Source organism: Saimiri boliviensis, chromosome 12, assembly GCF_048565385.1.
Source record: "Saimiri boliviensis isolate mSaiBol1 chromosome 12, mSaiBol1.pri, whole genome shotgun sequence".
NCBI lineage: Eukaryota > Metazoa > Chordata > Mammalia > Primates > Cebidae > Saimiri > Saimiri boliviensis.
The window spans coordinates 23,505,527-23,577,029 of NC_133460.1; the positions used below are offsets into that span (position 1 = coordinate 23,505,527).

At 42.3% G+C, this 71,503-nt stretch overlaps 2 protein-coding genes and 1 pseudogene across 7 annotated transcripts; 1 reads left to right on the forward strand and 2 right to left on the reverse strand.

The window, feature by feature from the left end:
- Positions 1-14,745: 14,745 nt before the first annotated feature.
- LOC101033392 (adenylyl cyclase-associated protein 1-like) lies at positions 14,746-16,384 on the reverse strand (annotated as a pseudogene).
- A 100-nt stretch (positions 16,385-16,484) lies between these two features.
- Positions 16,485-28,206, forward strand: ZNF485 (zinc finger protein 485). Of its 4 annotated transcripts, none has more exons than XM_003930010.3 (5): positions 16,485-16,593; positions 17,033-17,110; positions 18,635-18,761; positions 19,267-19,362; positions 26,593-28,206. In XM_003930010.3, the coding sequence occupies exons 2-5, from the start codon at positions 17,087-17,089 to the stop codon at positions 27,669-27,671; spliced, it is 1,326 nt and encodes a 441-aa protein (XP_003930059.2). In that variant the 5' UTR covers positions 16,485-16,593; positions 17,033-17,086; the 3' UTR covers positions 27,672-28,206. The 4 variants fall into 4 exon arrangements, with proteins under 4 accessions (XP_003930059.2, XP_074238196.1, XP_074238197.1 ...); XM_074382095.1 differs by having other exon boundaries at positions 16,488-16,597; XM_074382096.1 differs by lacking the exon at positions 16,485-16,593 and adding an exon at positions 16,716-16,845.
- A 19,501-nt stretch (positions 28,207-47,707) lies between these two features.
- ZNF32 (zinc finger protein 32) lies at positions 47,708-52,713 on the reverse strand. 3 transcript variants are annotated; one of them, XM_039478416.2, is made up of 3 exons: positions 52,630-52,713; positions 49,907-50,045; positions 47,708-48,647 (listed from the first exon to the last, which is right to left on the reverse strand). In XM_039478416.2, exons 2-3 carry the CDS (start codon positions 49,974-49,976, stop codon positions 47,896-47,898), a joined length of 822 nt encoding a protein of 273 aa, XP_039334350.1. In that variant the 5' UTR covers positions 49,977-50,045; positions 52,630-52,713; the 3' UTR covers positions 47,708-47,895. The 3 variants fall into 3 exon arrangements, with proteins under 3 accessions (XP_039334350.1, XP_039334351.1, XP_074238198.1); XM_039478417.2 differs by having other exon boundaries at positions 49,903-50,045; XM_074382097.1 differs by lacking the exons at positions 49,907-50,045; positions 52,630-52,713 and adding an exon at positions 49,635-49,773.
- Positions 52,714-71,503: the final 18,790 nt, after the last annotated feature.

A 71,503-nucleotide genomic window follows, 5' to 3' on the forward strand; every position in this document is an offset into this window, starting at 1 on the left:
GGCACAAGCGACCCTTCCATCTCAGCCTCCTGAGTACCTGGGACTATAGGCTTGTGCTACTACGCCCAGCTAATTTGTGATTTTTTTTAAGAGATGAAGTTTCATCATGTTGTCCAGGCTGGTCTCCACCTCCTGGGATCAAGCGATTCTCCTGCCTCAGCCTCCCAAAATGCTGGGATTACAGGCTGAGTCACCACGCCTGGCCTTCTACTCTCTTTTCAAGCCACCAGCAACTCCTCCATTGCACTTAGCGCAGATGACTTTGCTTTCTGGTACTGAGAAAAGAGAACTTCTGTACCCTCACAAGCACATCTGCCCTCCTCTCTGCATTAGAACCTGTACGCTCTACTTTTCATTCTGAGTGACTGGCCCTAGTGCCTAGTTCCTAAAAAAATTCTCTTGCACCGTGGATGTTAACACCTTTCTCATGAATGAGGGAATTTTCTCTCTTCTGTATTTCAAGAGTTTCATTTTGCACTGAATTATCGGCATACTGATAAATACGCTGTAATATTGTCCATAAAATAAATAAAACCTCTTACCCTGCACCCTATTTCTCTCCAGCCACTACCTCATTTCTCTGCTTTGCTTTACAGCAAAACTCCTAAAAAAATTGTCCCTAAGTGATGTTTCCAATTTATTTTCTCCCATATTCTTTTTTCACATGCAAAAAGTAAAATGTTTAACTTAATTAAAAAATTGATATGTAATAGATGTGTATATTTTGGGGGTACATATGATAATTTGATTATTTGATTAATATGTATAAAGATCAAAGCAGGACATTGGAATGTCTATCACTAAATATTTGCCTTTCTTTATGCTGGGAATATTAAAATTATTCCCTTCCGGCTATTTTGAAATTTACAGTAGGTTAATGTTAACTATAGCTAACCTGCTGGTCTATTGAACACCAGGTCTCATTTTTTCTATCTAACTGTGTATTATACCTTGATATGGTTTGGCTCTGTGTCCCCACCTAAATCTAATCTTGAATTGTAATCCCCACATGTTGAGGGAGGGACCTGTAATTCCTATGAGTGGAAGGAGGGAGGTGTTTGGATCACGGGGCAGCTTCCCCAATGCTGTTCTTGTGATACTGCACAAGATCTGATGATTTTGTAAGTATTTAGAAGTTCCTCCTTTGTTTTTCTCTCTCCTGTCACCTTGTGAAGAAGGTGCCTGCTTCTTCTTTCAACGTGATTCTAAGTTTCTGAGGCCTCCCCAGCCATGTGGTACTGTGAGTTAATTAAAACTCTTTTATTTATAAATTACTCAGTCTCAAACATTTTTTATAGCAGTGTGAAAAGAGACTAACACATACCCCTTAACCAACCTCTATTCAGATCGTCACTTCTACTCTTCCTGAGCTCTGGTTACCACCAGTCTACTCACTATCTTCATGAAATCCACTTTTTTTTTTTTTTAAGTTCTCACGTATGACTGAAAATATGCAATATTTGTCTTTTTGTGCTTGGCTTATTAACATCATGACCCCTAGTTCCATCCATATTTTTGCAAATGACAGGATTTCATTCTTTTAAATGACAGAATAATATTCCATTATGTATATATACTACATTTCTTTTCTTTTCTTTTTTTTTTTTTTGAGATGGAGTTTCGCTCTTGTTGCCCAGGCTGGAGTGCAATGGCGCGATCTCGGCTCACCGCAACCTCCGCCTCCTGGGTTCAGGCAATTCTCCTGCCTCAGCCTCCTGAGTCGCTGGGATTACAGGCACGTGCCACCATGCCCAGCTAATTTTTTTTGTATTTTTAGTAGAGACGGGGTTTCACCATGTTGACCAGGATGGTCTTGATCTCTTGACTTCGTGATCCACCCGCCTCGGCCTCCCAAAGTGCTGGGATTACAGGCTTGAGCCACCGCGCCCAGCCTATACTACATTTCTTTATCCATTCATCCACTGATGGCCACTTAAGTTGATTCCATATTTTGGCTATTGTTGAATATTGTGAATATGTTTACATGGGAGTACAGATATCTCTTCAATATATTGATTCCCTTTCTTTTGGATATATACCCTGTAGTGGAATTGCTGGATAATATGGTAGTTCTATTTTTAGTGTTCTGAGGGGCCTCCATACTGTTCTCCATAGTGGTTGTACTAATTTACATTCCCATCAACAGTGTACAAGGATTCCCCTTTCTCCACATCCTCGCCAGCATCTATTATTCCCTGTCTTTTAAATAAAATCGTTTTAACTGTGGTGAGATGATAGCTCATTGTGCTTTTGATTTGCATTTTCTTATGATTAGTGGTGTTTAACATTCTTTTTATACTTGCTAGCAATTTTACATCTTCTTTTGAGAAATATCTATTCAGATCTCTTTCGCCCACTTTTAAACTGGATGATTTGTGTTTTTACTGTTGAGTTGTTGGAGCTCCTTGTATATTCTCTTATTAATTCCTTGTCAGATGGATAGGTTGCAGTATTCTCTCCTATTCTGTGGCTTGTCTGTTCACTTTGTTGGTTGTGTCCTTTACTGTGCAGAAGCTTTTTAGTTTGATGTAATTCCATTTGTCTATTTTTGCCTTTGTTGCCTATGCTTTTGAGGTCTTACATGCCAAAAATCTTTGCCCAGACCGGTATCGTGGAGTGTTTCCTCAATGTTTTCTTCTAGTAGATTCATAGTCTCAGGATTTAAATTTAAGTGTTTAATCCATTTTTATTTGATTTTTTTTTTTTTTTTTCCGAGACGGAGTTTCGCTCTTGTTACCCAGGCTGGAGTGCAATGGCGCGATCTTGGCTCACCGCAACCTCCGCCTCCTGGGTTCAGGCAATTCTCCTGCCTCAGCCTCCTGAGTAGCTGGGATTACAGGCACGCGCCACCATGCCCAGCTAATTTTTTGTATTTTTTAGTAGAGACGGGGTTTCACCATGTTGACCAGGATGATCTCGATCTCTTGACCTCGTGATCCACCCGCCTCGGCCTCCCAAAGTGCTGGGATTACAGGCGTTGAGCCACCGCGCCCGGCTTGATTTTTTTATATGATGAGAGATAGGGGTCTAGTTTCATTCTTCTGCATATTGTTACCCAGTTCCCCAGCATCATTTATTGAAAAGACTGTCACTTTCTCCAACGTATGTTCTTGGCTCCTTTGTCAAGAATGAGTTGGCTGTAAATACACGGATTTGTATCTGTGTTCTTTATTCTGTTCCATTTGACTGTTTGTTTTTATGCCAGTACCATGCTGAGTTGGTTACTATAGCTTTGTACTATATGTTGAAATCAGGTAGTATGCAGTCTTCTGCTTTGTTCTTTTTGCTCAGGATTGCATTGGCTATTTAGGGTCTTTTGTGGTTCCATATGAATTTTAGGATTTTTTTCTATTTCTGTGAAGAATGTTATTGGTATTTTGATAGGGATTGCATTGAATGTATAAATTGCCTTGAGTAGTATTGTCTTTTTAACAATACTAGTTCTTCCAATCCATGAGCATGCAATATCTTTTCATATTTTGGTGTCCTTTTCAATTTTTTCATCCGTGTTTTATAATTTTCCTTATATAGGTTTTGTACTTCTTTGGTTAAATTGGTTCCTATGTATTTTATATTCTTTGTAGCTGTTGTAAATGGGGACTGCTTTTTTATTTCTTTTTCAGATTGTTTACTATTGATGTATATAAATGCTACTGATTTTTGTATGTTGATTTTATATCCTGGAACTTTACTGAATTTGTCAGTTCAAAGAGTTTTTTGGCAGAGTTTTTAGGATTTTCTAAATATAAGATTACATTCTTGCCAACAAGTCTAGTTTGACTTCTTCCTTACTAGTTCGGATGTCCTTTATTTTTTTCTCTTGCCTAATTGCTCTGGCCTGGACTTCCAGAATTATATTGAATAAAAGTGGTGAAAGTGGGCATCCTTGTCTAGTTCCAGATCTTAGAGAAAGGACTTTCCATTTTTCCTCATTAACTATGATGTTGGCTTTGGGTTTCTCTAATATATGGCTTGTATTACTTTGAGGTATGAAATACACCCAATTTGTTCAGCATTTTTTAATCATAAAGTGATGTTGAATTTTATTGAATGCTTTCTCAGCATCTATTGAAATTATCATATAGTTTTTGTTCTTGATTCTATAAATGCAGTGTATCACATTAATGTATCATGTTAATCAATAAATGTTTATTAAATAATACATCATACAAATCAATAAATGTTTAATGTTTATTGATTTAAGTATGTTGAACCATCCTTCTGTCCCTGAGATGAAGCCCACTTGACCATGGTGAATGATCTTTTTAATCTGTTGTTGAATTCAGTTTGCTAGGATTTTGTTGGGGGTTTTTGCATCTGCATTCATCAGTGATATTAGCTTCTCGTTTTCTTTTTTTGTTGTGTCTGTTTTGGTATCAGGGTAATGCTGACCTCATAGAATAAGTTTGGAAGTATTTCCTCTTTTCACTTTTTTGAAGAGTTTGAGTAGAATTGATATTAGTTCTTTAAATGTTTGGTAGAATTCAGCAGTGAAGCCACCTGGACTTTTCTATGATGGGAGACTTTTTATTCTGATCTCATTACTTCTTATTGGCTTGTTGATGTTTTCTTCATGGTTCCATCTTGGTAGATTCTATGTGTACAATTTATCCATTTATTCTAGGTTTTTCAATTTTTCATTGTATAGTTGTTCATAGTCTCTAACGTTTCTTTGTATTTCTTGGTCTCAGTTATTATGTCTCCTTTTGTTGTTTCTGATTGTATGTATTTGGGTCTTTTCTCTTTTTTCCTTAGTCTAGCTAAAGGTTTGTCGATTTTATCTTTTCCAAAAACAAATTGTTTTGTTGATGTTCTATACATTTTTGGTCTCGATTTCATTTATTTCTGCTCTGATCTCTATTCTTTCTTCCCTTCTAATTTTGGATTCAGTGCGTTCTTGCTTTTCTAGTTCCTTGGAGTGCATTGTTAGATTTTTAAATTTGAAGTCTGTCCACCTTTTTCTTTCTTGCTTGCTTTTCTTTCTTTCTCTTTCTTTCTTCCTTTTTTGTCTCTTTCTTTCTTTCTCTCTTTCTCTTTCTTTCTTCTCTCTTTCTCCCTTCCTTCCTTCCTTTTTCTTCTTTCTCCTTCCTTCCTTCCTCCCTCCCTCCCTCTCTCTCTTTCTCTTTCTTTTCCCTTCCTTCCCTTCCTTTCTTCCTTACCTCCTTCTCTCCCTCCCTCCCTCCATTCCTTCCTTCCTTCCTTCCTTCCTCCCTCCATTCCTTCCTTCCTTCCTTCCTTCCTTCCTTCTTTTCTTTCTTCTTGAGTCTTGCTCTGTTACCCAGGCTGGAGTGTGCAATTATGGTTTGCAGCAGCCTCGACTTCCCAGGCTCAAGTGATCCTCCCACCCCAGTCTCCCGAGTAGCGGGGACTACAGGTATGTGCCACTACAACAGCAAATTTTAAATATTTTTGGAGAGATGAGGTCTCACTCTGTTTCCCAGGCTGGTATTGAGCTCTTGGCCTCAAGCAGACTTCCCACTTTGGCCTCCCAAAGTGCTGGGATTATAGGCATGAATCACTGTGCCTGTCCTGTCTTTCTGCTTTTTTTAAATGAAGGTGTTTATTGCTAAAAACTTCCCTCTTAGTACTGCTTTTTCTGTATTCAATCGATTTTGATATGTTGTATTTCCCTGTTCATTTGTTCAAGAAATTTTAAAATTTTTTTCCTAATTTCTTCATTGACCCATTGGTCACTCAGGAGCATGTTGCATAATTTCCATGTGTTTGTGAAGTTTCTGATGTTTCTCTTCTTCTTGATTTATAGTTTTATTCCACTGTAGTTAGAAAAGATACTTGATATGATTTCTACTATGGTTTTTTTTTTTTTTTTTTTTTGAGACAGAGTCTTGCTTTGTTGCCCAGTCTGGAGTTCAGTGGCACAATGATGGCTTGCTGTAGCCTTGACCTCCTGGTTTAAGGAGACCACAGGTCCAGCCCAAAATTCTATACCATCTCGGTGAAATTCTACATACTCTCTTCCATTGCAATTCTGAAGCAGAAAAGATGTGAATGACAGAGAAGTTTAACTGATGGTTTTATACTTTATACCTTTACTGTCAGTTATATTTTTATGCTAAATTAACATGGTCATGTGAGCCATTTTCATTTCTTCAGTTTAGACTTCTTGATTAGGCGATTCCATTTGCACACCTGTACTGTTTCAGCACCTCATTGAAACCTCACAGAGCTTTATGTCACCCTAGTTCAGGGCACGCTCCAAAAACTCCTTGATCCCAGAAGCAAGGCTGCTGCTGCTGTGCTGGCTGGGTTCCCTGAGGTTTGTAGTAAGTGATGCCAGGCCTTGGAGGCTCAGCATTATTTCTTCCACTAAAGCCCCCAGTGTGTGCCCAACAGTAGAGCCCACAGCCACGCCAGCTGCAGAGGTGGCCATCAGAGCTAGCTACTGAGGTGCAGCAGCAGGAAAGCCAACTGCAAAGGGTGGGGTTGCTGCTGGGGGCTGAGCTGTGGTGCTGGATTGGGTGCAGTTCTCATCTTAGGTGCCTGGCTGGCTGGAGGGGCCATGCAAGGGATGCTGCTGCTTCCACACAGCATCATACTACACAGAGGCTTGGCCTGTGAAAGCCTGCAAAGAGCCCAACACCATAAATGTATTACTAATATATGTTTCAAAGTATAAGATTTCTAAAAAATGTTGATATCTTGGTACATGTAGTAAATTGCTTTAATCTGATGGTTTTCTTCATAGCGCTTTTAGCTCTATGCAAATCCTAAAGTGTTATGTCTTCAAGGATATTCATGGAAAGGACCAGGACTCATACTCTTGAATGCAGTCTTTTGATAGCATTGGAGATCATACTATTAAACTACATAAAAACTTACAGGGGGCCGGGTGCAGTGGCTCACGCCTGTAATCCCAGCACTTTGGGAGGCCAAGGTGGGTGGATCACGAGGTCAAGAGATCAAGACCATCCTGGTCAACATGGTGAAACCCCGTCTCTACTAAAAAAAATACAAAAAATTAGCTGGGCATGGTGGCACGTGCCTGTAATCCCAGCTACTCAGGAGGCTGAGGTAGGAGAATTGCCTGAACCCAGGAGGCGGAGGTTGCGGTGAGCCGAGATCGCACCATTGCACTCCAGCCTGGGTAACAAGAGCAAAAAAACACTCCGTCTCAAAAAAACACAAAAAAACTTACAGGGGCTGGGTACAACGGCTTATGCCTGTATTCCCAGCACTTAGGGAGGCCAAGGTAGGCAGATCATGAGGTCAGGAGATCAAGACCATCCTGGCCAACATGGTGAAACCCCATCTTTAGTAAAATACAAAAAATTAGCCGAGCACAGTGACACATACCTGTAGTTCCAGCTACTTGGGAGGCAGAGGCAGGGGAATTGCTTGAACCCAGAAGCAGAGATTGCAGTGAGCCGAGATCACATCATTGCATTGCAGCCTGGCAATAGAGTGAGACTCCGTCTCAAAAGAAACAGAAATAAAAACAAAACAACAACAACAACAAAATGTACAGAACACTAATAAAAAAACTGGTGCGCTCATGAAGATCACTAATTGTGTTAGTCCATTCTTGCACTGCTATAAATAATACCTGAAAGAAAGTGTAATTTATAAAGAAAAGAGGTTTATTTGGCTCACGGTTCTGCAGGCTGTATAGGAAGCATGGCTGGGGAGGCCTCAGGAAAACCAGTCGTGGCAGAGGGGAAGCAGGTCCATCTTATATGGCCAGAGCAGGAGTAAGAAAGAGAGAGGAGCTGTGACACACTTCAAACAACCAGATCTTGTGAGAGCTCATTCTCATGAGAACAGCACCAAAAGGGAAATCTGTCCCCACAACCCAATCACCTCCCACCAGGCCCAACCTCTAACACTGGGATTACAACTTGATGTGTGATTTGGGTGGGGACATAGATTCAAACCATATCACTAGCTCAACATCTAGAAGAACAAGAATTAATTACATGGGACTGAACTGATGGAGGAGTGAAATGATTTTTATGTCTTTTTGTTTGAAACATTGCTGATTCTTTTTATGTTTTGTTTTATGGAGTCAAGAAAACTTTTCAGCTATTTATAACTCACAGAAATTGGGTAAAATATACTTTTTTTTTTTTTTTTTTTTTTAAGAAATGGATTTTCACTCTTGTTGACCAGGATGGAGTACAATGGTATAATCTTGGCTCACTGCAACCTCTGCCTTCTGGGTTCAGGTGATTTTCCTGCCTCAGCCTCCTGAGTAGCTGGCATTACAGGTGCCTGCCACCACACCCAGGTAATTTTTATATTTTTAGCAGAGGAGTTTCACTGTGTTGGCCAGACTGTTCTCGAATTCCCGACCTCAAGTGATCCGCCCTCCTTGGCCTCCCAAACTGCTGGGATTATAGGCATGAGCCGCGTGAGCAAGTTGAGACATTTACTTTTCTCTTTACCTCATCTCTCCAGAATTCAGAAACTATTTGTGTGTATTCTTACATTATGGCAATATAGTTATTTGCATAAGCTCAGTAAGAATCTATTTTTCTTTTCTTTTCTTTTCTTTTTTTTTTAGGCGGAGTTTTCGCTCTTGTTACCCAGGCTGGAGTGCAATGGCGCGATCTCGGCTCACCGCAACCTCCGCCTCCTGGGTTCAGGCAATTCTCCTGCCTCAGCCTCCTGAGTAGCTGGGATTACAGGCACGTGCCACCATGCCCAGCTAATTTTTTTGTATTTTTAGTAGAGACGGGGTTTCACCATGTTGACCAGGATGGTCTCGATCTCTCGACCTCGTGATCCACCCGCCTCGGCCTCCCAAAGTGCTGGGATTACAGGCTTGAGCCACCGCGCCTGGCTATTTTTCTTTTTAACAGGACACAGTTGTAGACACTTTTTAAAAAAACTACCATTTTGAGGCCGGGCGCGGTGGCTCAAGCCTGTAATCCCAGCACTTTGGGAGGCCGAGGCGGGTGGATCACGAGGTCAAGAGATTGAGACCATCCTGGTCAACACGGTGAAACCCCGTCTCTACTAAAAATACAAAAAATCAGCTGGGCATGGTGGCGCGTGCCTGTAATCCCAGCTACTCAGGAGGCTGAGGCAGGAGAATTGCTTGAACCCAGGAGGCGGAGGTTGCGGTGAGCCGAGATCGCGCCATTGCACTCCAGCCTGGGTAACAAGAGCGAAACTCCGTCTCAAAAAAAAAAAAAAAAAGAAAAAAAAAACTACCATTTTGACTGGAATGACATATTTTCTGATGTGACCAGACTGCTTTGAAGAACTGAAGTTGCCTTATAAAGCCAGTAGACTTGGGGTATGACTGGCCTAGTGCCTTGTCTACACAGTTCCCTTACAAGCTTCCTGACCTTGTGCTAAGAAAAGAATATCAGTTTCTGACAGGCACAGAAACCTCAAGATATTTTGAGACCTCAAGAAGAGAGGAATTTATCCAGTTTGTACAAGTATTACAGGAACAGCCTGATGGTGAATCCTTGGCTTGGTCACTGCACTCCAGCCTGGGTGATGGGGTGAGACTCTGCCTCAAAAAATAAAAAAATTATCTGGGCATGATGGTGCACACCTGTAGTTCTTGTCAATCATTGTTCTCATACGTGTACCTTTGGACACTTGGCTGATTATCTCCTTAGGATGAAGCTGTGGAAGGGCATTCACTGGGTCACTGGATGTGCTCACAATGTGCTCCTTACCTTTCTGGCTGTGAGTCCCTTCCCTTAAAGTTCTCACTACCCTGGGTCCCCCAGGGTGATCTTTTGAGAAAAAGGCCTGCTCCTATCTCATCCTGTGTAAAACTTTCCAAAGCTTCCCACTACCTGCTGGGAAAGGTCCAAATTTCATCCTGGCCCAGCCTGTTGCCAGCCTTGGTGCCGCCCACTGACTGGAGCATATCTCCACTTGGCCTTGAGTTCATCTGAAAAATGGGGACGGATAACACCATTCCCTTCACATTGCCAAGTGGCTAAAGAAGTAAGGAATTTAAGCATTTAGCACAGAGCCTGTCTCTCTGTAAGTTTTAGTTGGTAGTGATTGAAACAGTGAACTCCCTATTTTGAGTCCTTAATCTCTCTTATGAGTAAATAGTGTTCTTTTCAAATGATTGGTGTGACTCCTGCAGGCTCTGCCTACATCTGTCTGCTGGCAACTGATACTCTGTCCAGGCCCCACTCAGGAGCACTTACAGTGGAGTGTACTAAGAGAGGGTATCTCTGAGTCTTGAGCCAAAGAAGTGAAATTGATATTTTAGTTCAGATAGGAAGAATGGAGAGGAGTTGGTCAGAACAAGAGTGGGGGCCCAAGTTAAGCAAGCAGAAGGAAGAGCCCAGGGCAGCTCCCAGATGGGTCCAGCTCCCTAGGTGGGGTGCCACATGAGCAGGGTGGGTATAGGGAGAGGTGAGGATGGCAAAGCAGGCAGGAAAGGCTGGAGGGCCCCATGGGTTAGGCAAGGAGTTCAGACAGTTGAGGAATGATGGAAAGCCAATGGGGGCAGTTTTGCTTTGGAATATAACAATGACTCTTTGTACCCAGCTCTGCTATTTACTAGGTGAGGGACCAAAGACAAGATACATTCTCTGAGCCAACTTCCTCATCTGCAAAATGAGAATGATAATTGTACCTTCTTTGGTGGTGAAGGCTCAGTGCAGTTATGTACGTAAAGGGCTCTGCATGTCCTCTGGACCCAGCAAATTTTAGCTGTATATAAATAAATGCAGGCTCTGGATCTGGCCCCCAAAGTAAGGAAAGACTGGTCCTCAGGTGCCCTTGCTGGAAAAAGTTGGGCGATCCCTTTGGAACCTGGTAAAATACTAGTAAGAGTAATCATTAATGTCATAACCACATTCACAGACCCAGCTTAGAGTCAGGTCTCCTGTTTCCTAATGGGTTTATCTACCATGTTTTGGGTCACATGGCCTGTCGTTTCAGACTTGAGGCCACTGACTGACTTCACCAGTGTGTTCTGCTCTCCCATTACCTTCTCTCCCAAGCCCTTCCCCCTAGAGGCTACGAAGGGATCTTGTAGGTGATGTAAGAACAGTGGAAGGGAGACAGAGTGCTCAGTCAGCATCAACTGTGTCTCTTCAGCAGGTCAGAGAGTGGTTTTTAATGATAAGAATCTCTTTTGACTTGATAAGACAGTGTAGTGTGGCATAGGATAAAGATGGCATTTTATTGGAGTGAAGAGTGGACTTTTCAATGAATGGTGCTAGGATGATTTATCCAGTCATATGAGATAAACTTACATCTTATCACTTACACTATTTGAACTGTATAAAAATAAATTACAGAGTATTAAGGGGAAACAAAGAGCAAAACACATATAACACTAAGTGTTAGGGGTTGAATTGCATCCCTCCCCCCAATAAATGTATATGTTGATGTCCTAGCCCCCAGTACCCAGAATGTGACCTTATTTGGAAATAGGGTCTTTGCAGATGTAATCAAGTTAAGACAAGATCATTACAGTAGGCTCTACTCCAGTATAACTGGTATTCTTCTAAGAAGAGGAAATGTCATACGAAGACTGAGATGCACAGAAAAATGCCATGTGATGACCGGCAGAGATTGCAGTGATACAGCTGCAAGCTAGGAATGCTAAGGATGCTAGTGAACACGAGGAGCTGAGAAGATTCAAGGAGGAATTCTACCCAGAGTCTCAGAAGGGACCAGCCTGTCTGACACATTGTTTGTGGACTTCTTACCTCCAGAACTGTAAGAAAAGTAATTTCTGTTGTTGAAGTTTGTTGTACTTTGTTGCAGTAGCCCTAGGAAATGAATACAACCACGATTCAATTTGGGAACATTTCGTCACCCCTAAAAGAAACTATAAGCACATCAGCAGTCACTCTCTCATTTCTCCCATGCCCCACCACCTCCACGTCTTCTCTCCCTCTGGCCACTGGCATCCATTCATATATTTACTGTGTCTATGGATTGCATTTTCTGGATACTTTATATAAAGACGTGTCATACAATGTGTGACATTTTGTGACTGTCTTCTTTCACTTAACATGTTTTCCAAGTTCATCCATGTTGTGGCACGTATCAGTATTTCATTCCTTTTATTGACAAATGTTATTCCATTGTTTGGGTATGCCACATTTTGTTTATTCATTTGCCAGTTATGGACATTTGTGTTGTATCAGCGTTTTTGCTTTTATGAATAATGCTGATATGAACAAGTTTTTATGTACAAGTTTTTGTGTGGACATATATTTCATTTCTCTTTGGTACATATCTAGGACTGGAATCACTGTGTGATATGGTAACTCTATGGTTAACATTTTGAAGAATTGTCAAATGGTTTTCCAAAGTAGCTGCACTATTTTGCTATCCCACTAACGATGAATAAGGGTTCCAATTTCTCCACATTCTGAAGGCCGCTCATCTAATTCAAAATAAGAACCAATCCGTTCAGTGGACTAAATGGACCAACATGATCTGGCCTTTTCCTGTTATTAGGGTCTTAACACATGGACTTTTTTGCTGATTCTCAAATAAACCAAACGCATTCCAGGTGGGAGCTTTGCATTTGTTGTTTTATCTGACTAAAACAGACTTCTCCCACAAATACTCCTGTGCCTCACTTCCTTCAGTTCTTTGCTCAGGTAATTTCTTATCAAAGAGGCCATTCCTTACAGCTGTGTATTAGCAATCTTCTCCCGCTTCTTTATCTTTTTGCTTTTGTTTAATCTCTGTCTTCCTGTACACCACTGGAATGTAATGTCTTTGAGGAGATGGACATTATTTATTTTGTTCATTGTATTAAAGAAAAGTTAATCCGACACTTGTTGAAAATGGCAAGGAAGACTTTATTCAAGGCTACTGCCATAGGAGAAAGAGATTGAACTGTATTCTGAGTACAACAGGGACAAATGGGGATTTATACCAACAGACAGGGTGAGGGAGTAGATGAAAAATTACCAAGAAGCACTTGGCTAGGTATCTGGGATGGAGGAAGAGGAGCTTAACTGGATATTAAAGGTGGGGCAATTCTTGATAAAGTGGCTTTGTAGGATTCTTGGCTGAAACTCAGCTCATCAGGCAGAGTTGAAAGAACAATGCGAAGGAGCCTGACTCTACTTTAGGAGGGATGCTTGTCAGCTGTTCTATCCTCAGCATCCAGAAGTGAATGGCACACAGTGGGGCTTTGGTCAGTCATTGGTAAATTGGTAAATGAATGCATCATCCTGAGAACTGAATGAGAGAGATACATTTTCTTCCCTTAGTCTTCTAATTCCTAGAATTAATAAATAGAAATGTTTATTTTTCCTAGAAAATAATACATTTGTTAAAACAGATTCAACCTACTTTTATTTTCTATGTCAGCAAATGGTGAGGAAAAAATGTTTTTAGTGTTCTAGGTGACATACTTTTCTAACATGCTTTTTGTTTGTATGAAATAAAAACAGGATTATTTGGAAATCAACAGCTATCCAAAGTATGTCTCTCATATTTTCCTTATCATTTTCTGGTGTCAGGTGTCAATCTAAGCAGCATATTAGATCACTTGGGGGCTTTTAAAAATCCTGATGCCAGGACCAGACTCAGGGCAATTAATTCAGAATCTCTGAAGCTGGGACCCTGGCACCTTCACTTTTTTTTTTCTTTTTGGTATTTATTTTCTATATAACTTTAAGTATATAAAGGTTTATTTCCACAGACCTTAGGGAAAGGGTAGAAATCACAGGACAATCTCTCTTCTCTCCAAAACGTTTCATATTTTGGTGTTTGTCCTAGAGGGAAAAAACTGAAATTTACATTAGCAGTGCTGTGCAAATTTATGTAAGATTTAGGCATTACATAAATCAAGACCTAAAATCAGCCTGCAGTGGAAGTTTTAGTCCCCTGTTCAGGTGCTTGGACAGAAGCCATATCTGATGAGTGTGACAGGGTAAAGAAGGCAGTGAAGAAGGTGACAGGCATCGAGCAGGGAAGGAGGATTCAGAAATGCTAGACTCCTTGGAATGGCGTGTTGTTTTTCCTTTTTTTTTTCTTTTAAAGTCATCTCTGTAGGAAGGTACTGGGCAGGGATCCCAGAGAAAGAAAGGGTCCAAGACTCCTTCAACTGCTCTGGATGAAGGGCACTGCCACAGCAGCTAGTACCAGAGAATTCCCTATCTCATGGTTGGGGCAGACCCAGGATAGAATAGAGAATTTAAAAAAATGGTTATAGAAAACAATTTTGCGTGGAATGCTAGATGGCCAAGCCTCAGTCTTTGGTTCCGTTTAACCCTTGCCTCATTTGTCAACAGTGAAAAATTAGTTTGGTCAGAAGAACCATCTGGAAACACACCAGCTTCTGCTACCTTCATGCTAATTGTTAGAAAAAGATTAACCAGTGTGAACATTGTCATCTGTTAATTCCTGGGACTGTTTTCTTCCCAATGGACTGTTTGTTGGTAGACTAAACCCCCACAGCTCAAAGCTGAAATGCATCATCAGTCCTGGTCGGCCGTCCTGGTCATGGTTGAGCTGATCTGGAAAAGCTGCACCTTCTTGCAGAAGATCAGCTGATCTGCTATCCCACCCTAAATCTTAGCCTGAGGTATATTTGGCTGCTCAGAGCAAAGAAGCAGTTTTTTTTTTTTTTTTTTGAGACGGAGTTTCGCTCTTGTTACCCAGGCTGGAGTGCAATGGTGCCATCTTGGCTCACCGCAACCTCCGCCTCCTGGGTTCAGGCAATTCTCCTGCCTCAGCCTCCTGAGTAGCTGGGATTACAGGCACGCATCACCACGCCCAGCTAGTTTTTTGTATTTTTAGTAGAGACAGGGTTTCACCATGTTGACCAGGATGGTCTCGATCTCTCGACCTCGTGATCCACCCGCCTCGGCCTCCCAAAGTGCTGGGATTACAGGCTTGAGCCACCGCGCCCGGCCAAGAAGCAGTTTTAAGAGCAGAAATGTAGAGGAAATCTAGAAAACCATCTTGATACAGATTTGTCCCATGATGTGAAGGGAGAGCAGACAACCCACTTCACTTATTCAGCAATCTCTGTCACTGTGGTGACCAACTTCTACCTGTTCCATAGTCTTGAACTGCTCAGGAACTGGGAATTCATTAAAGTCACCACCTTCTGTAGGAATGAGAATGTTCCTCTCAGAAGATTTGGCACTGACTATGTCACAATCCAGGGAATTCTTGCTCAGGTAAGCATGGCAGCCATCTGTTTTGTTGATGGAAATGTTTGGCACTTTACCCATTACTTGAACTTTGACATCCCTACTGTTGATTATCTCCACAATGCCCACCATGTCATTGAATACCGGACCCAATTTCTTACAGTTATCTTCTGTAATGGAGTTAATTTTGCCCTTGATTTGCAATGTCGTGCTGACACACTTGTGTATGTAAGCCATCTGCTTCAGCTCTGTGTCATCAATCGCCAGGTTGGAAACATTTTCCTGATTTTCCACTCTCCACTTCTTGCCCTCCAGTTCAAGTACAGCTGGCTCCTTTATGGCTGATTTGGGGTTTAGGTACAGAGAATGGTTTGGGGCCACTGTGTACCGGACCACTCTAAGCCTTCAGAGCAGGGTTCTTGTGAGTCTTCATGTCATCAGATACATGTTTCAGGGCACGTGTGATACTCTCCCCCGAATTAATCTGCACAAACAGTGCTGAGAGGGAAACAGACTCATCTGAGCCTGACCTGGTAGAGACTGGGGGAGGCCGGGGGCCTGATCCAGCCGAGGGTCCAGATGGTAGTCCCTCAGTTCTTTTACTACAGGCTCCATTTTGCTTCAGGCCAGTCTGGCGGCATGGAACTCCTTAATGTAAGCCTGTATACGTAAATAAGTTTTGACCCAGTCTACGTAATTCTTATCCACATCTTTGTACTCTGATGACTCGGTTTGTATAAAACACGGCAGCATCATTTCTCTCACATAAAGACCAGACTTAGGAGCCATAGCCACCCAGCCCAGGGCCTGGATACTTTTGCTAATAGCTGACAGGTGATTTAACAACTTGCTCCTCAGTTCTTCTCCTGAAAGGTTATCACTTCTTTGATCTGCTCTGAGATGGGTACCAACAAATAGAAAAGCTTATTACCTGCCAGCTGTTGACACTGAGAAGCTGTAGCCAAGAGAGCTCGCTCCAATTTCAAACCCCTGTGGAACATCTCCGCATGTTTCTGCACTTCTCCCCCAATCTCCTTACTGATCTTCAAGTACTCTTGCCATAGGACTGGCAAGCAGCGAATCAAATGCCTGCACAGATGGAGCTGCTCCTGCTTCTGAAGGACTGTCTCCATACCCACGGTGCATATCAGAGGTATGGGATACTGCTTCCAGGTGGCCCACTGCCCTCTCCAATCTTTTTACCAGATTTTGCATGTCAGCCACCACCTCCGGACTGCGATCAGTCGCTCTCCACTTCTCGCACGTTCACTTTTGAAAGATTCGCAGGTGATGCCAACCTGCTCTGAGCATGGAGCCTCTAAGACCCCTGAGCGGCCCAGACTACGTTTCCCAGAGGCCTCCGCGGCCGCAACCACTTCCGCTTCCGGTCCTGCCCGCCTCCGCGTGGGGCGAGGGCTGCATCAGCCCCTGGCAGGTTGCTACCGTTGGGACCGCGTGGCGTGGTCGCTGTCTCTCTGGGCGTGCAGCTCCGCAGCCTTGCCGGCTCGACTTGGTTTGTGAGCGGCCACCCCAAGCTGGGTCTCTGAAGCCTCGGGTCCCTGGCGGGTGCTCCCCGCCTTTCCGGGGGGCGGGTCGAGGGGCGAGCCGGGGTGGGAGGGGACGGCAGCGGTGGGCAGGGCCCACCTGCAGTGGCTGCGCTAAGTAGAGCGACCGCCCGAAGCCGGTGCATTACAGAGCGCGCGAGGCTTGCGCCCGGGACGACAGATTGGGCCACTGGCAAGGCCGTCCCCGCGTGCTGCCAAAGGTGCTTGGCGTGGAGTTGGCTGCAGTCCATGCAGCCGTTCTCTTTCCTTTCTTTCCCAGCGTACCCACCCGGACCTGTCTGTCCACCTGTGGAGGGAGCGGGCAGGTGGGGGCCTGGTCCAGAGGGCAGGTTCTAGCTAGGATAGGGCACGGAGAGACTTCCTTATATTTCCTCTCTTCTTTCCCAGATTGACTTACGCAGGATTCTCTTCCCTTGCCTGGGAGGACAGTTCAGGAGACAGATGGCCCCAAGAGCCCAGATCCAGGCAAGTTTGGTTTTTCCATTTCTTGAGAAACCACCTGTTTCAGCAAGGTGGGGTTTATGACTCTTTTCCGGATGATGCCCTGCCCTGTGTGTGGATCAAGCTATCCGAAGTGATCCTGGATGGGTCCCACTATCCTTCATTTCTGTCCTCTCTACCCATTACGTAGTCATTCACCAAGAAGATTATTGCTGCCCATGTTTTTAAAGTGCTAGAAACAGGATAGCACTTTGCAAACTGGCAGACGATGAAAAACATACACATTAGCGTATAAAGACATAGGGCATAAAGATAAGGGTGATGGCAGCACTCTCTTGACGTTTAGTGTGGGGTGGGGTGGGAGGAGTGGAATAGTGGGTACCTTCATTCTTCCTGAAGAATAAATGAGATTTGCATAATCGCTGAGGATACTAGGGGAAAGTGCTGCCTGAATGAGGTCATTATGGCGGAAACATGAACAAACTGGCCTGAGAATGTTGGAAACATTCATTGTCTAGAATCCCAGACTGGAGTTTGCCTTTATCCTGGAGAAAACAAGGTTTTGAAAGATTTCAAGAAGCTGATTAAATAGCTGGTGTTTTGAAAGGAAGTGATAAACATTTGAATATTATACAAGTAAAGAAACTTTTAAAAATTAAAGATCACCCACATTTCTACTGCTCTAACAAGTCAAGTAATTTCATTTGAAATACCTTTTGCATTTTTTGTAAGGCTTACCCATTTTTTCCTTTTAATATTTCATGGCCATTCCAATTTGTTCTAGTTTCATTACCACTTTTTATAGCTTCCTTTTATACTGTACCTTCAACCAGCCCTGGGAGCTTGAGCAAATTCTTCCAACTCTCTGAACCTTTGTGTCTTTAGCTGCAAAATAGATTTTACTTCATATAGTTATGGCAGAAATTTAGAGAGACGATATGTATCTCAGGGTTTAGCACTGTGCCTCATGCATAGTAAGTTGTTACTGTTATGAAAAGCAATTTTTTTTCTTTTCAAAAAAGATTCTGCCCCAGAGTCAGATCATACTCCCTGTAAATTCTCAGATAAAGCTGATCACTTTCCATGTCTTTTCAGAGTTTCTATTTATTTGTTGATTGAACAAAACCTGAACACTTTTGCATGTCAGACACTGTTTTTGACTGGGAGGAAGCAGTGACCCACACTGTCCCCCTTGGAGCTCACATTAGAGAGGGTGCTGACAGTCAGTACAAACCTCTCCTGTCAGGTGGTAAGAAATCCTGTGAAGAAAAATGAAGTGGGTTTCGAGACAGTGGCAGAGGATGGGGTGGAGAAAGAGAAGACCTTTTTGATGAGGTGACATGAAGGGTGGGGTGAGCAGAGGCCAGGCCCTGAGGAAGGAGCAGGACAGGCATGGTCGCACCTTCCCTTAGCGCTCAGCTTTTACTTGTTGGTTCCCATGAGGACAGTTAGAACTGTCAGAAGCTGGCCTTGACCACCTTGCTTCCTTTTCCTGGCATGCCTTCCTCAAGGGTTCCTGGATGAGCAGAATTGGGTTTGGTTTTGCAGAGACTGCTGACATTTGGGGATGTGGCCGTGGCCTTTACCCGAATTGAGTGGAGACACCTGGATGCTGCTCAGCGGGCCCTGTACAGGGATGTGATGCTGGAGAACTATGGGAATCTGGTGTCTGTGGGTGAGGATGGCTTTCTCCTTGACTCAGGATTGACCTGCTGGGCATCTTTGTGTTTTCACAGGGTAAATGGTTTGGGGTATTGAAAAGTCTTAAATCCGGTGTTTGTTTTGTTTTTCTTAAGAGTGGGCTTAGAGGCTGGAGTTTCTGCTCCTTCCACCCCTCAAGAAAGATCAGAGCCATACAGAGTTAAGACGGGCAGCTCTGCCATGCCAGCTAGCACAGTTCTGGAATGCTTCTGTGTCATGATTCATCTGCCTCCTAAAATAGGAGTTTCTTGTCCTCCAGGAGGACTTGGTTTTCTAATTGACTTTGCCCCCTCTGTTTGCTTTACCCCATGAGTTGGGCATCCTGGGTGCCACCCTCTAGGCCTCCCTGACCTGTCCATGCTTCTTGCAGATGCTCATTGACACTGAGGTCTGGGGTGACTGCTTGTGCTTGTAACCACCGTCACATTCCTTTTCATTATTTTTTTTCTTCCTCTAAGATCCCTTTTCTTTATAAACAGGGCTTCTCTCTTCCAAACCAAAACTAATCGCCCAGTTGGAGCAAGGGGCAGAGCCGTGGATGGAGGCGCGAGAGACTCCATCAGGCACGCGTGCAGGTGAGTGGGTGGGAACCATCCCAGCAACAGCTGAGCAAATGGAGCAGTGCAGGGGCTCCTGCTTAGAATGCCCATCTTTGAGAGTCCTGTTGGTGCAGAAGAGCTGGGGCCCTGACCCTGTTTTCTCTTTTGAGGTCATTCTCCTGTCAAGTGGCTGGCCACTTTTCTCCTCAGTCTTTCCGCATTTGGGAGCACTGCTCCCTTCCTGAGGGCATCAGGCCCTTCCATGCCATATCCCAGACCCCAGAAATCCTCAGGCTCTTTATGTGATTTTTCTCTCTGTCTTTCCCTGCATTGTTCAGGCTGTCTTTTGTTTCTTTCTACTTCTGGTCCATTTTCTTTCTTTTATATTTTTTGAGACAAAGTCTTGCCTTGTCACTGAGGCTGGAGTGCAGTCATATCTAATTGCAACCTCAAACTCTGGACTCAAGCCATCCTCCCACTTCAGGCTCTTGAGTAGGAGTAGCTGGACTACAGGCAGGCACCACCATGCTTGGCTAATTTTTGAATTTTTTTGTAGAGATGGAGCTTGCTATATTAGTCATGGCTCGTCTTGAACTCTTGGCCTTAAGCGATCCTTCCACCTTGGCCTCTCAAAGTGCTGGGATTACAGATGTGAGCCATCATGCCTGGCCCCTGTTCATTTTCCATTTCTTACCCACTCTCTCATGTAAGGTAGCTAACTGACTGTATACCACTTCCTAGTGGCAGTGGCAGATTCCAAACATCAGCATGGTTTTCTAGCTCTCAGGTAATTATTTTTGGCAAACACATTGATGGGGAAGCATTTTCTTCCCTTTTCTTATGGATCTTCTTTTATTTCTCTTTTCTACTATCCTTTGCTCTTGGCTGTCATTTTTTTTCTGTGTATACCTTGTATATGTTTCTGTATGTCACTTTCTCTGTGCCATAGTTTATTTCTAAGCCTGAATGTTTCTCTCACCTGAAATATTTATCCTGCCAGTATTTGTTCTTCTAAAACTCTAATTGTCAATTTGCCTCTCATCTTCAGGAGAATGTTTATAATTGTATTTCATGTAAAATGCCAGTAATACATAGTCTTGATTAACCTAGGTTTTTGCCAGTTGTGGGTAGGATGCTTTTGAAGTAATTCCTCTTATTCTTACTATGTTTAACATTTTCCCCCTAAATTCTTGTGTAGATTCTTTATATAGTAACAAAAATCACTCAGTCTTCTATTCTTTGTTCTGTTTTAATTTTGGTTGTGACTTGAAATAGAATGTTTAAAACTTAGATGTAATGAAAACAAGCAATGTTTCCCCTAGTATTTCTTTCATCTACTTAGAGGACTAGTAAATCTTTCTACAAAGACTTTACAGCCATTCAGTATTTTATGTTTTTTGTTTTCTTTTTGTCTGTGTATGTATTTCCCTTTCTGTTAGTTGTTAGACATGCTTATGGTACCATATTCCAATGGTTCAAATGGTATGCAGTCTCCTTCACATACCTTTCTCATCACTCAGTTTTCCTCCCTGGAGGCATCCCTGTGTCAGTTTCTTGTGGAGATTTGCAGATGTGATATATGTTTTGTGAGAGTATCCATGCGTTCTTTAAGCACGTGGTAGCGTAGCATACTCTTTTGCCTCTTACTTTGGTATTTATATCTTAGAAATTATTTCACATGACTATATTGTTTAGAGTTTCTCTCTTTCTTTCTTTTGGAGACAGAATCTTACTCTGTTTTCTTGGCTGAAGCACAGTGGTGTGATCATGGCTCACTACAGCCTTGACCTCCTGGACTCATGTGATCCTCCTGCCTCAGCCTCCTGAGTAGCTGGGACCAGAGAACATGCCACCAAACCAGGCCAATTTTTTTAATTTTTAATTTTGTTTATTCTTAAAATTTTTTTTTGTAGAGATGAGATCTCGCTATTTTGCCCAGGCTGGTCTGAAACGTGTGGCCTCAAGTGATCCTCCTGCCTCAGCTTTCCAAAGTACTGGGATTACAGGCGTGAGCCACCACACCAACCTGTCTTTCTTTTTAATGCCTGCATAGTGTTCCACTTTATGGGTGTTCTATAGTTTATGTAATCAGTTGTCTTTAGTGGACATAATAACTCTGAACAGTGTTGCAGTGATTATCTTAATACACATCAATTCTCTAGTGTACAAGTAAATCTATAGAATAAATTCCTATAAGAATTGTTAAAGGTTAAGTATATTTTCAAATTTGGTGGATATTTCCACTATTCATAGAGATAATACATGTTTACACAGCTAATGACAATGTATGAGTGCCACTCTTATCGTAGCTAGTTAACAGATTATGTTTTGATCCTTGCCAATCTGAGAGGTGAAAGTATTTTACTGTAATTTTAATTTGGCTTTCTCTTATCAGGAGTGTAATTTAGCATGTTTCACCATTTTCAGCAACCCTTGTATTTCTTTTTCTGAGAACTGCCTGTTCCTGTCCTTTGCCCATTTTACTATTAGATTGTTGATCTTTTTATTGTCAATGTGAAGCGTTCTTTATACATTCAAGAAATTAGTTGTATGTCATATCACAGATTTTTTTAAAAAGTTTGTTTTATATCAACTTCTTATTAACAAAGCTAATAATGGACATGTTTGTCTTTGCATCTTTGCATTGTGTCGGGCTTCTCAGTTGAGCTGGCTGTCCAGGTGGAATACACATACCTTGTTATGTAAAGGAAGTATTTCATTCACATCTTTTGTTAAGAAATTTTAGTTTTTAAATCAAGCATGGTTGCTGAATTTTATTAATTGCCTTTTCAAGATATATGGAGATATTTGTCTTTTCCATTTTGATCTGTTTCTATGGTAGATTTTATTCACAATTATCTTGGCCATGACACATTACATCATTCTCTGAATATGACAGAGGATGATTCTGTTTGCTAATCTTTTATTTAAATTTTTGCACTGACGCTTAACTGTATTTACATTTTCTTTTTCATCTGCCATTTTCATTGGACTTTGATTTAATTCTGTAATACTTTCATAAAACACTTTTGGCCTTTCGTATTTTTATCCTTTCGTCTAGTTGAACTCACACGATAGCTGTTCCCTAAAGGTTTGCGTCCTTTGCCCTTTGTTTACCTATTTATTGTGATGGAGAACACAGGGGAGGAATTGGGGTACTTTTCTGACAGTGTTGCCAGTAGTGACTTGTCCAGGTAGATTTTCTCTCTCTATGAAACAGTTTTAGTAATTTACAATTTCCTAAAAGTATCTAGTAATTTAAGGTTACAAGTTATTTGTGTTGAGCAAAGTAGCTTTTTATGATTCTTTTTATAATATCCTCCACATCTTTCATTACTTTTCCTGGTTTCTTACTTTGTCTTTTTCCTATTTCCTGTATTTTCATATTTCCCCTTTATTAGCTCTGTTTTATTTTTTTGAAGAAGAGCATTTGGATATGCTTATTAGTGCTATTGTTTTCTGTCTTTTGAATCTTAAGTTCCTTTTCTCCTTTGCTTTCCTTGGGTTTATTTACTTTTGCCTAAACATTTTAGTTATTCATTCACTGATGTCTCTTCTTTCTTACTTATGTAATATAAATATTTAAAGCCTTAAACTTTGTGTAGTGTATTAGTTGTATTCAGTACGTTATAATATGTAGAGTTTTCATTATCATTTTTTTGGATATTTTGCAATTTGTATTTTGATTTCTCTGATTGAAGTAGTGAGAGATTTATAAGCTAGATTTCCCTTTTCTTTCTTAAAGCCTTTAAAAAATTTAATGCATATGTAGAAAAGCTGATAAAATATGCATACAGCCTAAATTAGTATTTTTAATAAAGTTAATGCCCATGTAAACAAAAGTTAGGTTAAGAAATAGAACTTTGACAATTCCTGAGTAAATCACACCGTGATTCCTCCCAACTATTACCCATTCTTCTCCCCTTGAACTAACACTGTAGTTTATTTTTTCCTGTTTTTAACTTAATATGAATAGAATCATATAGTGCATATAATTTTTTTTGTCTGGCATATGCATAACATTTTCTCAAAATCATTCTTTTTTATTTATTTCTTTGCTGTGGATCAATGCTTCTGAAAACTCTAGCATGCTTCAGAATGCATGCTGCAGTACAGTTGCGAGGCCCCCTGCAGAGTTCTTTATTCAGCAGGTTCTCAGACATGCTGATGCTGGTGCTGGGGGCTGGAGCTCATGCTTGGAAAATCACTGCTCTAGAGTATTTCATTGTGTGATTCTACGGCAGTTTCTCTCTTACATTCAGATGCTTATATGGCATTTTCCAGCTTTTGGCTATTACAAGTGCTGTGAACATTCTTATACATTATTTTTTGGTTCGTATGTGGCTACATTTCTGCTGGGCATGTATTCAGCTTTAGTATATAATGCCAAATAATCTTCCAGAGTTTTGTACTCAGTTATAGTTTTGTCATCAGTATGTGAGAACACTCCTTGTTCCATGGAGTGTTCCTGGCTAGCACTTCCTGTGGTCAGTCTTGTGAAGTTGGTTATTCTGTTGGATGTGCAGTGTGTCTCATTGTGGTTTTCATATCCATGTCCCTGATATCTAATGAGGTTAAAGACATTTTAGGGCTGAACACATGAGCCTGTAATCCCAGCACTTTGGGAGGCTGAGGCGGGCAGATCACCTGAGATCAGGTGTTCGAGACCAGCCTGACCAACGTGGTGAAACTTTGTCTCTACTAAAAATACAAAAAATTAGCTGGGTGTGGTGATGTGTGCCTGTAATCCCAGCTACTTGTGGGGCTGAGGCAGGAGAATCGCTTGAACCTGGGAGGCAAAGGTTGCAGTGAGCCGAGATCGCACCACTGCACTCCAGCCTGGGTGACAGAGTGAGACTCCATTTAAAAAAAAAAATACAAAAAAAAGACCTTTCAGAATGTTTATTGGTCCTTTAGAGCATCTCTGATTGGGCAACTATTTGAAGAGCCTGTTACTGATTACATGTATTATACCATCCCTCTCTTTATGGTTTGTGTTGTCACTGACTGTTAATGTCCTGATGAATAGCTGTTCTTCCTTTTTATGGGCTCAAACAATCCTGTCTCAGCTTCCTGAGTAGCTGAGACTATGGATACATGCTACCATGCTCAGCTAATTAAAAAAATTTTTTTTCTATAGAGATGGAGACTTGCTATGTTGCCCAGGCTGGTCTGGAGCTCGTGGCCTTGAGCCATCCTCCTGCCTCAGCCTCCCAAAGTGCTGGGATTACAGGTGTGAGCCACCATGCCCAGCCCAGTTCTTCCAATTGATCAATATCTTTATTGCCAGTGCTTTTTGTGTCCTGCTTTATTAAAAATGTTTATTTTAAATTATATATTATTAACAATTATTTATTAACATTTATTATTTTTGTGATCCTAATATTTTTTCTTTTCCCAAGATCATGAAGATATTCTTCCGTGTTAAATTCTAGAAGCTTTATTATTTTTTGTTTATGTTTATATTTACCATCCTCTTAGAATGGATTTTTGTGCATTGTATGAGGTAGGGTTTATATTTATTTTTTCCTCCTAAAATATGCTAATGCAGAGCCTCCCCTTCCTCACTGCTTCGCAAGGCCACCCTCGTCATAGAACAGGTGTCCATATGTGTCTTCACGTTTCCAGCTTTACAATCAGTACCTTGAAATTTTCTCTAGTTGATCATTATACATTAAACACATATCCCATCAAAGGCCATTGGAATAATCCGGCTGTTTCTGACTGTGTTCCCCTTCAACTTGCATTTCCTGGCCAGACATGGTGGCTCACACTTGTAATCCCAGCACTTGGGAGGCTGAGGTGGGTGAATCACCTGAGGTTAAAAATTCGAGACCAGCCTGACCAACGTGGAGAAACCCCGTCTCTACTAAAAATGTAAAATTAGCTGGGCATAGTAGCACATGCCTGTAATCCCAGCTACTCAGGAGGCTGAGGCAGGAGAATCACTTGAACCCCAGAGGCAGAGGTTGTGGTGAGCTGAGATCGCACCATTGCACTCCAGCCTGGGCAACAAGAGTGAAACTCCATCTCAGAAAACAACAACAACAACTTGCATTTCCTTGAAAAAAAAAATAAGTCTTATTTCTAATATTTGTGGTGTGGAATTTCTCCCCAGACTACTAAGTATAAATACATATGTATGTGTATATGTCTTTAGGTATAGATAAATACAACTTATGTTTAACAGAAAAGTGCATTTAGATAAACGAATTGGTTGGTGATTGTTAATTTTACTACAAGTTTGGCTGTATTCGTTTTTAGAATGTTTTTGTCTGAATCATTTTGTTTTGTCTCTCTTGGGTCTGGTGTCTGTACTTTTGTAAAAGGCCAGAGAAGATTCACATAGTTAACCCATTGATTGATATGTTCTTCTTCTTCTTTTTTTTTTTTTTTTTTTTTTTTTTTTGAGATGGAGTCTTACTCCGTTGCCCAGGCTAGAGTGCAGTGGCACAATCTTGGCTCACTGCAACTTCTGCCTCCTGGGTTCAAGAGATTCTTCTGCCTCAGCCTCCCAAATAGCTGGGATTACAGGCACATGCCACCACGCCCGGCTAATTTTTGAATTAATAGTAGAGACGGGGTTTCACCATGTTGGCCAGGCTGGTCTTGAACTCCTGACCTCAAGTGATCCACCTGCCTTGGCCTCCCAAAGTGCTGGGATTACAGGCGTGAGCCACCATGCCTGGCCTAGGTATGTTGTTTTATAGATATGTTGAAAGTGTAGGTTATAGTAAAATCTTTTTGGACTGAGACTATTTTGGTTCCTTGAATATTTTTTCAATTTTTTTTCCTCTGAGCAATTAAATTTTGGTTCATTGTTAAATCGTCACAGAGAAATGTTTTTCTCAAGTTCTTGGGGACATCATAATATTCTCAAATATACCACCTGCAGAAATCTACCCTAGTAGTAATTATAGATTGCTTTGTGACTCTGGTCTTTCTCCTCAGTTTTGTGTTTATTCTCACTTTGTCTTTTTTCTTTTTTGGCTGTTTTCTGTGTTGTCTTCCTAACTTGGGAACTTCTTAGGTGCTCACTGCATTCTTTAAATGCAGTGTTTATAGTATAGATTATTTTCTTTAAAATCATATTTACTTATCCTGCCCTTAGTCTGGCCATCTTTTCACAGTTAGCCAAGAATCACCAGTGGTACACATTAATAACCTTTAGTTATGTAGAATAGGACATTATTCAAGTCCTTGCACAACTCTTACTTTCAGCATTTCAACATAAAGAACATTTGAACTTTTAAAATTTTCTTTCAGTCCCGGATTACTGGTTTGAAACAAAGATGTCAGCCCTAAAGCAAAGCACTTCTGAAGGATCTGTTCTGGGAGAGCGAATGAAAAGTGTCATGAGGGAAAAAGGCCTGGACTGGGAGGGCAGAAGCTCCACAGAGAAGAACTATAAATGTGAGGAATGTGGGAAAGTCTTTAAATACAACTCATCCTTCATTAGCCACCAGAGAAATCACACCAGCGAGAAACCACATAAGTGTAAAGAATGTGGGATCGCCTTTATGAACAGTTCATCCCTTTTAAATCACAGTAAGGTTCATGCAGGCAAGCAGCCTTATAGATGTGTTGAATGTGGGAAGTTCCTGAAGAAGCACTCAACCTTTATCCACCATCAGAGGATTCATTCTAGGGAGAAACCCCACAAGTGCATAGAATGTGGAAAAGCTTTCAGAAAGAACTCAATCCTTTTAAGTCATCAGAGAATTCACACTGGCCAGAAACCCTACAAATGTAATGACTGTGGGAAAGCCTTTGCTCAGAATGCAGCCCTTACTCGTCACGAAAGAATACATAGTGGAGAGAAGCCTTTTAAATGTAATGAATGTGGGAGAGCTTTCAGGGATAACTCAACTGTGTTGGAACATCAGAAAATCCATACTGGTGAGAAGCCATATCAGTGTAATGAATGTGGGAAAGCCTTTAGGAAGAGCTCAACTCTTATCAGTCACCAAAGAATGCATACTGGAGAGAAACCCTATCACTGCAGTAAATGTGGAAAATCTTTCAGATACAGCTCATCCTTTGCTGGTCATCAGAAAACTCATAGCGGAAATAAACCCTATCAGTGTCATGACTGTGGGAAGGCGTTTACAAAGAGCTCAACCCTTACTGGACATCAGAGAATTCATACTGGAGAAAAACCCTATCACTGTAAGAAATGTGGGAAAGCCTTTCGGCATAGCTCAGGCCTTGTTGAACATCAGAGACTCCATACTGGGGAAAAACCTTATAAATGTAATGAATGTGGGAAAGCTTTTCCCCAAAGTTCAGCCCTTAAACAGCATAAGAAAATTCATAACCAAGAAAGAGCCATTGAATGTAGTTAGTGTGGTAAATTGTCCAGAGTAGTTTATTCCTTCTGACCATCATGGAGGAGATATTAAATAAATTATGTGTTTAACAGAAATATTCTGTGTACTTCTGAGAGAACATCTCACTTGTGAGGATATTCATTGTGAGGTTCATACCAGTGAAATTTGAAGAACCTAAATGTATGTCAGTATGGAAATAGTTATAGCATACTGTGTGGTGACTGAAAAGAATGAGGTGGAGTTGTAAATACTATACAAAGCCAGGCATGGTGGCACATGCTTGTAGTCCCAGATACTTGGGAGGCTGAGGCAGGAGGACTGCTTGAGCCCAGGTGTTTGAGTCTGTAATGCACCATGATTGTGCCTGTGAATAGCCACTGCACTCCAACCTGGGCAACACAGCAAGACTCCATCTCTAAAAATAAGTAAAAAAATCCAACAGTAGAAATATCCCCATGATACCTTGTTAAATTAAAGAAGCAAGTTGCAGGAAATCTATATTATATACAATAAAAAAGACCTGGAAAAATAAAGACCAAACTTAACAGCAAGTATCTTTTTTTTTTTTTTTTTTTTTTTTTTTTTTTTAAGAGACTAGCTCTCACTCTGTCACGAGGCTGGAGTGCCATATGATCGTTGCTCACTGTAGCCTTGAACAACTCTCCCACTCCAGTCTCTGGACTAGCTGGGGCTATAGGCATGTGCCACCATATTGAGCTAACAGCAGTTATCTTTGAGGAGGATGTGGTATAGGTTGAGCATCCATAATCAGAAAGTCTGAAATCTGAAGTGCTCCAAAATCCAAAACTGTCCTAAGCACCAACAGGGGCAGAATTCCACACCAGACCTTATGTGATGGATTGCAGTTAAAATGCATTCCCATGATTCCTTATTATGTGTGTACAAATACTGCAAAGTCCAAAAAAGTCTGAAATCCTAAATACTTCTGGTCCCATGCATCTCAGACGAGGAATACTCAATCTTTATTGGTATGATGAAGTGAAATTTTGACTTTGGTTGTGTTCTTTGAAATGCAATATTTAATCAAGCATCATTCATGTATCTTCCATAACTCAGTATAGTTATCTTCCTACTCAGAAGTCATAAAAATAAGACAGATGCCACGTAGAAACTAAAAGCTTTCAGTTTCTACAACTAGAGGCTTCACAGTATTAAAATACAAAGGGCTAGAGCTGGACAAAATATTACCATCATCATATTTAGCAGATAACACTTAGAATATCTAGAGAGTCCTTGAAAATACATAAATATAAAAATTCCAGTGGAGAAATGGTCTGGGATATGAATGTACGGTTGTCAGAAAACGAAATATAAATGATTATTTATGCCTACCAACTTCAACCCTTTGATCTAACATTTCTACTTAAAATCTAATTAAAAAGTAAAGGTGGTCTTTACAGAATTGTAGTAATGAAGAGGTGATCATTGCAATGTCAATCATAAGGGCAATGTGTAAATTAAGATACATGCATCTTTGGACTACCATGCAGTCACTCAACATTTTATTAAAAGGCAGTCCTTTAATTAATTAATATTTGGTGAGTTAGACTTTTATGAGCTGACAGGGAAAGCTGTTTATGACATCAAGTTGGAAAAGATCCAAAGTAAGGCTGGGCACGGTGGCTCACGCCTATAATCCCAGCACTTTGGGAGGCTGAGGCGGGTGGATCGTGAGGTCAAGAGATCGAGACCATCCTGGTCAGCATGGTGAAACCCCATCTCTACTAAAAATACAAAAACTAGCTGGGCATGGTGGCACACGCCTGTAGTCCCAGCTACTCGAGAGGCTGAGGCAGGAGAATTGCCTGAACCCAGGAGGCGGAGGTTGCAGTGAGCTGAGATCGCGCCATTGCACTCCAGCCTGGGCAACAAGAGCAAAACTCCATCTCAAAAAAAAAAAAAAAAAAAAGAAAAAGAAAAAGATCCAAAGTAAAGAATAATGGTATAGTACTTCTTTTATATAGTCAATTCATTACCTGAATGTTTTGTGATAAAAATATATCATGGATATAGTTCAAAATGTAAAAGAAATAAAGCAAACTTAGAGAAGAGTGTTATAAAATAGAAAAGAAAGGATCTAAATATTCAACTTACGGTTGAAAAGGGCCAGATTTAATCAAGAGAAGCACAGTCGCACACACATACATGATTGTTAGTGAGAACTGGTTAAGCTGCTTTGGATAATAGTTTGGCAACATGAATGTAAATTTCCTGAATGTATGTTCTCGTTGACCCAGAAATGCCACCCTCAAACATTTAAGGAAATAATTTGACTAACTTACAGAGTTTGTATTGCTCATCATCACTGATTTTATAATATCCTGGAAAGGGGTGGGAGAAACATCTACGTAGAGAAATGTTTAAAGAAGTTATAAAACTCTGATTGGCTAGTATCCCAGTTACTATGGATGCATAATACACCATCACACACTTAATTGCCAATTTTTTATGCTCACAGACTGTGAGTGAAGGATTTAGAAAGGGCACAGCTTTGTAACTCCATGATGTCTGGGGTTTCACTTGGGAAAACTCAAGGCTAGAATTGACAGTTGGTCAGTGGAGTCATCTGAAGTGGCCACACAATGGTAGACACAAGTGACTACTGAGCAGTTGAAGTGAGGCCAGTCTGAATGGCGACTAGTGTGTTGATTGAAAATAGTACTGCAAGTATAAAATGTGCATCAGATTTTGAAGACTTTGTACAAAAAAACCCTAAACTATCTTAATGGTTTTTATACTGATTATATTTTGGATATGTTAGGTTAAACTAAATGTATTTCTAAAATTGATTTTTAAAGTGACTACTAGAAAATTTAAATTTACATATGCAGCCTACATGTATGGTTCACATGTTTCCATCAGACAACACAACTGAAGGCTCCATCACAAATTGGGTGGTCGATGCTCTTGACTGGGACCTCAGCTAGGGCGATTGCATATGAACATCTACATGTGACCTTTTTATGTGGTTGCATGGGCCTCCTCAGCATAGTTGCCTGGGTTCTGGAGAACCAGGCAGAGAAAACGTTATTGCCTCTTGTGACCTAGCATCAGAAATAACAGCATCTCGGCCAGGCATGGTGGGTCATGCCTGTAATCCCAGCACTTTGGAGGCTGAGGTGGGTGGATTGCTTGAGCCCAGGAGTTCAAGACCAGCCTGGGCAACTTGGTGAAACCCTGTCTGTACAAAAAAAATTTTTTTAATTAGCCAGGTCTGGTGGCGCATACCTGTGGGGCTGGGGAGGCTGAAGTGGGAGGATTGCTTGAACCTGGGAGACGGAGGTTACAGTGAGCCAAGATTGCACCATTGCACTCCTGCCTGGGTGACTGAAGTGAGGCTCTGTCTCAAAAAAAAAAAAAAAAAGCATCTCTTTCTCCATAGTCAAGTCTATCCAAACTCAAAGGGGAAGGAATGTAGACCATGCTTCTTGGGAGGAGTATCAGAGTCACACTGCCAGAAGAGCGTATTTTACGGAATATATTATTGCAATAATTTTGGAAAATATGATTTACCATGGAATGTGATACAAACATTAAAAAGATAAAATGGAGACATTAGATGAAGAAATAGGTTATAGAACAGTATCTGAAAGCTTGTGGTAGCAATTTAGAAGTATAAGCTTTGGAGTCAGGATGCAAGATGTAGCTTACCTCTTTACATACTTTGTGAAACCACTGGCTAGTTACGTAGCCTGTTGAATCATCTACGATGTACAGATAAAAAACCTAGTTTTGTTTAAAAGAGGTAATTTTTAAATTGCTTAGCTAAATACCAGATGCAAAGTGCAAGGTAAATGTTAGCTTGTGCTGTTAGTGATACTCATTTCTGTTTAAAAATATATATGCATATGTACCTCCTATATATTTTTTAAAAATATAAAATTGAAATTTCTGCATAAAAATATAAAATTAAAAAAATTTCTCATATATATATATATATATATATATATATATATATATGAGAGGTCTCTGACAGAATTGATTAAAGATCTCAAAAGAACATTCTCCACCATTATCTATATCGCGTACACAAGGCTCAAGAGGGGCCAATGGTTTTACTTGCAGTCAAACACCATGAACAAGGCCTGGGTACTGGCTTGTCTTATTGAGGAAACCTACATTAACATATAAAAACTAATAAAATATTTCAAAATAGTAATGATAATTATAGGATTTTTGGTCACATATTTCATTTAAGAAGTTTTCATTATAAAAGGAAAGGATGTTTATTCAAAATGGGGCAAGACAGAACAATAAAAGCTGACTGATATTCCTCATGAGCATAGAAGCAAAAATCCTGAATAGAATATGAGCAGATAAAAATCCAGCAATATATAGAAAGAATCATGATCATGTGGGGTTACAGCTGGTTCAGTGTTTGGAAATCAATCAATGTAGTCTCCATTAAGAAAGATTAAAGGCCAAAGAGGAAAAACCATCTGACCATACCAATTGATGCAGGGAAGCATTTGACAACATATAACATCCATTCGTGATACAAGCTCTCAGGAAGCTAGGAGGAGTAGGGAGGAAGTTCCTCAACCTCATAAAGGGCAACTTTGAAAAAACTAGTTCCTCATACTTAATGGTGAAAGACCAAATATTTTCCCTGTAAGATCAAAACAAGGTTAGGATGTCTGCTGTCACTACTCTTATTTAACATAGGACTGGCAATCCTGTCCAGTGCAATAAATCAAGAAAAGGAAATAGAAAGCATACATATTATAAAGGAAAGAGTGTAACTGTCTCTGTGTGTGAAGGATATGATCGAATATGCAGAACATAACAAAGGAAGCTGTAAAAGGCAAAAACCCGGCTGGCTCATGCCTGTAATCCCAGCACTTTGGGAGGCCAAGGCAGGTGGATTGCATGAGACCAGGAGTTCGAGACCAGCCTGGGCAGCATTGTGAAACCCCATCTGGATAAAATTACAAAAATTAACCAGGCATGATAAGACTCTTAAAAAAAAAAAAAAAAAAAAAAAGCAAAATCCAAGAACTTATAAGTGAGTTTAGCTAGCAAGATTATAGGATCCAAGATCAAACACAAAAGTTATTTCTATACACTAGCAATGTGCAACTGAAAACTGAGCTTAAAAACAATGTCATTTGCAATAGTTTATAAAATTATGAAATCCTTAGGTATAAATCAAAACATGCATAGGGCCTGTACTCTGAGAACTATAAGATACTGATGAAAGAAATAAAAGACCTAAATAAACAAGAGACATGTCATATTCATGGATGGGAAGATTCACCATAGTCAAGTTGTCAATTCTTCATAAGTTGATCTTTAGATTTAACCAAGTATCAGTCAAAATCCTGGAAGGGTTGTTTTGTAGATGTAGGCAAGTGGATTCTAAAGCCTTGTCCAAGGCAAAGGAACTGAACTAGCTAAACCAAATTTTCACCAAACTGGAAAATCTTGGACTCACATGACACAATTTAAGACTCTAAAGATACTGTAATCAAGACTGTGGTATTGGTGGAGGTTTAGAAATATACATCAGTGGAACAGAATAGAGAGTCTAGAATGGACCCACAGAAATATGACTAGTTAAAAAATTTTAAAGACGGGTGCAAAAACAGTAGAGAAAGCATAGCCTTTTCAACAAATGATATTGGAGCATTTAGACATGCATTAAAAATAGTCTTTGACCTAAACCTCACGCCGAACACATAGATTAACTCAGAAAGGATTACAGAGCAGAAAGTAGAGCACAAAACTAAAAATTTTAGAAGCAAACATAGGAGAAAATCTTCATGATCTGGGTTAGGTACAGAATTTTTCGACATAACAGTAAATCCATAATCCATGCAGGAAAAAATTGATATGCTGGAGCTCACAATTCTGGAAGCTAAGTCCAATATTAAGTTTCTGGCGTCTAGTGAGGAACTTCTTGCTATGTCATCCCATGGTGGAAGATGAGAGGGTGAGAGAGAAAGTGAAAGCGAAAGTAAAAGGGAGTTTAGTTCCCTCCTTTTATGACAAACTCCCTGCAATGCTAACAGCATTCACTGTACCCGCATGGCCTTATCTCTCATTAGGCCTCACCTCCCCAAACTTGCATTGGGGATAAGTTTCCAACACGTAATTTTTGGGGAACAAATTCAAACCACAGTAACAATAACATATTTGAGATAAATTTAACAAAATAAATATGAGACTTGTACACTGGAAACTACAACCATTCCAGAGAGAAATTTTCAAAATTCTAAATAAATATAGGGATACTCCACATTAATGGACTCGAGGCTTAATATTTTAAAACTGCAAAACTCTTTAAATTGATCTATAGGTTCAATGCAGTGCCTATCACATTTGTAGCAGGATTATTCTGAACAATTGACAAACTGATTCTGAAATTTATACCAAAATAATTGAGAATGGTCAAAACAATCTTGAAAGAGAGCAAAGAACAAAATTCACCCCAGTTTCAGAGCTTACTATACAACACTAAGGGGAAAAACAAACATTTCCATCTGCTCTCACATCACGATGACAATCAACATAGAAGACTTCCGTGACCAAATGTGTGGGGGATTTTTCCTGACACATAGTGTCAGATCCCACAGGTTGAGGGCTCAACCCTGTAAGTCTGCCTGTACCCCCTCAGAGGCCAGGTGAATCTGGAGGCATTCGGGAGATAAGCCCTGGCCTCTGGAACTTCTGACCCACCAGCTTCAAGTTGGGGCTCCCACAATCACCTCTTTGGGTTCTGTTTATATAACTGCTGTCACTACACAATTAATTTGCTAGAGCAGCTCACAGAACTCAGGAAAATGCATCCTTACATTTATTGGTTTATTCTAAAGGATATTACAAAGGAAACTAATGAAGAGGTGCCTAGGTTGAGGCATGTGGGAAGGGGTATGGAGCTTTCATACCCTCCGGGAGTGTGCCACCCTCTAGAACCTTCATAGGTTTTGCTATCTGGAAGCTCTCTGAAACCTGTTCTTTTAGTTATTATGGAGGCTTCATTACATAGGCACGATTGATTAAACCACTGGCCATTGGTGATCAATATAACCTTCAGCCCCTCAACCCTCTCCAGAGGAGATGGGCCTGAAGGGCCCAACCCGGTAATCCTCCCTTGGTCTTTATGGTGACAGCCCCATTCTGAAGCTACCTGGGGGGCTGCCAATGCATTAACATACAATAAGACATCACTTTGGTGTTTCTAAGGGTTTTAGGAGTTGTATGCTAGGAAATGAAGTTGAAGACCAATTATATCTTTCACAATGTCACAGCTACTAAGTTAATGAAGACAATGTGATCACAGCTTAAAATTAGACATATAGACCCATCAAACAGGATTGAGATTCTAGAAATAAATACTAGAATGTTTTTGGTCAGTGGATTTTTTTTTTTTTCAGACAGGATCTCACTCAGTTGCTGAAGCTGGAGTGCAGTGGTAAGATCACAGCTCACTGCAGCCTCAACCTCTCGGGCTCAAGTGATCCTCCCACCTCAGCCTCCTGAGTAGGTGGGACTATAAGGCATGTGACACAATGCTGGCTAATTTTTAAATCTTTTTGTAGAGATAGGGTTCTCCTATGTTGTGAAGGCTAGCAAGCAATCCTCCTGCCTTAACCTCCCAAAGTGCTGGGATTGTAGGTGTGAGCCACCACGCCCACCATCAGGGGATTTTTTTTTTTTTTTTATGGGCTCAAGTGATCTCTGTAGTCCCAGCTATTTGGGAGGCTGAGACGGAAGGATCACCTGAGCTCATTATCAATGGATTTTTGACAGATGTGCCAAGGCAATTCCATGTGGGGAAAGGATAGTTTTTTTCAACAAATGATGCCGAAATAATTGGATATACTCATGTAAGAAGGATAAGTTTAGTCATTTCTCGTCATACATAAAAATCAAGAAAGATCATTGACCTAAATATAAGAAGTATAACTATAAATTTGGTTTGGGATGTACAGGGGAAGGGAAAACTTCCCCATTGCCCTCTGAAAGTTTGCTGAAAATCACTGACAAAAGGCAGACTGATAGAAAAGGCATGCACATTTATTTGATCATAGTTTTACTTGAAATAGGAGCCTTCAGAATGAAGACTCAAAGATACAAGTGATCAGGCACATTTTTATGCTCAGGTTCAACAAAATATGGACAGCCATTTAGGAATCTGATAGCATGAAAAGGGTGTGATCTGATACTGATCGACTGAATGGGGAAAGGAGAAACAGCAGGGCCTGTCTATCTAGATTGTTGATGGCCTCCCTAAACATGCATTCCTTCCTTCTGGCTCTCAGGCAGGACCCTCTCTGGAATGGGGGTCTTAGGACATACCGTTAAACAAGTAGGTCACATCGTTTTTTTATGACCTGTTTTTGTACAGAAAGGTATGGGAAATTTAGAGTAATGTGTTTAGGTTTTAATCCTGGCTTTGGAGAAAAGGAGTTCTGGTTTCTATGACCTGTTGGGGAAGAGGGATTCTAATTTCTATGGCTAGCCTAAAGGAAGAATGAGGGGCCAGAGGCAGAAAGGGTAACGGAAAGAGAGAGCTGCTTCTGTGACCTTCATTTTCAGATCATTTTCTGAGACCTTACAAGACAATCAATTCTTAGATATGGCATCAAAAGTAAAAGTGATAAGGAAAAAAAGAGACGGATAACTTGGACTTTATTCAAATTAAAATTACTTTTATTTCAAAAGACACCATTTAGAAAGTCACAGACTGGGAGAAAATATTTATGAATCATATATTCAATATAGGATTGTAGCCAACAATATACAAATAACTCTAGCAACCCAGTTATTATTTATTTATTTATTTGAGACAGTCTCTCACTCTGTCACCAGGCTGGAGTGCAATGGTACAATCTCAGCTCACTGCAACTTCCACCTCCCGGGTTGAAGCGATTCTCTTGCCTCAGGCTCCCGAGTAGCTGGGATTAAAGGCGTGTGCCACCACTGTGTTTTCAATAGAGACAGGGTTTCGCCATGTTGGCCAGTATGGTCTCGAATTCCCGACCTCAGGTGATCCGCCCGCCTCAGCCTCCCAAAGTGCTGGGATTACAGGTGTGAGTCAATGTGCCCGGCCCCAATTATTAAACTAGACAGATGTTTAAAAATAGTTAAAAGATATGAATGATCAAGGAAGTGAAAAGACAGCCCATAGAATGGCAGAAAATCTTTGCAAATCATTTGTCTGATAAGGGACTTGCATCTTGAGTATATAAAGAACTCTTTTTTTTTTTTTTTTTTTTTTTTCTTTTAAGACAGAGTCACACTCTGTCACCAGGCGCTAGACTGGAGTGCAATGGCGCGATCTCGGCTCACTGCAACCTCCACCTCCTGGGTTCAAGCAATTCTCCTGCCTCAGCCTCCGGAGTAGCTGGAACTACAGGCACACGCCACAACGCCTAGCTAATTTTTTGTATTTTTTAGTAAAGACGGGGTTTCACCATATTTACCTGGATGGTCTCAATCTCTTGACCTTGTGATCTGCTCACCTCGGTTTCCCAAGGTACTGGAATTACAGGGGTGAGCCATTGCGCCCGGCCAAGAACTCTTACAATTCAGTAATACAAAGACGTTTTGCTGGGACCGGTGGCTGATGCCTGTAATCCCAGCACTTTGAGAGGCCTAGGTGGGAAGATAGCTTGAGTCCAGGAGTTTGAGACTGGGCAACATAGTGAGACCTTTCCCTGCCGTCTCTACAAAAATAAATAAAATAAGATAAGATAAAATAAAATAAAATAAATAAATAAATAAAGGGGAAAAAAGTAGTCAGGTATGGGGTGTGGTGGCAGGCACTTGTAGTCCCAGCTACTCAAAAAGGTGAGGTGAGAGGATTGCTTGAGCCCAGGAGTTCAAGGCTTCAGTGAGCCATGTTTTCACCACTGTACTTCAGCCTAGGTGACAGAGCCAGGCCCTGTCTTAAAACAGTAATAATAAAAAAACCCCAAAGACTTTTTAAAAGTAGTTGTATTTGTTGGTTAGGGCTGCCATAACAACATGCCGTAGACTGGCTTAAACAACAAAAATGTGTTTTCTCACAATTCTGAAAGGTACGAATCTGAGATCTACCTGTTGGCAGGGCTGGTTTCTCCTGAGGCCCCTCTCCTTGGTTTGTGGATAGCATCTTCTCCCTGTGTCTTCACACAGCCTTTCCTCTGACTGTGTCTGTGTCTTCGTCTCCTCTTATATGGATGCCAGTCGCTGGACTAGGGTCTACCCGAATGACCTCATTTTAATTAACCATCTCTTTAAAGATCTTGTCTTGAAATACAGTCACATTCTGAGATATTGGATATTATGACTTCATTGTAGTAATTTTAGGGGACAAAATTCAGCCTATAATAATAAGCCAAGGATCTGAACAGGCATTTCTCCAAAGAAGATATGCAAATTGCTAATAAGCACATGACAAGATGCCCAGCATTGGTAGCTATCAGGGAAATGCCAATCAAAAGCACAGTGAGATGCACATCACACCTACTGGGATGCTGTAACCATAAAGACAGATGATACAAGTGTTGATGAGGACGTAGGGGAATTGAAGCTCTCATACATTGCTAGTGAGAATGTAAAACGGTCCTTCCAGTTTGGAGAACAGTCTGGTAGTTAAAAAAGGTGTAACATATAGTTACCATATGACTCAGAAGTTTCACTCCCAGATGTCTACCAAAGAAACGAAAACTTTCCCCTGTCCCCAAACTTGTACACAGACGTTCATAGAAGCATTATTCTAATAGCTGCAAAGTAGAAACAATTCAAATGTCCACCAATTGGTGAATGGAGAAATAAAATATGGTCCATCCATACAATGGGAATATTGTTCAACAATAAAATCAAATAAAATGCTTATACACACTACAACATGGATTTACCTTGAAAACATTACGCTAAATGAAAGAAGCCAGTCACAAAAGACCATGTATTATATGACTGCATTTATATGAAATATCCCCCAAAAGTAAATATGTAGAGACAGAAGATAGACTGGTGGTTGTCAAGAGTCGGGGGATGAAGGGTGGGGGGATGGGGGGGTCATTGGTAGTAGATATAGGTACTGGGTTTCGTTTTTGGGTGATGAAATGTTTTAAAATTGACTTAGTAGTGATGTGGTGTGGTGATTTACATTAATGAATTTACAAAAAGCCTTGTGTTGTACACTTGAAATGGGTGAATCATATGGTATATAAAATATATCTCAATAAATTTGTCTAAAAATATATGAATTGACATTTAACCAAAGAAAATACAGTCATGTGTCACTTAGTGATGGGGAGAGGTTCTGAGAAACGCATCGTTAGGTGATTTCATGGTCTGACTGTCATTGAGTGTACTTACACAAACCAAGATGGTGTAGCCTACTACATACCTAGGCTATATGGTGTGGCTTATTACACCTAGGCTATAGATCTGTACGGCACGCTATTATAGTGAATACTGCAGGCAACTGTAACACAATGGTAAGTGTTTGTGTATCTAAATATAGAAAAGGTACAGTAAAAATAAATATGGTATTATAATCTTATGGGACCATTGTCATATGTGCAGTCTGTCATTGACTGAAATGTCATGGTGCATGATTCTAAATGAAAGTTCAGATAAGCTGAGTGTGGTGGTGTGTGCCTGTAATCCCAGTTACTTGGGAGGCTGAGGCAGGAGAATCGCCTGAACCCGGGAGGCAGAGGTTGCAGTCAGCCGACATCATGCCATTGCACTCCAGCTTGAGTGACAGAGTGAGACTTGGTCTCAAAAAAAAAAAAAAAAAAAAAAATTCAATAAGCATATGAAAACATCGTTAGATATTACAGAAATGTAAATTAAAACACAATGAGATGCCACTGACACTTTATGCCCCAGGGAATGTCTGTAATAAAAAGCCAGTAACAAGTGTTGAGGGATGGTATAATTTGGATATTTGTCCCCTCCAAGGGATAACATGGGGAGAAATGCAGGACATAGTATGCACCTAAAGTAAAATAAAAAAGAAGTAAAGAAAGAAATGTGGTCTCCAGTGTTGGAGGTGGGGCCTGGTGGGAGGTATTTGGGTCATGGGGGTGGATCCCTCATGAGTGGCTTGGTGCTCTCCCTGTGGTAATGAGCTACCATGAGATCTAATTCTTTAAAAGAGTCTGAGACATGCCCCGACTGCCACCCCACTCTCTTTCTCACCGTGTGATATACTGGCTCCCCCTCACTTTCTGCGATGATCCTAAGCTTCTTAAGGCCTCACCAGAAGCTGAGCAGATGCTGGCCACCATGCTTGTGCAGCCTGCGGAATTGTGAGCCAAATCTGCATATTCCTTTTTAGCAGGAGTGTCTAATTATTTGGCGTCCCTGGGCCACATTGGAAGAATTGTCTTGGGCCACACATAACATACACTAACACTAATCATAGCTGATGAGCTAAAAAAAAAATGCAAAAAATCTTTTTTTTTTAAATTGCATTTTAGGTTTTGGGGTACATGTGAAGAACATGCAAGACTGTTGCATAGGTACACACATGGCAGTGTGATTTGCTGCCTTCCTCCCCTTCACCTATATCTGGCATTTCTCCCCATGCTATCTCTCCCCAACTCCCCACCCCCCTCTGTCCCTCCCCTATTTCCCCCCAACAGACCCCAGTGTGTAGTGCTCCCCTCCCTATGTCCATGTGTTCTCATTGTTCAACACCTGCCTATGAGTGAGAACATGCGGTGTTTGATTTTCTGCTCTTGTGTCAGTTTGCTGAGAATGATGGTTTCCAGGTTCATCCATGTCCCTACAAAGGACATGAACTCATCATTTTTGATGGCTGCATAATATTCCATGGTGTATATGTGCCACATTTTCCCTGTCCATTCTATAATCGATGGGCATTTGGGTTGGTTGCAGGTCTTTGCTATTGTAAACAGTGCTGCAATGAACATTCGTGTGCATATGTCCTTATAGTAGAATGATTTATAATCCTTTGGATATATACCCAGTAATGGGATTGCTGGGTCAAATGGAATTTCTATTTCTAGGTCCTTAAGGAATCGCCACACTGTCTTCCACAATGGTTGAACTAATTTACACTCCCACCAACAGTGTAAAAGTGTTCCTATTTCTCCACATCCTCTCCAGCATCTGTTGTCTCTAGATTTTTTTATGATCGCCATTCGAACTGGCGTGAGATGGTATGTCAATGTAGTTTTGATTTGCATTTCTCTAATGACCAGTGATGATGAGCATTTTTTCATATGTTTGTTGGCCTTGTGTATGTGAAGGATATGAACACACTTTCCAAAAGAAGACATACATGAGGCAAAAAATCTTATAATGTTTTAAGAAAGTTTATGAATTTGTGTTGGGCTACAGGTTGGACAAGCTTGCTTTATAGCAACACAAAATGGACAAATACAGTGGAGAATGTAAGAAACTGAAGCCCTCATATATTATTGGTGGAAATGTAAAATGCCATTTTGACAACAGTTTTCCAGTTTCTTAAAAAGTTAGACATAGTTTTACCATATGACCCAGTGATTCTACTCTGAGGTATACCTAAGAAAATTAAAATATATGTCCACATAAAGACTTACATGTAAATATTCATAGCATCTTTTTTCTTTTTTCCCTCCCTCCCTCCCCCCTCCTTCCCTCCCTCCCTCCCCCCTCCTTCCCTCCCTCCCTCCCTTCCTTTCCTTCCTTTCCTTTCTTTCTTTTTTGAGATGGAGTCTTGCTCTGTCGCCCAGGCTGGAGTACAATGGCATGATCTTGGCTCACTGCAACCTCTGCCTTCCAGGTTTAAGCGATTCTTCTGCCTCAGCCTCCCAAGTAGCTGAGATTACAGGCATACGCCACTACACCCAGCAAATTTTTGTATTTTTAGTAGAGACGGGGTTTCACCATGTTAGCCAGGCTGGTCTTGAACTCCTCACCTCAGGTGATACACCTGCCTCAGCTTCCCAAAGTGCTGGGATTATAGGTGTGAGCTACCGCACCCGGCTGTTATTTTTCAAAATAGCAAAAAACTGGAAACAACTGAAATGTCCATCAACTGATGATTGGGCAAACAATACCTGCTATATTCGTACAATGGAATATTATTCAACAATAAAAGGAATAAAGTACTGATATGTGCTATTATATGGATGGACCTCAAAAACATTACAGTAAATAAAAGAAGTCATATATTGTATAATTCCATTTATTTGAAATGTCCAGAAAAGGCAAGTCTATAGAAACTGATATTAGATTTATGGTCCCATGGAGAAGAGGGTAGCAACGAAGGATGCTTGCAAATGGAAATGAAGTTTGCTAATGGTGTAGTGCAAATGTTCTAACACTAGGTGTGTTAGCACTAACATCTGATGTCAGTTGCTCAGCTCTGCATATTTTCTAAAAGTAATTGAATTGTACACTAAAAATAAATGAGTGTTACTGTATGTAAAATTTACCTCGATAAAGCTGTTTTAAAAAGTGATAGCAAGGTGTGGGAGTTGAGGGTGTATGCAAGTAGATGATTAAAAGAGGGACCATATGGCCGCGTGTGGTGGCTCATGCCTCTAATCCCAGCACTTTGGGAGTCCGAGGCAAGCGGATCGTGAGGTCAAGAGATCGAGACCATCCTGGCCAATATGGTGAAACTCTGTCTCTACTAAAAATACAAAAATTAACTGGGCATGATGGCACATGCCTGTAGTCCCAGCTACTCGGGAGGCTGAGGTAGGAGAATCGCTTGAACCTGGGGGTAAGCGGTTACAGTGAACCGAGATCATGCTACTGCACTCCAGCCTGGAGACAGAGTGAGACTTCATCTCAGGAAAAAAAAAAAAAAAAAAAAAAAAAAAAAAGTAGGACCATGTAATGTAAGCTGGTAAGGAAGGATGAAGAGTAGAGAGTTGCAGGATCCATGAGTTATTTGATGCAGCTGACATTTTTTTTTAATTAATTAATTAATTTATTTATTTTTGAGACGGAGTTTCGCTCTTGTTACCCAGGCTGGAGTGCAATGGTGCGATCTCGGCTCACCGCAACCTCCGCCTCCTGGGTTCAAGCAATTCTCCTGCCTCAGCCTCCTGAGTAGCTGGGATTACAGGCACGTGCCACCATGCCCAGCTAATTTTTTGTATCTTTAGTAGAGACGGGGTTTCACCATGTTGACCAGGATGGTCTTGATCTCTTGACCTCGTGATCCACTCGCCTCAGCCTCCCAAAGTGCTGGGATTACAGGCTTGAGCCACTGCGCCCGGCTGCAGCTGACAATTTATTGACAATTTATTCACTAGAGGAAGTGAGATGAAAACACAGGAGCTGATAATCAGAAAATGAGGTGATTGAAGTTGAGACTATTTTTGGATTGATAATGCAAAAGTTACAAATATGATCATGGATGGAGGTGAGTGGCTCTGGTCCTATGGAGAGGAAGATCATTGGAAGTAAGTAGGAAAAGTGATGAGTCATTTATAAGCACTCCAAGTGTTATGACAGTAGAACTGGAGTGAATGATAATGATATAGGAACTAAAATCTTCAAGGAGCGACCCAGGTGATGGATGACTGCTGCAATGAGGAGAAATGTGTACAATAGCTTACAAGAGACTCAACATTGGAGTTAAGAGGGAGGGAGAGCATAGTGTCTTGAAGCAAGCAGAGACAGGGTCACAATAGGCTATAATCAGGATTATAGGAGATGTTTGTACTGGCAAAACCCGAAGAAACTTCCTGACAGGTTATGGTAATTGCTAAACAAGTTTTTCCAGTACATCTGTAGCTTGTATTAAATGAGATGTATGGATTACAGTTGCCATCTCAGACTATGGCAAAGCTAGGCAGGTTAGTGGCCTGAAAACATGAAAGGAGCATAATTGGTAAAAATCAGGAAAAACAAGGCAGGCTGACCAGAACTACTGGGAAGAGATACAAATTAGAAAGCAAGCAGAATTGTGGAGTGATCTGCATTCTTTAGTCAAAGCAATGAGGCTCTGTAAGAGTAAGGTGGGATTCAGCACTGCAGAAACACAAGCCTTGGTCATGGCTGGATTGTGCATTCTGTTGTCACTAAGTCCCTGACCCTATGGCAATGACATCATATAATGACCCCAAATGCAAGTGAAGTAAACAGAATCAGGGTAGGGCTACAGGTGTTCTGGTGAACTAGACTTGGTGGATGGTGTGGAAGGGCCTTTGGGAGAGACCTGTGCCCACGATAAAAGGGAAAATGAAGGTGTTCGTTTGAGTTTGCTTGTGTGGAGCTTTTTTGGCACGGTTGACCCGTCTGTGCTCCTCCCTGTGAGTTAATGTCAAAATTAGGTAAGAAACCATGTATTTATTCATTCTTGTTGACTTTTCTAGTTTATTGTGGCATTGATTCTTGAATGGAAGCCCTACACCAAGGAGCTCCACGTGGAAAAGGAGGACAGACATGCACTGTCTCAATGCCCTGTGTAAGGAGTAGGGTAGCCCAGGCCACCTGCTGCTTGGAATTTTCTTCCTGCTCTTCTCATTGCCCTGAAGGGAGTTTTAGGTCAGCCTAGAGTCTGATAGAGTTCAGAGTCAAACTGTGTAGCTGGTAAGAAGAATGGGTGGTAGGCTTGTTAAAACAGAGTGCTGTCTCTCCCTCCCTTCTCCCCCATCTCTGCAGTTTCTGGGTCAGTAGTTCTGGGTCAGGGCCTGAGGATTTGCATTTCCTATAAGCTCCCAGTTGATGCTGATGTCCTCAGGAACCACTAGGTTGGGTTTATACATATTTCTGCAGAACAATGTTTTTGATACTGTGGAGAATACACCCCAAGTGTTGTGAGTTCAATTCTGTCCTCCAAAAAGATACGTTTCCTAACTGCCAGTTCCTCAGGCCATGTCCTGTTTGGAAATAGGGTCTTTGCAGATGTAATTAGTTAGGATGATGCCATAGCGGTGGCATAGGGTGGGCCCTTAATCCAGTGTGACTGATGTCCATGTAAGAGGTGGAGAACCCTCCTGGGTTCGAGCAATTCTCTTGCTTCAGCCTCCCTACTAGCTGGAGTTACAGGCACACACCACCACTACTGCCTACTTTTTGTATTTTTAGTAGAGAGGGGTTTCACCATATTGGCCAGGCTGGTCTCTAACTCCTGACCTCAGGTGATCCACCTGCCTTGGCCTCCCAAAGTGCTGGGATTATAGGCATGAGCCACCATGGCGGCCAAGAGTGTCTTTTTTATGCTAATGAGAAGACTATGGCCAGGGGCCCCTAGGTAGTTTCAGGATGGGGCTGGTCACCATAAAGATTGGAACTTTCAGCACCCGCCTACCACAGGAAGGGAAGAGGGGCTGAAGGTTTAGTTGATCACCAGTGGCCAATGATATATTTTCTGACCTCTTTATTCTTTATTACTTACTTATTCCTTTTTGCAGAACTATGATCCTAAGATTATATATGTATATATAGCATTCTCTGTCTATGTATACATATATATACACATATATTTTTGAGATTCTGAAAGTATAAATATACATATGGGCACATATTTTTACATTTTTTTCTTGAGACTGAGTCTCACTCTGTTGCCCACGCTGGAGTGCAGTGGTTAGTGCCATACTGCTGGAGTCCAGCATCTACTTCTTCATTTTAGAACTTGGATTAGATCTCAGTTAACTAATCTATATCATACCTCTTATTTTGTCAAAGCGAATGTTTATTTTTAAAACCTTAAGCTTTCTGGTGAGTCATAAATCATAATTTTCTATTTTGATTTAGCCAGTGAGGTAATATCAAGTTGCTTCCCCAGACTTCATCTACATATAAATTTTATTCTATTACTGCTGCATAACAAATAACCTGAAAATTTAGTGGTATCCAACCATAATGTTTCATATTTCTCATGATTTTGTTTGTCAGGAATTAGGTAAGGCAGTTTCACTTTGGGGTCTCTCATGCAGTTTTGGCCGGATGTCAGCTGGGGCTGTAGTCATATGAGGGTTCTATTGGGCCAGAAACCTACAATGACCCTCACACGTGGCTGGCGAGCTGTTGGGAGCTCAGCTGAAACTGTTGGCTGGAGCATTTATATGCAGCTTCTCCATTATAGTGATTTCAGGATAGTTGGACTTTTTATATATAGTTTCCCCTGAGAGGAAGCGTCTCAAGAGAACCAGCCAGAAAATTTTCAGGCCTTTTAAGGGCTTTTCAGAACTAATACGTGGTGTAGTTTCACTTCTGTTGTGTTCTACTGTTTGAAGCAGTCATGAGCCTGTCCAGATTCAAGTGGTAGTGACACAGCCCCCATCTCTTCATGGGATGAATGTCAAAGAGCTTGTGGGCAATACATTTATACTGCCTCATGGTTACTGAAGTATATCTCAGTATATAATAAAATACTCAGATCTTAAGCACTGAGTTCAATGAATATTGGTAATTGTTTAGACCCATGCATCTATTGCCTGATGTGAGGTATAGAACATTCTTTTCACTCTGTAAACTTACCTTGTGTGCCTTTCAAGTCAATCCTTACACAGTTTTTCTTGTTCTGTGAAGTCACATAAATGGAATTACACTATTTGTGTATTTGGCTTCTTTAACTCAACATAAAACTTTCAGATTCATCCATATTGTTGATGTATCACTTGTATGTTCTTTTTTATTGCTGAGTTGTATTTCACTGTATGAATATACTACAGAACTGGGCTGCGCAGCCAGGAGGTGAGCGGTGGGAGAGCAAGCGAAGCTTCATCTGTATTTACAGCTGCTGCCCACTGCTTACATTACCACAGGAGCTCTGCTTCCTGTCAGATCAGCAGCGGCATTAGATTCTCATAGGAGTGTGAACCCCATTGTGAACTATGCATGTAAGGGATCTAGGTTGTGCACTTCTTATGAGAATCTAGTGCCTGATGATCTGTCACTGTCTCCTATCATCCCCAGATGGGACTGTCTAGTTGCAGGAAAACAAGTTCAGGACTCCCACTGAGTCTACCTTATGGTGAGTTGTATAATTGTTTCATTATATACAATGTTAACGATAATGAAGTACACAATAAATGTAATGTGTTTGGATCATCCTCAAACCATTCCCTCACCTTCCCCTTCCATCTGTGGAAAATTGTCTTTCATGAAACTGGTCCCTGGTGCCAAAAAGATTGGGGGCCACTGGTTTATAGGATGTACTAAAAAGGATGGAACGGTGTCTTATCAAGAAAAGCAAAATCTGTATCATCCATAATTTAAATTACATACATGCTCGGCATGAAAAATTATAAAGATGGCTAAGATTTTAAAAAGTGGAAATGGAAATTTCCCCTCAAAACCAATTTCTCCTCTGCAACCTTCTTCAAATCTCACCCCCTGGAGGTTAGGAGAGTGGGTTAGAATTCTAAATTTCTTTGTGTGTGTGCAGAGGATGGTATTGTTGGAGTGAAGAAGAGGATAGTATTGTTGGAAAGTAAAAAAAGTTCATTACTGACTACAAACTGTAAGTCTGGGTTCAGTAATAAGAACACTTACCTCCTTTCTAGGTGACCCAACCCCAAGATATTGCTACTGTTGCCAAAAAGGGAAAGAAGGTCATTGTGTCTCTGAGAATGTAGGAGTCCCTTTAATAGATAGGGAGAAATGGTGTAAAGATTCTTAAAAAATTGCACAGACAGTAGTTGCCTGCTCTTTGGTTATAGGTGAATTATCTCTATCCCAGTTAGGAGTGGAGGACTGAAGTATGTCTTAATGCACAAACTAAAGCTCTGCAGGCTTGGAAAGAAATTTTCTTTTGTAGTAAAAGGCTAGGCCCCTTGTTATAGACATGAGTGTTATACCTGTTAGTTATAATAGATTATTGGGGGTATCATCGAGGCAATGAAGTGTTCTATAAGAAGATTATAAAGGTAATCAGATTCACCCCATGGATTTTGCCCAGTGGTTTTGAAGGCAAAACAAGATTAATTTGAATATGAAGGGAAGAAAAAGAGCTTGATATTGATGTGGGGCTGCTTTTTTACATTTAAAAAAGGCTGACAGTGTCAACTACAAATTAAAAATCCATAACAATCTCTAGTGTGGTGCCAGATTAATGGGAGTACCTTGAAAAATTAGGTCAAAATAAAGTGACAGAAATTATAAAACATACGTAATAATGATAATAAACAAGACATTTATTTTTCATAATCTTTTGGGGGAAAGGAGAAAAGTCAATTTGCCCTACCCAGTCATGGTCTTTCTGAAAGTTTCTCCATTCATTCCATAGAACTAGGTAGATTGTTTAATCTCAGTGGATTTTGTATTCTTAATTCATAAAGAGAATTTCTCTTCAAGAGAGCGGTCAAAGGGTGAGCCTTTGTGAGCAGCTTCGCTGGTGCACGGCCAGACTTCCTCTCTGGGTGAAGCTTTTTCCACATTGACCACACAGATAGGGTGTCTCTCCTGTGTGTACTTTGCCATGCAGAATACAATTCCCCCTTGTGTGGAAACTCTTCCTGCACTGGGTACAGGCATAGGGCTTCAGGCCCGTGTGGACTCTGATGTGAACAATTAAGCTTCCTTTCTGACTGAAGGCTTTTCCACACTGATCACATCTATAGGGCTTCTCACCACTGTGAACTCTCCTGTGAACAGCAAGGTTACTCTGATTCCTGAAGCTTCTCTGACAAATAGCACACTCGTAGGGTTTCTGTCCAGTATGGAGTCTCTCATGGACAGCCAGACTACCTCGTTGACTGAAGCTTTTCCCACACTCTTTGCACTGATAAGGCTTCTCTCCCGTGTGTATTCGCTGATGTGTAACAAGATTGCCTTTGGCCCTGAAGCTTTTTCCACAGTGGGTGCACTCAAAAGGCTTCTGACCAGTGTGGATTCTCTCATGTAATGTGAGACTACCTTTTTGTCGGAAGGATTTTCCACACTCCTGGCAATCATAGACCCTTTGTCTCACTCCAGGTGAATCTTCCTGTAGTGTCTTAGAATCTGGTGATTTTTGTTCCAGCTTCTCTCTTCTGAAAGAATTTTGGATATCCCAGCTTGAGGATCCTGTAGCCTCAGAGTGGTCATATTTGTGGTGGGCTTCAGTCATCACATCTGGTAAAATGAGAGGGAAGTCATGTAAGAGGCACCAACATGCTGAGTGAGAAAAGGAAAAAGAATCATAATACTTTGAGTGCTTATGATGAGCCAGGCCTTATTCTTTGCATAGGCAATGCAATCCTGAAAGCAATGCCATGAGATTGATACAAATAATGGGAACACAGAGAAGCTATCAAAGGTCACAGAGCTAGGTAAGTTAGAGTTGACTCAAACAGGCATTCTCCACAGCAGTGTACTGCCTCTAAACTTAATTTAGGCCAACAAATGATCTTGTAAGACATGGTTTTCTCTATTTTACAGGTCAGAAAACAGGCTCAGAAAATGTAGAAAACTTATAGGATGATACAGAGCCCCATATCCAACTTCTATCTGACTCCAAAACAGGTTTGGATCCAGGCTGTATAAGGCCTAAAACTTTCACATTTTAAAGGCACCCTTTTAGGAAAATGTATAAAATTAAACACAGGGTCTTGGAGAGACCAATGCAAGTGAGGGGTCCCAAAACTTAAGCTGCATTTGATTCTTCAGAAATCTACCTCTTTCCAGTCTGTTCTGACAATGGAATCAGCACCATGACCTCAGAAAATATGCAGCTCAATCCTGGGTGCTTTACATCTATCATTGCTAATCCCTGCAATCTTATAAGATAGAGCTTATTGTCCCATTTCACAGATGAATATGGAGCTTAAGGAAATTAAATAACCTGTCTGATACTGCAAATCTAGCCATGGCAATTATAGAATGTAATCCAAGTAATTTTTCCCATTAAAATCCTTGCTATTTTCAGTCTGCTAAGCCAAGGCAAAACTGAAATCAATTTTGGTTTGGATATTATTCTCATATACTTCCTATGCAGATACTGACTTTTTTTTCCTAATACTGCCCTGCATCTGAGCCTCCTGGTGCACTTTAAATGTGGGTCCATTCACCACTATTAACAGTTTTCTTGGTGTCACCCCAGAGTAATTTTCTCCTTGTTACCTTGCCTTATTCAGAGACAGTGCTGAGATTTAAGCTGTTCACTCATTCTCAGAGACTACCTCAATGCTACCTCCATATCAAGAGGGTTCTCTTGCTCCGTTTTTACTATTAGTTCTAACTCCAGTGTGCAGGCTTTTCTTGTAACTCTAGGAAGAGTGAGGTCTATCAAAGCAAGGTCTCCTCTGCTTCCTCAGACTGCTGACCAGTCCTAAGGAGAGAGACACTGAGTATCTGTGAGCTGAGCACATCCAGCCATCGACTGACTCACTCACTGAAGAATGCTACATTCTGGGCATATCTTCCATGACAGTCCAGCAGGGTAGCTGTTGGAAATCCAAACATGTCCACTTCTGCTTATGACCTCAGTCACCACCTCTCCATATGATTCTTCCATGGGCTGTTCCTGAGCACCTGTGGGAGAAAAACAAACAGAAACAAACAGGAAAGGGCAGGAGAATTGACATATGAGAAGGAAAAAGTCCCCAGTTGTTCCAGTTTGAGGCATAAGTGAATTTAAGAAACCTAGATTGCCTGACATGTCAGTTACCTATAACATCACAGTAAAACGGGCCTAAAGGTACTAGGACCACACACAAATGAGTCTGGGAAGAAGCAGTTGGTGGGAAGGCAGAGAACACATAAACAGATGTCTCTTCCTGCCAATCACAATAGTCACTCCTGTTTACACTTTGGTCTTGGCATGTGATTGGGATCTTCCATTTTCTTTCCCCACCTACTACTTTCATCCCTCCAAGCCCCAGAGGAATTCAGAATCTAAAAAATCATTTCAGTCTTTATGACTGGTTCCATGTTGAAACCAATCAGCTCTCCAGTTCTCTATAGTTATAAAGAATTAAGGGAGTCCGTATGGTACCACTGAACAATTCTTAGGCAGCTAAGGACCCAGACCCACCTCTCTCTTGGTCTTGAAGATGTAAAAATACCAGTTCTCACCAAGTGTAAATACTTGTCAATTCTTGGAAAAGAAAGACCTACTCAAAAACCAAGCCCAAGGCACTCCAATTAGATTAAGTAACTTGCCCAAACACCCACAGAAAATAAGGAGTCAAGGTGGAGCAAAGGTTCAAATCCAAGACTTTCTGGATCCAAAGCCTATGTTCTTAAATTAGATAGTTGTCTAGTTTCCCATCACTAAAGAGCTGGTCAGAATGCTTATAAAATTGAACAGAAAGGAACAGAGTTTGATCAGACTGAATTACTCTTCTTATCCTAGGAATCCTCTTGTATGTGCTCTGAATTATCTAAAAAAATTTTTTTAAATTTTTTGAGTCAAGGTTTTGCTCTGTTGCCCAGGCTGGAGTGCAGTGGCTCAATCATAGCTTGCTGTGACTTTGAACTCCTGGACTCAATGGATCCTCCCACCTCAGCATCCCAAGTAGCTAGGACTACAGGTCAGCACCACCAAGCCTGGCTAATTTTAAATTATTTAAAAATTTTTTCGTAGAGATTGGGTTGCATTATGTTGCCCAAGCTGGTTTCCAACTCTTGGCCTGAGGTGATCCTCCTGCCTTGGCCTCCCAAAGTGTTGAGACTGTTAGGCATGAGCCACTAAACCTGGCCCAAATGACTTTCTTTTTTGAATACTTCTTCTTACTTCAGGATCCTAATTACTGAATTCTTATACTTAAAAAAAAAATGCAGTGATTCAATGCATACTCTTTCTTTCCCTCTAATATGTCCTATCAAAATGCTGGCCTTCTGATTTAATGAAATAATAGTATGATGCTACCATTATTTGTTAAGCACCTGGTTCTTCTTGACAACTGCACATTTTGCTACATGCTGTTACGACCAGGAGAGTCATTTAAACTTTTATTTGGAGGACTCATGTCCAACTTGGAACACAAGCTACAAAGGAATTCCCTACCAGCGTGCCAGCACATCATTTGGAAGTTCAAGGTATTCTTGCTTGACTGCATACCCATTAAGAGTCCCTGGAAGAGTACATGGCGCCTGCTGTCTGGGGTTCGACTCTTGCTGGGGATTCCAGAAATTAGAGCAGAATTCACAGCTCTGCCTCTCCACCTGCTGTGAGGTCTTCAAGTTACAATGCCGCTGTCTATCGGGGACCTCCATGATTAGTAAGGGGGCACTGTCATATTTTTCTCCCTAGATCACAGGTCTGAGGAATCACAGGTCACAGGAATCCCAAGCTTTTGTAAAAAGTGGGTTTATAATAAAAAACATTGATTTTCCTATCAGAAAGGCTATTATATCCTTTGGAAAAAGCTTAGAAGTAGGCCGTGAAAGTCTTGGCTTCTTGCCGTGGTTCCCCCAGGATGTGACCTTGGGCAAGTAACCCAGCAGCCCTGACTCTGTTTCCCCACTTATTAAACAGGTTACTAACACTGTCCTATCAGGTAGCTCCTGGGAGAAGGAAAGAATCAAACAGGAAGGGTCTCTGACAAGACCACCAGACTTAAGACCTAAAATCCAGCGTCCTCTGCAGGGCGATGAGAAGAGGGGTACACTTGGCGGTCTTGAGAACGTCTTGGGGCCAGTTTCAGGCATAGGAGCTTGTGCGTGGCGTGGTTTCCCACACACGGCCTGGGTTCCCACTCTCCCCGCGAGGGGCTGCCTCTCCTCGCAGCCCCAGAAGGCCGGCGCCGGCTGCCTGCCCTCGCTGAAGCCCGCACGGAGGTCCGGGGAGCCTGCTGCGGCCTCCCCACTCCCACGCCCCAGCCCCATGGGCCCTGCTCCTCTCCGCAGACGCTGCCCTCCCGCCTCGGGCCCCGGACCCGCCCTGCGGTCCTGAACCTCGGCACCCCGCTCTGCGGTCCACGGGACCCTGCTCCGCGGACCGCCGACCTCTCTGCTCGCGGGCGGCCTTCCTAGGGTCCCCGGCCCTCCAGGCTTGATCATTGCCGCGGCGGCCGCTGGCCCAAGTCGGCCACACGAAGGGCCCTGGACTGCTGCCCGACCGCGCAGCCCCGCCTCGCCCGGGCGCTCTGACCCGGCCGGCGGCCTCACTCACCGGAGCGGCGCGCGCCCGCAGACAGACAAAGGCCGGCGCCGAGCCTGCAGCAGCGCCAGCGCCGGCGCCGGCGGATCGGACTACAACTCCCAGGAGTCTCCGCGCGAGCCCGCCCGCCGCGGGCCGTGGGTCTCGGCGGCCCCGGCTTCCTGAGAGCACTGTGGGAATTGTAGTTCTCCGGCGCACCCTGCGCTCGGGCTCCGCGGGTCCCGGGGGCGTGGGAACATCAGGCCCCTGGGCTTGGACTGGGAGTCCGGAGCCCCACGGCGCTGACCTGTCCGCGGACGCGGAGCGGGAGCCGAGTCACAGCCATTTAGATTAGCAAAATACGATTGAAAGCATCGGGTTAGCAGGCGCTGAGCCAAGGACTCAGGAATCCAGAATTCTTTCAGGGCGTCGCGGAAGGAAGAAGTTTTGGGGAGAAATCTGTTCATAAAGCCTTGGGTGCTTGGAGGTCATGTGTTGATCCGCTCCCTGCATGAACAAAGGCGAAGCCCGCTTTCATGGAGCGTCTGCGAAGAGCAACATAAACATAGGTAGTCTAGTCCTCGTGAGATAGTGGGAGGAGCACGGTTGCTTTCGGACACGTATCAGATAAAGCGTCTCCTCGCCCCCCGCCCGCCCCCCTTCACTCTGTCTCCCTGGCTGTAATGCAGTGGTTGCGATCTCGGCTCACTGCAACCTCTGCCTTTTGGGCTCAAACATTCTCTTCCTCATCCTCTCAAGTAGCTGAGACTACAGGTCCGTGCCACCACGCCCGGCTAATTTTTTTTTTTTTTTTTTTTTTTGTATTTTTTGTAGAGACGGGATTTCACCATGCTGGCCAGGCTGTCTGATACACCTTAAGCCTCCTTCAAACTCACTTTTCCAAGAACTGGAGCCCTTCTGTCTGTCTGGGCGTCTCCCTGGGTCCCTGCCTCTGGAGCTCCTCTCCATAGAGGTGTCCTTCCTCTTGAGTGAAGGACTCATAAAGAATGCTTTCTCTTGCTATGTCTTTGGTTAGCCACACATTGGTTAAACCAAACAACTTATTTTCACTCAATATGCAAAAGTGTCATGTAAGTAATACGTTGGTTTCTAAATGTTAGCTGTTACTATATTGCACATCATTTCTGAATTTCTTTCAACATTTATCCATTGAACACATTTTAAATGTTGACACTGGGGACACGAATGTGAACAAGACACACTCTGTGCTCCTAGGGAGGAGTAAGGAGGGAGCTGGTAGTCTAGTGGAGAAAACAAACACCACTTCCCTCCCATGGGGGTCAGGAGTGTCACACAGCCAGGTCCCAGAGTGTGTGCTGCAAACTGTCCAGAAGCTCCCCACTCCTGAACTGCGGCAGGCGGCTCCGCCCCTCACTCCTCCCAAGTCTGAGAGAGAAAGCGGTGGGGGCGGCACACAGCAAAGGACAAGGCTCGGAGTCCTAAGGCTGTGTCTTCTGCTTCACACCTGGTACACAGGTTCCACTGAGGTCAGGACCAGCTGTGGACACTAGGACAAGTTTCGGATCCTGCTGTGATGGTACATGACAAAACACTGGTGGGAAACGATGGCTGTGAGCGGGGACTGCCATTGCTTTTATAAATCCACATAAACTTCCTTACAGGGTTTCAGGAAAGTGGACACATTGAATGGCCCAAAGCTGGGGAGAAAGCTGTTATGACTGGGGTTGATGAGACCCAGGTCTCTATAGACAGACTGCCCAACTGCGAAATGGGGCTTATTCTCACCCACCACCTGCATCTTAAGGCAAATACTCAACAAGAGGAAAGGTGTGAAGTGAGGATGTAAGGGAAATCATTGTTGGCAGTGTAGATTTGAAAAATTGCCAAAGAACAGTTCTCCCACTTTGCAGGCATTTCAAAACATTAGGGGAAGGACAGATAATTCAATAAATGGTGTTATGACAAGGGCTAGACATTGGTGGGGCGGTGGGGAGTTGAATGTTTATCTAATTCCCATGCCAAGAGAACCTCCAGATGGATTAATGTAAAATGGGAAACACAGAGCCACAAAGGCCCAGAAGAACACATAGATTAATCTTATAATCTTGGCATAGGGAAGACTTTCTTAACCAATGTAGCAAAGGCAGAAACAATAAAGAAGATTAAAATCCAACACTTCGGTGTGGCCAAACCACCACTAAATAAAGTTAACATGTGACAAGCTGGGAAAATCTTAGCAACTGTCATACTTAAAGACACCATACAAATCAATAAGAAAAAGACAGTTCATTAGAAATGTAGCGAAGGACAGCAACTCACACACACACAAATGAAAGAAAAGTACATTCACTATTCATTTTATAAAATTTCCAATTCAAACAAATAAAAATTACCTCCCAAGTACTAAATGGCAAAGATTGCAAAGGAGACCGGGGAAGTGGACGAGTCCATCTGTGTGTAAATTAAGATGATTGCTCTGACTGGACATTTGGCAGTACATACCAAAAGTCCTGAAAATGTACATTTTGTTTCTAGAATTTTTTTTCTTGAGGAAAAAGAATCAGATAATTGTATCCTAATTGTGGAATGAAAGCTCTAGGGTCCAGGTCTCTGAAGTGAATTATTGATTTGGAAAGGACTTTTAGCTCCTTTGAAAGGAGTGGCTGCCCTAGAAATTTCCATGAGACTGTAAAGCTCGAGGGAAGCTGAAGCCTTTACTTGCTGCTGTAGTTCTGAACAAATACAGCCATTTGGTGCTTAGCGATGGGGGACACCTTCTGAGAAATGCACTGTGAGGCGATTTCATCTCTGTGAACGTCGTAGCATGTACTTACACAAATCTAGATGGTACCTCCCATTACACACTAGGCTCTATTGTTTCCAGCCGTCCCCAAACTGCGGCCCCCTGAGGCCATTTATCTGGCCCCCCGCTGCACTTCAGGAAGGGGCACCTCTTTCATTGGTGGTCAGTGAGAGGAGCACAGTATGTGGCGGCCCTCCAACGGTCTGAGGGACAGTGAACTGGCCCCCTGTGTAAAAAGTTTGGGGACGCCTGATTTAGACTCTATGCTAGTGACTGTACTGAATACTGCATGTAATTGTAATAAACAATGGCAAGTATTTGTGTATCTAAACATAGAAAAGGCATGGTAAAAATATGGTGGAATAATCTTCTGGGACCACCTTTGTACTCACGGCCAGTCGTTGACTGAAAGTTTGTAATGCGACGCATGACTGTACCTGGGTCTAGAGTGGTAGAATAAGAACCCACCTTCTTGGTGGGGGTGGGGTTGATCAGCACACTTTCCATCATGCCATCTGTGTCTACTCCAGTCTTTATCAGAAATGCAGGCCTCTTCAGTCCCCCTTGTCTGTGCTGCTCCTTCCTCAGTGCTCTCTGCACACTCACTGCACTGTGCCAGCCTTCTGTCCACGCCACACTCTCCTCTCACTCTGTCCATTATGGGGCAGTGCTTGGGAGAAAGTCAGCTTTCTTGCAGGCCCTTCCATCTTGGTGGCCAAGCTTGGGCAGCTGGACCCCCAGGATAAAGGAATCTGTACTTTAGTATGATTCTTTGGAAAGGTTGTTGAACCCTGGGCCAGAGCCGTCCAAACATTTCCTGACATGCCAGCCATTTCTCAGGGCTGGAAGTGATGGTGGCTTCTCCTTGGACAAGCCATTTCTTTTCTATGAAGCTGCCTTTGTCCTTTTGAGCAAATGTGTCTTGTGTTTGATTTCACTAGCACCTGATTTGCAAACCTAGTGTGTGCAATTGTAAGCCTAGTGTGTGCATCGTTGCTCTTGTCTCCTCCTAACTCCCACAACTGTTCATATAAAAATCATCCTGATGGAGACTATCTCTGTAGGCTTCAGGCAGATTTTGTTCTTGCTTTTTGTTTCTGCCATTTAGTCAGCCGTGCCCTTCTTCAACCTCTTGACGGAGTTGCTTATGAGCCAGAAAGTGGGAGGGAAAGTGTGGGGTGGAGAAGATGACCCACACCTAGTACAAATTTGCATTTGTTTTCAGCACTGTGGGCTAAGCTAACATTTCCTGCAGAGGCTCTGATGCCCAGAGTTGATTACTCTGTTTGGTGTCACTTAGTGGGGCTGCAGTTAGGACTCCTTTAGGATGTATTTATGATGCTGCTCGGCTCACAGAAGACTATGCGCCTGGTATTGTGCGAGTGAGTGCTGTACTTTCATAATGAACCTTTTGCGGAAACATTGCGGAGGAGGATGAAGTCCTGCATTCCTGTCTCCCATTGTGTAGAAAGGCCTCCACGTGGCCAGAGGCTGAAGACATGAATGTGGCTGAAGTGGGAGCTAGGTGTTCCTCCTCAGATCAACTGTTGGGTGCTACTTCCTCTCATACCAGAGTCCTGAGCTGTGGACCCTGGAGCAGGGTTCTTCAATGGGGCCTGCAGATGAGCTCCATGTGCGTCTGCGAACTGATGAAATGGCATAAGTGGATGTCTTAGTCCATTTAGTGTGGCGATAAAGGAATGCCTGAAGCTGAGTAATTTATAAAGAAAAGAGGTTATTTGGCTCATGGTTCTGCAGGCTGTACAAGGAGCCTGGTGCTAACATCTGCTTCTGGGGAGGCCTTAGGCTGCTTCTGCTCATGGCAGGAGGTGAAGGAGAAGGGTGTGTAGAGATCACACAGCGAGAGAGGAAGCAAGAGAGACGGGGAGGTGCCACGCTTTTTAACAGCCAGCCTTTGGGGGAATTCTTAGGGGAACTAATAGAGTGAGAACTCCCTTACAGCATCACTAATCTATTCATGAGGGATCTGCCCTCATGACCCAAACACTTCCTGTTAGGCACCACTTCCAACACTGGGGATCAAATTTCAACATAAGGTTTGGGGTACAAGTGTCTAAACTATGTAGTGGACTGGAGGCTCTTTAGGACAGATGCTACATACTTTTCATCCAAGAGCTGGTTGATCTCCAAAAAGATGAAAATGATTGAGAATCCTTGAATATGCAGAGACAGATCATTTTAAACTTTTTTCTTTTAACTTTTCATTTTGAAATGATTTTAGACTTACAGAAAAGTTGCAAAAACAATGCAGAGGGTTCACATACGTTTTTCACTCACCTTCCCCTAATATTAACAACTCACAGAATTATAATAATCAACACCAGAAAATTAACATTGGTACCATGCATCATGGTAATAATTAATAGTAAACTGCTGACCTTTTTTGGGTTTCACTAGTTTTCTCCCTAATGTTCATTTTCTTTCCAGGATCCAGTACAGGATCCTACACTGCACACAATTGTTGTGTCTCGGTAATCTCTTTGAATCTGTGGCATTTCATCTTTTTTTTTTTTTAGACAGAGCCTCACTCTGTCACCTAGGCTGGAGTGCAGTGGCGCAATCTTGGCTCACTGCAACCTTCGATTCCCGGGTTCAAGTGGTTCTTCTGCTTCAGCCTCCTGAGTACCTGGGACTACAGGCATGTGCCAGCATATCTGGCTAATTTTTTGTATTTTTAGCAGAGATGGGGTTTCACCATATTGGCCAGGCTGGTCTCAAACTCCTGACCTCAGGATCTGCCTGCCTTGGACTCCCAAAGTGTTGGGATTACTCCCAAAGTGTTAGGCTCACGCCTGGCCGACATTTCATCATTCTAAAGAAGAAAATAAAATCTGTTGGTAGCAATGATGTTAAACTGCAAGATAACTGTAGGGACAGACAAATGATCTGCCTTTCTTTCTTCTTGCCTTCTTATTCACTGTCCCAAGCAAAACTGAAAATTAACTTTATTTTCATTTGCTATCACCAAAGTAAAATATGTTACAACTTTTTTTTAAAAATATGCAAAACATATAGTTGTTAGGTTTAAAGGCTTGAAAGGCTTCAACTCTATTTCACAGCAGTCAAACACATTTCATGAAATATAAAAGACATGACTGTAATAATCATGTAACTGATTTGTGTAGTAAGGAATTTAACCTTGCCCTAAAGAGCTCTGACTTTGTCCTCACCTCTGGCAGGTGATCTATCTCTAAGCCCTTGGAGTATAGTGCTTGATAGGGTTGTCTTCATTCGTCAGTGGCCTGGGCTTATACTGGGTAGTCTAGATGTGATTTAGGGTGGGGCTGCCACACTGGATAGTCTCAGGATGGGACCTGGACACTCCAGGTTACAACATGCTGTGTGTGGGGGATTTGGGGGTCATGTGGAATCAGTCAACCTTGGGAGGGCAGGAGGCTGGAGGCTAAGACTGTGAGGCAAATGATCAGTCACACAGATGTGAGGGAGCTCCAGCAGACACTCTGGGCCTTGCAGCAAGGTCGAGTGGCCTTGCAGCGTGGCACTACTGCATGTGTACTGTCACACAGCGAGGTGGGGAAAGCCACGCCATCCTCACTCCTTTGGGAGGGGTCAATGGGAACTGCATGTGGTACTTTTCCTGCACCCTGCCCTTGGGTGATTTTAATCTAGACTTTCACTATAATAAACCCTACCTACAATGCAACAGCTTTTAGTGAGTTCTGTGTCTTCCTAGCAAATAATTGAACCTGAAAGTGGTTTTGGGAACCTCCCCATCAAATTGACAGTTGGTGTCAGAAGTGAGGGCAGTCTTCGCTGGGCGCAGTGGCTCATGCCTGTAATCCCAGTACTCTGACAGGACGAGACAGGAGAATTGCTTGAGCTTAGGGGTTTGAGACCAGCTTGGGCAACATAGTGGGACCCTGTTACTACAAAAAAAAAAAAAAAAAAAGCTGCGTGTGGTGGTGCATGCCTGTAGTCCCAGCTACTCTGGAGGCTGAAGTGAGAGGATTGCCTGAGCCCAGGAGGTCAAGGCTGCGTTGAACTGTAATTGTGCCATTGTACTCCAGCCTGAGTGGACAGAGAAAGGCTGTCTCAAAAAAAAAAAAAAAAGAAGTTAAGGCAGTCTTGTAGACTGTTTCTCTAACTTTGCAGTTGGTCTTAACTTTTGCAGTGACTTTGAAAGTTGAATCTGAAACCATGTCTTTGCACTTGAAGATAAAATCCCAAGACAAACAAGAGATTGTCATTAGTAAAGTATAATTTTCAATTTAGCAAATGCACTTCAACATGTTTAATTTATAAGAACACAATAGAACTATGGTCAGTTTAAGACCTGAAGTTATGTCACTTGCATTGAGGGTTTAGAACAAGCACTAGATTTCTTCTAAACAATGGAGATTAAACAAGGAGCATCCACTGTCTGTAAAGACCTTGACCTTGACCCATTGCTCATGGATCTGTCTGGAGTCCAGAGCTTTTAAAATGTCTCCAGTGTTTTGCCAAGACCTAAGTTCTCTAGACTACAAAACAGCTTGATTGACTTATTTTCTTTTAGAAAATTCCATATGAACAATAAACACATTTATGTAATCCAGCAGAGGGGGTGGTATATTTTGGCAACCAGGGTATCTTTCCAAAGGCACAGCTCTGATAACTTTGCTCTGGATTGATGCATCTTTTTGTTATGGGAACCAGATGCATCAAGTGCAGAGTATTTTCCAGGCACTTGAACTTGTCTTGTGGTTATTAAGTCTCTGAAACAGAAGTCCCCAGTGTTTACTTAAGAGAAAAGACAAATTATAGGGTGAGGGCTAAATTGATGTTTACATTATCAAAGACTGCTGTTTTCAGAGCAAAAATGGACATTAACCATGAAAATGGTTTGTGCCGTGGCATTTTTGGAACATATTTTTTTCATTTAAAAAGTTTCAATATGTGGCAAATATGTAAATGTGCACATGTGAGCACATCATTTTTCTGTGTTTTTGTCCTCCGTTATTTCTGAAATCCCTCCAACTACTTAAAAGTTCCAACTATTAAAAAGTATTGCAATCTGTTAGCATTTCAAATGTTGACAAACTTTGATTTAGGACTTTTCCAGTATTTGATTCTGAATTTGCCAGTTTATTAATGCTTTTAAAATAAAATTTATTGCACTAGGAGTTGAAATAAGTTGCTTTTAACTCATAAAATGAGCTGCTGAAAAGTATTTTCCTACATTTTTCTGAATAACATTTTCAGAAAGTCCTAGAGTGATACAGATTTAAAATTCTTATTTGGAAGCATTTTACATTTAGAAGTACTTCTAATAAAAGTAAGGACAATATTTTTCTGTAATTTTTCTACAGCAGAAGGAGAAATTTCTACTCCAGTTTTGGGCCCCTGGCATTGGTCGCATACCTGGAGGTCCTCCTGAGAAAGCGTTCCCTTGGCCTAGGGTCTGTGATATTGGTGAAGGGCACCGCAAGGTAGCCGTTCTCGGCCATGTTCAGTTGGCAGAGTCCCTCATGCTCTGTCTGGCACTTCATAAATCACGGCATGTAGCAGCTGCTGGCAGCACACCGTGAGGCGTGAGCTCACCTGGAGCTTTGGCGATAGATGTTTCTGTATGTTGAGGGCTCCCCACCTTGGGAACCAGAGCTCCTTGCTTGAGGCCTTTCAGTGGCCACAGGAATTTGCCTGCCCTGTGGGTGTGTCTGGCTTCAAGTGCTGGGAATGTAATGCTTCCAGGAGCCACCTTCCACCCATAAGGACTTGGAGTTCCTGGAGGAATATCCCAGCGCATCCCCTTTTCCGTGAGTCAGTCTTGTAGTGTTCCACATTCTCTCAGAAGGCCTCAGTGGGATTGCGCCCTGTTTGCCACAGTGGCACCCTGCTTCTTCCTGCACCTGTGCGTGGCAGCTGCTTCCAGGCCTGGCTCATTGCCCACTGACTGACAGTGCTTCCCAAATGACTAGCCTGAAGCCTATCTCAGGATTTCCTTTCTGAGGAGGCCAGCAGAAGATGCCTGTGGACCAAGTGATGCAACAGCACCCTGAGGCTCACTGGGGAGTTGAAAGCTTGTGGTGGTCCTGAAGCTACTTGAAGGAATGGGGGATTCAGGAGAATCACTAAACTCCAACAGGAAGGGATTTACTTTAAATCTCATGGGCCAAGGAAGTGGATACAAAACACATACGCACTCACACACTTAAGTAATGGGAGAGAAGATAGTATTTTAAACCAGCGTTTAAGATCACAAGCTAAATAATAAAGAATAGAAACAGGTCGGAAAGTGGACGGAAGGAAAACAAAAATCATTAAAGACTTACACTCCCGTAAAGGGCAAACCAAGTTTTGTGTGTTTATTGCCTACATATATATATATATATATATATATATATATATATATATATGTATGTATATATACATATATACGTATGTATGTGTATATATATATGTATATGTGTATGTGTATATATATATGTATGTATATATACATACATACATACATATATATATATATTTATTTATTTCAACTCCTAGTGTGCATGCACTTTCTCTCTCTATATATATTTTTGAGACGGAGTCTTGCTCTGTTTTCCAGGCTGGAGTGCAATGGCATGATCTTAACTCACTGCAACCTCTGCCTCCCGGGTTCAAGTGATTCTTCTGCCTCAGCCTCCCGAGTAGCTGGGATTACAGGCATGTGCCACCATGCCCAGCTAATTTTTGTATTTTTTTTTTTTTAGTAGAGACAGGATTTCACTATGTTGGCCAGGCTGATTTCCAACTCCTGACCTCAGGTGATCTGCCCACCTTGACCTCCCAAAGTGCTCGGATTATTTATAGGTGTGAGCCACTGCACCCAGCCTAGATATATTTTAAATGAAATAGATACTGTTTTAGGATAACAACCTAAAACATTAGGCACCATATTAGGCACCCAGTAAATACCAAACCATAGTGAATACACAAAAGCTTCCAAAGACTGGCTTGAGGATGGGTGTGCTGGCTCATACCTGTAATCCCAGCACTTTGGGAGGCCGAGGTGGGCTGATCACTTGAAGTCAGGAGTTCGAGACTAGCCTGGCCAACATGCTGAAACCCTGTCTCCACTAAAAATACAAAACTTAGCTAGGCGTGGTGGTACACTAGCATAATCCTAGCTACTTGGGAGGAGGCACGAGAACTGCTTGAACCCAGAAGAGGGAGGCTACAGTGAGCCGAGATCATGCCACTGCACTCCAGCCTGGGCAACAGAGCGAAACCCTGTCTCAAAAAACAAACAAACAAAAACAGGCTTGGGAACAGTCCATGCCTGTCACTCTGGGACAGACTTGTGTATGTAGCCATTGCTGCATAGAATCTATAATTTCATCCCTTGTAGTAGGAATTGTTCTTCCCTCCATAGTTTAGAGAGGTCACAACACATATCCAGATCTCACAACCAGTGGGCAGTCAATGTGGGATTCTACCAAGGTCTGACTCAAGTACCTTGTTCCTTCGAACTCACCAGGCTTTGCTGATGGCATATGCATTGGGCAGCAACAGAATAACCAGAAAGGCTTTGCCAAATAGGATAATAGGCACTAACGTCAATATTAATAGTAAAAGGGCGTGGTTTAGTCAACTGAAATTGGCAAAATATGTATAAACAGCATTTAACAAAAAATTATTATCAATATGAAGGATAATGTTTTTGAAACTTTATGAATTTTGTTACTTTTTGACATAAAGACATAAGATTTAGAGTTAGGAACAATTTGACAAAATATGCTAGACAATTTGACTCATTATTATTAGTTTATATTAAGTCAAGCTGGCAAAGGTAGGTATAAATTACAAAAATACAAAACAGAATTAATCAATAGATTCTGACCTTTGGAGGCCTTCTTTTGCCCAGGCTGGAGTGCAGTGGAGATCATAGCTCACTGTAGCTCAACTTCCTGGGCTCAAGCCATCTTCCTGCCTCAGCCTCCTGAGTAGCCAGGACTATGGGCACACACCACTATACTAGCTAATTTGTAAAATTTTTTGTGGAGACAGGATCTCACTATGTTGCTCAGGCTGATCTCAAACTCCCGGGCTCAAGCGATCTTCCTACATCAGCCTTCCAAATTTTTGAGATTACAGGCATGAGCCTTTGGGCCCTGCCTGGAGACTTTCTAGTGTCTTAATGTTTACAAAATGTGATAATTCATTATGACATAAAAAGGATCAAAGCATTATAAAATACAAAGAAAATCAGCCAGGTGTGGTGGCTCATGCCTGTAATTCCAGCACTTTGGGAGGCTGAGGTGAGTGGATCTCTTGAGGTCAGGAGTTTGAGACCAGCCTTGCCTACATGGTGGAACTCTGTCTCTACTGAAAATATGAAAACTAGCCTGGTGTGGTGGGGCTCAAATATGATTAATTATTATTACTATTATCATTATTTTTTTGAGATGGAGTTTGGCTCTTGTTACCCAGGCTGGAGTGCAACGGCGCGATCTCGGCTCACTGCAACCTCCGCCTCCTGGGTTCAGGCAGTTCTCCTGCCTCAGACTCCCGAGTAGCTGGGATTACGGGCACGCGTCACCATGCCCAACTAATTTTCTGTATTTTTAGTAGAGACGGGGTTTCACCATGTTGACCAGGATGGTCTCGATCTCTTGACCTCGTGATCCACCAGCCTTGGCCTCCCAAAGTGCTGGGATTACAGGCTTGAGCCGCCGCGCCCAGCTCAAATATGAGTTAATTATAACTCAAGTACTTTGGGAGACTATTCATACTATTATGAAGTCAAATTTGTCATTTTTTCATGATTTAATGTTTCTGTGTCCTAACAATCCTTTGCCTATTCTAATTTTTTAAAAGAATCTCCTATGTTATCCTCTAGATGCTTTATGATTCTAGATTTTATTTTTAGATCTATAACCCATTTTAATTTTTGCGTATGTGGTGACATAGAGGTCAAAGTTCATTTTTCCCATATGAATAATTGGTGCTTGACCACCATTTGTTAAGGAAGATTTTTTTTTGGGGAAAAAAAGCAAAGGCCCTCTCTCCCCAGGGTTCCTGGACTGAATGCTAACAACAATCTGGGCTAGCTAAAATAAAAAAGACAACACAACCAAATATAGGCAAGAGTATGAAGCATTGAACTCTCGAACGTTGCTGAAAGGAGTATAAAATGACTGGAGAACTTTAGAGACCTTTTGTTAGTTTCTTATAAATTTCAAGATACACCTACCCTATGGCCCAGAAATTTCACTCCTAGGTGTTTGCCAACAGGAATGAAACTCATGTCTACAAAAAGAGTTGCACAAGAATGTTTACTGCAGCCTTATTTGAATAACTCAAAAGGGAAAACAACCAAATGTCCATCAATAGGAGAATGGATATACAAACTGTGGCATGTTATTACTATGGAATACTAGTCAGCAAGCAAAAAAGGTTGCTCACCTGACTCATACAATATACATCAATCTCAAAAGCATTATGTAGAGTGAACGAAGCAAGACACAAATACATACATACAACATGATACCATCTATACAAAGCTTGAGAAGAAAAAATCTATGATGACAGAAATCAGCATAGTTTCTCTGGGATGGAAGAGGGTGGGAGGACTGATTAGAAAGAGCTTGAAACATTTGTGGTAATGGACATGCACCATATCTTGTTTGAAGTGACTGCACAGGAGTAATATAATTACCAAAACATCAAAATGAACACTTTGCATTTTTTTGTGTCTAAATGACATCTCTACTAAAAATTACCACCAAAGAAGTTGTATCAATGAAAGCAGATTAGGTTATGCAGCAGCAAAAACAGTAAAATGCTAGTGACAAGTCGAAAAGGTGTATTTTTTTCTCCATTCCATTCTCATGCTGTCCAATTGCAGGGACTTCTACTTATTGTAGACATTCAGCAACCGAAACTGACAAAGCAGCCACTATTTTTACAGTGTCAGTTACTATGGCAGAGAGATAAGAAAGCTTTGGAACATCTTATATTGGCAATGAAGTGCATAGCCCGGAAGTGACATAAATCACATTTGCTTATATGTTAGTCTTTTGAGTGTTGCTATAAAGGAATACTTGAGGCTGGGTAATTTATTTAAAAAAAGTTTTTAAAACAAATTTAAAAATCGTATTTATTTGTTTATTGATTTATTTATGAATGACAGAGTCTTGCTCTGTCACCCAGCCTGGAGTACAGTGATGCAATTATAGCTCAGTATAACCTCAAACTCCTGGGCTCAAGTGATCCTCCTGCCTCAGCCTCCCAGAGTGCTGGGATTACAGGTGTGAGGCATTGCACCCAGCCTAAGAAAAGAGGTTTACTTGGCCCACGGTTCTGCTGGCTGTACCAGAAGCATGGCACTAGCCTTAGGTGAGAGCCTCAGGCTGCTTCCCCTCATGGCAGAAGGCGAAGAGAATATCTGTGTGCAGAGATCACATGTTGAGAGAGGAAGCAAGGGGAAAATGCCAAGTTCTTTGCAGGAACTTGCTCAGCCCCACCCCCAGACACTAATTTATTTATGAGGTGTCCACCCTCATGACCCAAACACCTCTATTAGACTCTCACCTCCAATACTTGGGGTCATATTTCAACATAAGGTTTTCAGGGGTTAAATATTCAAATCATAGCAGCACACAAATTGTTGGCCAGAACTAATCACACAATCTAATTCATCCCTAAGTGTGTCAAGAAGCACCATCCTACAATTGGCCAGAAAAATTGTGACATGGACTTAATGGTGTCCCCTCAAAATCCACGTGGAAGCACTAACCTGCAATGTGACTGTATTTTGAGACAGGGACTTTGAACAGGTAATTAAGGTTAAATGAGGCCATGATGACAGGGCCCTAATGCCACAGGGCTGATGTCCTGAGAAGAAGTGGAACAGACAGCAGTTTTCTTAGTCCATTTGTGCTGCTATAAAAAAACCCCACAAACTGGATAATCTATAAATAATAAAGTCTGTTTCTCACTGTTCTGGAGGGTGTCTGGTGAGGGTACAGTCTTTGCTTCCAAGATGGCACTGTCTCGGTGTCCTCACATGCTGGAAGGGATGGAAGAACAAAGAGCTGAGCTAGTTTCTTTGAGCCCTTTTACAAAGTTTCTGATCCCATTTATGAGGGCAGAGACCTCATGGCCTAATCATCTTCCAGAAGATCCACCTCTTAATACTGTTGAAATGGGGATTCAATTTTAATATGAATTTTGGTAGGGACACAAACACTCATATCATGCACAAGGGATGCATGCTCAACCAAATTGCTCTGCACTCTGATCTCAAACTTCCGGCTTCCAGAGCTGTGAGAAATAAAAGTTTTTTTTTTTTTTTTTTTTTTTTTGAGACGAAGTGTTGCTCTGTCTCCCAGGCTGGAGTGCAATGGTGTGATCTCAGCTCACTGCAGCCTCTGCCTCCCGGGTTCAAGCGATTCTCCTCCCTCAGCCTCCTAAGCAGCTGGGATTACAGGCGCGTGCCACCATGCCCAGCTAATTTTTGTATTTTTAGTAGAGACAGGGTTTCACCATGTGGGTCAGGCTGGTCTTGAACTCCTGACCTCGTGATCCACCTGCCTCGGCCTCCCAAGGAGCAGGGATTACAGGCGTGAGCCACCGTGCCCTGTCAAATTTGAAGACACTTTTAAAAAGTTTGTGGTAATCTGTTATGACAACCCGAGCAGACTAATAGAAGTTGAGAGTGGAAATGACTAAGTAAACAGAACTAATAAACTGGAAATACGTAGGTGAATCTGTTTTTTAAAGAACAGACAATGCATATCCCATATATATTTTGCAAGACAGCCACATGCACACAAACATAAAAGCCTTCCTTTACTGTAGCTAGCAGAACCATAGTGGTGAAATCTGAAACATGCTGATATGCAGTATTACACTTATGTAGACAGCAGGAAACTTGACATAAACAAAATGAATATACCAAAATACTCACATTTTGTATTTGTTGGGTACCTACTCTGTACAACGAGTTTTTTATTTTAGATACATCAACATTTAGGAGCCCACCCAGAAATCCAGAGAAAGTTCACGCAGACGGTGTGGAGTGATGAGGAAGGAAGAAGGAGGCGGCAGATGTACTAAATGATTAAGACGAAGTCTGGGAGGACCCGTTGGTGGGGGGAACGTGGGAAGTGAGGGAGCCCCTGCCCCATTAGCGGTGCCTACCATGGACAACCACAGAACAGGCCCAGCTTTCTGTCTTCCTTTCTGTTTGCTGTCTTTGGATGAATGAGCTACATTCCATTTGCTTCTATCTTTTACTAAGGTCAGCCAGGAAATCAGCCCAGTTTTGATCCTGTGGTTGTTGTCCTAAAACATTATCATTCTCACTTAAAATAGATCTACAATTGGTAATAAATACACAAAACTTGGTCTGCCCTTTACGGAAGCATAGGTCTTTAATGATTTTTGGTTTCCCTCTGTCCACTTTCCCACCTGTTTATATTCTTTATTGTTTAGTTTGTGATCTTAAATGCTGGTTTAAAATGATACCATCTTACTGTCTTTTCCTGATGAGTGTGTGTGTATGTGTATGTGTGTGTGGGGGAGGGAGGGAGAGAGGGAAGGAGAGAGAGAGAGAGAGAGAGAGAGAGAGAAAGAGAGAGAGATGTTGCATCTAGTTCACTTGGTTCATCAGACTTGTTATTAATATATCTTCTTTTATTGGGGTTTAGTGATTTTCATTAATTCTTCATCCCTTCCAGTAAGTGGTTTCAGGACTCATCTGGGGCTTATTGTTTGTATTAAACAGCCATGTTCTCATTTACTACTCAACAATTTGCATGAAATCATTGCACGATGTTGACACACACATAATGCACTTGGGAGAATATTTTCGGAAATGACTTATGTGGGTTTGCCTTTGCTCTTGAAGCTGGCTATTCTGAATGTAACACTTGTTGATCCTCCCAAAGATCTGGTGCTTATGATTGCAGAGGAGCAGATTGAGGCTTGATTTACATTCATCTAATCTGACTTTTCTACCAGTCTATCCCAAACTCCTTTGAACAGCCAAGACAGAATACGAATTAATGCTATAATTAGCACTACGTCAAATCATATCTGAGTATGAGAAGGGATAGGAGGTAAATATGAAAATGTAAAAGATAATTTGAGAGCAGCGAGATTAAGGTGAATGTTTACACTCAAAAAATTTTATTCTTTGCTGATAAAATAGTGTTTATGCAAAAAAAATTCCAGAAAACCATAAAAATCCCTGAAGAAAGTCTGAGAAAGAGGTGCAAAGAGAGGGAGAATTTCCAGCTTTGTCAGAACCGATTGCAAGTGGAGCCTCAGCAGGTTTGTCATCCCAGGAGTGGTGTGGGCAACACGAACACAGCGGAGGCAGCCACAAGTCTTTTGTGGCACGCCCATCCCATCCCAAAGTCCATCAGAGCCACCTGCGATCCACAGGCTCAGCAGACAGTTATTTCCCGGGTGTCTATGCCATGGGGAGCCTCTTCCCAGGGCTCTGTGGATGCCGATGTGTGCCGCTCTCTACAGCTCTGGGAAGCAGGGGTTTTAGTCTGTTTTCTGTTGCTTATAACAAAATACCTGGAACAGGGTAATTCATAAAGAAATGAAATGTATGTCTCACAGTTCTGGGGAATGGTAAGTCCAAGGTCGAGGGGATGCATCTGGTGAGGGCTATTTTTGCTGGCAGGGATTCTGCAGAGCCCAGAAGTGGTTCAGGGCATCACACGGCAGGGGGCTGGGCGTGTCAGCTCAAATCTCTCTGCCCTTTTTATAAGCCACCAGTCCTACTGCATAATCCATGAACCCATCAACCCCTTCATCAATCCAGGAATGAACTAACCCATTCAAGAGGGCAGAACTTTCATCACCCAGTCTCCTCCTAAAGGCCCCAACTCTCAATATGGAGGATTGGGATTAACATGAGGATTAGGTTTCAACATGAGTTCTGAAGGGAGGAGTATTCAAAACATAGCAGCAGGGACCATTACTACCCTCCTGAGAGAAGGGGACCTCATGGGAGCCATAGTTAAGGGCTCACCTGCTGCTGCCAAGCTGGAAGGCTGCATCACCAGCCCAAGCGGCCCGGCCCCGGGGTTCATGCTTCCGGTGCTGGACTCCCTGTCTCCTACCCAGCCCCTATCCCGTCCCTCCTCCACTCCCTGGGCTCGACTTTGAGGAATCCACTGTCCTCTCCTCAGGCCACAGCCTTTCCTCAGCAGACAGCACCCTGCCTGTTACAGGGGAAGTGGGCAGTACGGGGCAGAGCCCCAGCTCTTCCGGACCATGTCCAAGAAGGCAGGCACCACACAGTCAACCTCACGCCTCGTTCAGAAGCAGATGGAGTTTTCTTTTTCGCACAAGGTCGCTTTAACCTGTTTGTCTTCTTGGGGTAACGTGTTCATATATGAATTGTTACCCATTCTATCAAACAGAAATAAAATCATCACGGAATTGCTATTTTTAGACACGTTTTAAAGATATAAATGAGATTATATTAGTAAATAAAAATTATCTCCTCAGTTAAATGGGTATTAATTATAATTTCCAAAATTACAACAAACTCTGGACCCTCCTTTTAGATTGGCAGGTGCCATCTGTTCTAGCTAGGTACTATACTTATTCATTCTCGTGCTGTTGGACATTTGGAACATTTCCAATTTAAAATTTAACATGGGGTGGCTTTCCAAGTATTTATGTATGTATGCATTGGTGTTGGCACGTGTCGCGCTTCTCTCCGTCTCTGCTTGCTAGCTTCAGCTGCAGCCCCACCTCTCGGAAGGTTCCTCTGAGCTTCTGCCCAATTAGAGGTTTTGCAGTTTCCTCCTTGGGCTGGTCCCAGCGACTCCCTGCGGCTCAGAAGCAGCACAGGCTGGAGCCGATCCGCCCGGGAAAACCCCTGTGCCGATGCGCCAGCGGATGGCCGAGAGGACAGGCGCGGCGGACCCCGGCGGCGACAGTTCCCTGGGGCCAAAGGGGAGCCACATGGAGTCCGGCTCAGGCTCCGCGCCCAGGCTCGGCCGGGCTGCTGTGCGCGCGGGGAGTCCGGGTGTCCGCCGGCACTTCGAGATTTCCAAGCGATACTTAGACGTCGCCTAGTGTTTTTCGCGGATGGAAACGCTCACGGGGACCGCCCGGGGCCTTGGCGGAGCGCAGGAAGCTGCCAGCACGGGCGCGGCAGGTGCGCTCCGGAGCCCTCCCCACTGCGGGGCTCCGCCGTGTCGGGAAGGGCCTGGAGAGCCTTGGTCTTCCTTTCGTCTGGCTGAGTTTACAGACTTTCGCTCCAAGCTGAATCTTCTAACCTGAAGACATCCTTCTGAAGTCAGCACACAGATTACACCCAAGGGGAGGCAGACGCGGCCTTCTTCCTTTTCCTTCCCCTCCCCTCCTACGGCAGGTCCCGCGAGTGGGCGGGCGGGAACACGCGCGTCCTGGGGCAGCTGGAGGGGGCAGTTGCGCAGGGGAGTGTCTGCAGACTCCCGGGAGGCCTGGCCGTGGGTCCAGAGTTCCCAGTTGGACGCCCACGAAAAAAATGTAACTTCCATTATATTCTGTAATTCTAGTCTAGTTACTATTTCATGCCTGATAGAGAGCAGTGGACCACTTCTGGTGAATTCTGCCAAGTTAGTCACTTCTCAAGTCATGTTAGTTAATTCAATCTTTTAGAGACCGGGTCCTGCTCTGTGGCCCAGGCTGGAGTGCAGTGGAGCGATCAGGGCTTACTGCAGCCTACCCACCTCCTACTCCACTGATGAGATTCGCCTGGGTTGTCCAGCTTTCAAGTCCACTAGGGGCCTCCATGAAACTTCTGGCTGCCCTCCCTCCTCAGCCTTTCAGGGAACATGGGGCTGCTATGTGTGCCAAACGCGCCCAGACCCCCTGCACCCTGGAGGCAGGTGACGCATCCTATCCCAGAGCCTTGGTGCTGGGCCTGCCAGGCTGTCCTCCAACCTCAGCCCTAGACCAGGCCCTGGGACTTCCAGAAGGAGGCCTTTACACATCCCTCTTCAATCCCACTGCACTTAGCCCAAGGAGCCAGGGGAGTGAGCAAGGCCTCCGGCCTGAGTCTGTCTCAAGCTTCCTCTCCCAACTCTTCCTGCCCCTACCCAGTCTGGAAGGCTCACACACGGACAGAGACACACATAGATATGCAGAGACACACACAGA

Bases quoted from the DNA above. Each gene is read 5' to 3' on its own strand.
- ZNF485 (XM_003930010.3), top strand. From the start codon at position 17,087: ATGGCCCCAAGAGCCCAGATCCAG. The intron at 18,762-19,266 runs GTGAGGATGGCT...CTTTATAAACAG, and splicing joins TGGGAATCTGGTGTCTGTGG to GGCTTCTCTCTTCCAAACCA. The intron at 19,363-26,592 runs GTGAGTGGGTGG...ATTTTCTTTCAG, and splicing joins TCCATCAGGCACGCGTGCAG to TCCCGGATTACTGGTTTGAA.
- ZNF32 (XM_039478416.2), bottom strand. From the start codon at position 49,976: ATGTTTGGATTTCCAACAGCTACCCTGCTGGACTGTCATGGAAGATAT. The intron at 48,648-49,906 runs GTGAGTGAGTCA...TCATTTTACCAG, and splicing joins CCAGAATGTAGCATTCTTCA to ATGTGATGACTGAAGCCCAC.